At 39.0% G+C, this 72089-nt stretch overlaps 1 protein-coding gene, 1 long non-coding RNA gene, 1 other non-coding gene and 5 pseudogenes across 4 annotated transcripts; 3 read left to right on the top strand and 5 right to left on the bottom strand.

The window, feature by feature from the left end:
* Nucleotides 1-2850: 2850 nt before the first annotated feature.
* LOC104415336 lies at nucleotides 2851-9903 on the bottom strand (annotated as a pseudogene).
* Nucleotides 9904-13330: 3427 nt separating this feature from the next.
* LOC104415280 lies at nucleotides 13331-14167 on the top strand (annotated as a pseudogene).
* A 3220-nt stretch (nucleotides 14168-17387) lies between these two features.
* On the top strand, nucleotides 17388-25910 carry LOC120287402 (annotated as a pseudogene).
* Nucleotides 25911-30937: 5027 nt separating this feature from the next.
* Nucleotides 30938-31043, bottom strand: LOC120287942. The gene has a single exon (XR_005546196.1). It is a non-coding gene; the product is annotated as a small nucleolar RNA R71 (small nucleolar RNA).
* A 5270-nt stretch (nucleotides 31044-36313) lies between these two features.
* LOC104417568 lies at nucleotides 36314-39992 on the bottom strand (annotated as a pseudogene).
* A 2029-nt stretch (nucleotides 39993-42021) lies between these two features.
* On the top strand, nucleotides 42022-49751 carry LOC108954709 (annotated as a pseudogene).
* Nucleotides 49752-54230: 4479 nt separating this feature from the next.
* Nucleotides 54231-55502, bottom strand: LOC104415278 (nuclear transport factor 2B). The gene is made up of 2 exons (XM_010026550.3): nucleotides 55091-55502; nucleotides 54231-54709 (listed from the first exon to the last, which is right to left on the bottom strand). Exons 1-2 carry the CDS (start codon nucleotides 55454-55456, stop codon nucleotides 54422-54424), a joined length of 654 nt encoding a protein of 217 aa, XP_010024852.2. The 5' UTR covers nucleotides 55457-55502; the 3' UTR covers nucleotides 54231-54421.
* Nucleotides 55503-67407: 11905 nt separating this feature from the next.
* LOC104415334 lies at nucleotides 67408-70677 on the bottom strand. Of its 2 annotated transcripts, XR_005545157.1 has the most exons (3): nucleotides 70006-70677; nucleotides 69786-69871; nucleotides 67408-68999 (listed from the first exon to the last, which is right to left on the bottom strand). It is a non-coding gene; the product is annotated as an uncharacterized LOC104415334 (long non-coding RNA). The 2 variants fall into 2 exon arrangements; XR_001979952.2 differs by having other exon boundaries at nucleotides 69786-70677.
* Between the last annotated feature and the right edge of the window lie 1412 nt (nucleotides 70678-72089).

The following is a 72089-nucleotide window of genomic DNA, read 5'->3' as shown; positions in this document are numbered from 1 at the left end:
TATTTTTTCGATGCTCTCATTGAGCGCGGCTCGTGTATCATGCCAAAGGATTGCCTGCCAAAATAGGAAATCGTTCCTGCGAAAGAAAAGTCCTTTTTTCTTTAAATTACGAAAAAACATATCTTGAATTCTCAATTTTATATTAAAAACATATCTCCGCTCTTAAAATTATAAATTTGCTACACCAACTCTGCTAAACCCAACCTACATCACTGAGATACCAAAACTCTCAACTCACGTCCGCCGCTGCCCTCTGCTGTCGCCGCCGCCGCTGCCAGCCTCCATAATCGCTACCTCGGACTGCTTGGCCGACATCCCCCATCACCGTTCAAGAATTGTCATCTTCCAACCTATATATCCTTGATGAGAATTGGCAACCACGGAGGTCACCCTTGGTGTCCACAGCCTCCATCTGAGGCCGCGACACCATGCAGCTACGGTTCGGGAAGGTCGATGACTGTTGGGTCCATTGGCTTAGCCGCCGCGTCGGGAGTGCCCATGACGAGTGGCGGGCATTCTGGCAGCTGGGAAACGGGCTAGGGTTTGTGTTCTATTTGTTGGTAGTGTTTGGATGTGCATGGGGTGTGACAAGATGAAAGGCAAATTTATATAAATTTATATATAGTTTAAAATGTAAAATATGTAGTTTTAAAAGTAGATGTATCATTTATGTTATGAGGTGAAAAGCCACGTATTTTTTTCCTTTCCGAATAGCAATGATTTGCGATGCATTTCTGAGAATATCGGCCAACCAACTCCAGCTTCCTCGGTCGTACCTCCCCAAGTCAGCAACTCAATGAACACGAGCGTTGATAAAAAAATTTGTGCAACGATCGTTGTCACTTGTCACGAAAAATGGCCACGAAAGAGACGCACGTTGATTTTAAGGCTTGAGAATTTTCTTTCCTAACTCATGCGTCACGGAACGAATTGTGCCAAGAGGGGCGAGGGCTAAGAACATAAAGTACTGCTGGATACACTGGTTATGCAAGTTCTTAAGAGAATTTTCTCTTGCTCATTTCGAAATCTAACATGGTGAAGGAAGTTAAATACATCAAAGAGAACTTGCAAATGCATAGCATAATTGCTTTAGTCCACATTATTGAGATCTAGATAACTTTGGAAGGATTATAACATAGCATAGAACCATATAACCTTTTTTTTTTTCATTTGCATAGTGGATAGGTGGTCTTCAGGACAATTTTCGCGTATCTGAACTGGTCCACTTCTCGAACGATCTTAAGAATATGCTTCCCAACTCTACTTATGGCATTCATGATTTTAATTCTACAATGTTCCAAATAAGAAACAAACCTAATAACACGATGCAAGAGGCAATCTCTTAATGCATTCTGAAATCATGTAAACTTTTACTTCGACCAATCAATTGACAACTTTACACTTGTAAATTTGTCCTTGATTCTTTCGCTTATATATATTCTCTAATGACAATGAATGACTTTGCCTTCCATCCCGAGTTCATAAAAGCATCAAACTAATCTCACGTGTCATAAAAGAGTAAAGCTGAAATTTGAATATCAATTACAATAAGTTGTTTATCCCTAAAGATTCAAAAGGTTTAGATATGTTTGTATCAGGAAAATTCGAAAAATTGTCTAAAACCTATTGTAATAATGCCAATTCAATTCTAAACCTTTTTAATTTGGCCAATTTAACCCTAAATCTTTAGACAACTTGTCAATGTAGTTTCTTTGCCACACACTGGCTACGGGGCCCGTGAACCATCAGATGGGTCATACGGTTAGAACCACAGAAGCCTTTGTGCCATTGATTACGCATGGACAAATGGAGTGAAATCGTCCAAGACAAGAGAGTGTCGATCGAAGCTTCTGGACTCTAGCACTAGGGAATATATTCTCCCATGTTAGCATTTGTTTACCACCGACGATCCCACGTATGGTGGTCCCGTTGTAGCAAACGTCCAACCTCGCACTTCAATTTATTGCATTTTCTATTTGACTCCTTCCTACCCACTGGGGACTAAGATACTTATTTCTAGACGATCACTCGTCATAAATGACTTGACCAAAAATTCGGTCTAATGCAAAACCTAACATTTAAATCAAACCTAAAATTTCTTTTTTGGGGGCCTTTTCACCAGAATAAACAATTAGCTGAATTTGTGACGCCAGCAGTGACATGGTGGCTAGCCCCACTCTGGCCAAGGCCCGACAATTCGTTTCCAGATGCGATGGGGACTTGTCCTTGGTGGGCCTAAGTGTAACCTTGGCCACCTTTGTGATGGGAGGAATGAGATGCTTTGCCAAGAAAGAAGATTTGGAATGAGATGCGCTCTCAACAGAACTCGCTCACAATTTTTCTTGCTCGCTGTGGGATCATGCACGGGTCGTTCTATATGAAGCTGACTTGAATTCTCCCTTTCTGTTTTTCCTCAGACCCAGCAGCGAAATATGCCCAGTTCTCCAGTTCTTTCGATGCCGACTTTTGCCAGTTGAGAGCGGAGGGTATCCCCGCCATGACTTGGATCGTTGTCACTTCTCCATTATGGAGAAGTGGTTCTCTTGCACATGATTGTTCCAATTGACATATCAAATCCCTCCACCTAAGCGTCTACAAAGATGACTCGGCAGAATTTCATGACAATCGTGTGCTAAGACTAGACCAGCAACTCCACCGCATCTTCACCAAAACCTTTTCCTTCCGTCAATGAGGGAACAGAAAATTCCATTAGTTATCTTATTTACAGAAGTTCTCGAAAAAAGTTCAAAAAATCAATGAGCATAAATTTCCAATTTGAATGCTCCGAAGTATTTAAAGGTCACGTTAAGGAGGCTCAACAGAGACGCATTGAAAACAAGAGAAGACCAAACAGAGATGACCAAAGGTCCATTTGAAGTGATTAATTCTTCGTTTTGTACACGCTAGTTGTTTAAGGCCAACCAAAGATGAGAAGATGGTCCTAGGACAATTGTATATCCTAGTTCCAACATGGCATCAGCCAAATACAACAAAAACCAACTCTTTTTAGCTTTGGTCAGCTGCAAGGATCAACATTATCATGTCGCAAAACGACCAGATGCTCTCATCTTCCGCCACACTATGTTAATTGACCGCCTTCCCATATCAGGGAACAAAAAAGAAGTATTCTGTGTCGTGTGTGGTCATCTAATTACATCAGTGAAAACGCTGCAGCTCAAACTAATGTCTGGCGACAGGCGCTTCATCCCAATCAACATGACAGAAGCCCTGAGAAGACTGGATGCAAATCTCTTCGAACCCGCTCTTGAATCAGCGCACAGGATTAGAGAAAAATATGACCGCGAAATAGACAATAAATCCAGCAATAAGAATGCCACCATAAACATAAGTTTGAGAAGACTGCATGGGATATTTGTAGTGAATGTTGCAGCATCTCATTTTCTCACGCTCGCCAGCCAGAACCCGGTCCACGTATCTGCACCAAATATAGGCATAGGATTTAGAAAAATGAAAAACAAGCAGATGCTACTCAGTCTTTCGGATGCAACAGCAAATCAACTATCTTGTTTCACGGAATATTGACTTACTGTAATGTGAACATAGTGCTTTGAACAATGTCCGAACTGTTTAAATGTACATCTTGTAACCGGTGATCATACAACAACGAGGATAGATCTACAAGCTGTTCTTCAAGGCTCTGTTCATCAAGTGAAGTCAGGGCATTTTAATATCTTCAAAACATTGTGTTGAAGCAAAACTATATTAAGAAGATAGCCACTTACATCCAAGTACTTCTCCAATCTTTCAACTAATTCATGAGGGAAAGGCTCTTTTTGTAGAACTTCTCCAGCCACAGCTCAGTGCTTGATTTGCTCTTTTTCCCCTTGACTGGTTCACCAAGCGGGGTTTTCAGATATTCCGATGCAAAACCTTGTACAACCTGTACAAAATGAGCCCTTGATGAGCATCGACAACAGTAAATGAATAACAAGATTAAAGTGTAGATTAAATCACCTCTGATGTATCACGAATTTTGCAAAGCGCAGCATCCACGCGTGCATATATTGTATTCCTCTGTCAAAAAAAATTGAACAGACTCTTAATGACAGAGTCACTAAGCTAACCTACATCTTCAACCAATCAAGGTCAAGAAACAAATAGATATGCTGGGCCAGATATTCAAGCTGTTTCCAGCATCCATCATCAGGCAAAGAGATAACAGTGAGATTCACTTTATTGTGTTTTACAGGAAGAGCCTCACCAATGCAACATCTTTCAGCATTTGACTGACTTTGGAAGTATTAGAGAATGGGCCAAATGGATGGCAACCAGTCGCCCAGAGCCAACTAACAACTGCTCTTTCGTGTACATGAGAAGCCTTCTCATAAGGTGCCGTAAGCCCACCAACAGCAGATGCAAGCCCTGCTATTATATGGCGCTGAACCTGACAAGGAAGAGCATGCCTTCGCTCCATTTCTGAAACATAACTGTACAGAGGACATATAACTTTTCAGATGGTCAAAATGGTACATACACTCTCAACAAAGACAAAGACGAAGACAAAGCAGGGTGCTCTGAGGGAGATAGAATAAACCCAAACCATTTGCAGACGGGAGCTAATTGAAGCAACAAAGAAAAAACGACAAAGCTGAGTATATAGGTTGCAGTGTTCTAAGTAAATAATAGAAAATAATAAGAATTAAATAATAAATAATGTGAAAAATATGAATTTCCACGTGAAGTCAAGTCATCCGAGTTATTGCCTAGTACCATTCCAACGCAACAATTTAACAGTAAAGTTTAACGGAAGCTAACAGAAGGTAAATGTGGCACGGATTGGACTTTTTTGTGACACGAAAATATATTTGGGATAAATGTGGCATATGTTTACAAGTGTGAGGCTTTTTGTAATATTAACCCCATAAAATAAGGGGTCTTGATATGGTTAGATGGTTGATTGATGCTTGCAAAAGAAATCTAGTAATCAAAATAACAAAGAAATTAAGAGCTTGACTATGTTCACACCCACGGAAGGAGACAGCAAACACACTAGAGATACCTATACCGAGGAAATAAATGGTAAAGTAGAAACATGAAAGGCACAGAGAGCCAACCAAAGTCATCTCCAGAAATCCTTACTGCTAGAACTCTATGACTTGACACTGAAGGATGCAGTAAAAACAATACTTTGAAACTTGAACCCTGCAAATGCCATGCCTCCTTACCTAAGTGGTATCTTTTCATTGGGATGCTGAAGTACTATCACAACATCACGGCTTGTCCACACAAGACTCTCATCTTCCATCATAAGACTTGCATCCACATCAGCCAGTGATAACACGAAGCTGGGGAGAAGAAATACAAATTGAACTTTAATATCAATCCATTTAATCTTCTTTGCTCAAATGCAGGAGAGCAGAGAAAATCAGCAAGGATGGCAATGATAGTACGGTTCATAAAAATTTACAAAAATCATGCACTTTGTCATAAAGTATTTATATTTTATAGTTATAGAAGACAGAGGGAGAAAATGTACATAGTGTATGACCTAAAGATAATACATGGAGAACTGCATTGCAGAGGTATTGCTCTAACAGACTGGAGCTGTCTCTACACCAGTACATAGAAACCAACAAGACTCTATCTCACATGAATATTGAATGTCTTCAGAGATCCAACAAGGGTTATTAATGAGTAGTCAAAGATAGTTTGACATGTTTAATTTCAAAATAAGCACGTGGCAACCAGAAATTGGAACTAATTTGACATCAAGAAAGCTTCATTCACCAATCTCAAACAGCTCAACAGTTCTTTGGAAATAGTATATTGTCTGCCATCGAGTCTTATGCAGAAGGGACTCGGACTCATAATTTAGGCTTTCGACACAAGATTAGTGGAAGGTATTTTTTTTTTTTAAATGGTAGATACACCCCAAAAAAAAAAAGTATCCATCAGAAGACCCCAGAGAAGTCAAGCAATGAAGGTTCTTACTTTTGGTTGATTTCAGGATTCGACTTTAGTTAATATGACACCCAAAGCCACCTTTCCCAGAACAGCCCCTTACAAATGCTAAGTGCAGTTCTAAACCAAACAACTACCAATCTATGGGAAGAGAATGAACTAACAATAATCTTTACCAAAAGAAAATTATGCAGGATTACATAAAAACTTCACCCTCCTATATGAGAACAACAAAGTTGTTTCAGCCACTTTGATGTAGGATTTAGCACAGTGCAATAGCATCATTCGTAACAATTATAAATTTTATAGAGAAAAAAAACAGATGAGATCTAGGAATATGGCATTATAAAATAGCAACAGAACTATGCAACAGAATTCCAACAAAGTGACATTCTCACACAGGAATCACTCTGGTCCCATATGTTCGGTGCATATCCCCCTCATTCTTTTTCCGCCCCTTTTTCTTGTCCCTTCCAATCTTAGATTCATAAGTGGCCCAAAGAGGCTTATGCTTAAGTATGGAATCACTTGAATCATCTGAATTACTCACCCAGTCCTACATAAACAAAACCAAAGAAACATTACCACACTAGATACTGAAAAGCAAAATCTCCAATGTTATAACATTGAGTGCTCTGAGAAACTGGAAATGTGTAGAATGCTAGCCATTGATCTCATAACACCAGGAGATAATTAAATTGTATAGCGAGTATGTACTAACCTGGCGGAGAAAAAATTTATTTGAAAGAGATGGATCTGCAACTTCCAGTAAACCAGCAGCAAGCACATCAGTGGACCGTTCCATTTCCTGCAGATATTATCTCCAAGTAAATCCATTGGCTCATAGAATGATTAGCAAAATCCCTACAACATTAAGGCCTCTGCTAGCCACAGCACTACACATGGTCTTGGGCACATTGTTTTCATCCCTCACCCTTTTCATAGATTGTGAGTGATCAAAGGATCAATGGGGTGAAAACACATATACGTATGAAGAAGGAGCTCTTCAAGAGAAGGTAAGCACAGGCCAAGCAATCTACAATCATTGACTACGGAACTATTCCAAATTGTTGCACCTTTTCAAACCCCGCCCAAAAGAAAAAGAATAGGCATGAGTATTTATCAGGTATTGCCTATATATATAAGTCTTAGTATGAACATGAAAACGTCCATCCTTTTTTGTTTCTTGCAATGAATGCCCTCGCATTGCTTTAGAGACGGCGATGGCAAGCTTCTCATGGCGATGTAAAGCATGTGAACCCGCAATAATAACTACTTCCTGGCCATCATGAACCATCTTCTTAACCTAGAAGCAGCAGAAAAATAACATAATAAAATTTCCGACTCTAGGGAACATGCAAGGCAAAATAGGGTGCAATAATTAGAGTAACTCTTATTTAGACAAACTGATATAGATGATTGAATCCAACCAATATGCCATGGCTTTCACAAAAAAACAACCATGTACATGGTTAACAAACAAGAGAACATGGCTACGGCCTATTACAATTAAGTTATGTTGTTAATCGTTTTCTTCAATTGATCAAACGCTAACAAGTTTCCTGAAGCCACATGTCTCACATTTTGAAAGGAGGACCAACCTTATCACCAAGAAATGGATCCAACAGGCTCCATCATTCTATTCTTACACAATCTTAGAAAAGTGAACCAATTTTTGTGAGCTGCTCTACTGGAATTTCTTTTAGTTGACGGATGTTATCCTAATTCATTGAGCCAAAGCTCAAAATTATTCTTTTAGGTGAGCATGTTAGCAGATTGTATGTGTTTATGCAAAACCTGTCTTCCTCCTAAAAGCCTGGGATGCCCTATATTCCAGAGGGCAATCAAACCTGTAACCTCCACTGATTAAAACGAGGAAGCAAAATCTTGGATAGCTTCCTAAATTAAAAGAGAAGTACAGACAATTGCTCTAAGACAGCTAACAACAAACATAAGCATTATCTAAATTCTGAATAACCATGACACAGAATGAGGTCTCAACACATATAATTTTGAAATTTTCGCTTTACTTCTTGCAAATAATGGAGTCATCTTATACCGTGAATAAGATTATGACACCAATGGCATAAGTCAAGAAACAATCAGCCCGATAATAGTGTTAGAGACGGTACGACAGGATCAACACACAATTGATATTCATCAGAGATAGCATAATTTAGCCCAGAGAGAAGAACAAGAAAAGGCCATTTACCTCAGCCTTGATTTCTGCAATATCTATGCTGTAATTGTGGCCTTTTTCAATAATATTAAACCGATTATGATTCTGAAGAACGATGATTGGTATAAGCAACCTTGTTGTGAGATCAACAGTTTCAAAACTGGATAAACAAAATGCAGAGGAATTTTGTAAAGAAAAAGACGAACAGTAAACCCATAGAAATAATTCTAGGCTTCAAAAGTATGAGTGCATGACAAAGCTCAATCTAATACTAGGTATGTCCATATTATGCAGATAAAAACTTGGCAATTTGCAAAACCAATTAGGTCTCATGCTCGACTGTTGTTGCTATAAGACTAGCAAGTTGTCCATCAAACACATCAGGGGAAGCACAGTCATTCACACCACTGAAACCCTTGGGGAACATAATGTTTCGTAAACGTGGCAGAGTTCTGGAGCTGACACTTCCCTCCTCTGTTTCAATCTTTCCATATGTGCAAGGACCAGCTGAGAGGTCAACCACAACAAATCTGAAGTGCAACACAAATTTGACAGACTACAATTGTCTGAACATTCTTGCATTCTAAGAGAAAAGAGATATCTGAGTACATGAGCATTGAGATCTCAACTGAGATCTTCATGAAAAAGTAAGATTCTAAAATAAATCGTGGGCAAGTCCAATCCGATAGCCCAAAAAAAATCTATGCAGTATAAGCGAAAAAAAAATCAATGCGGTCTATATGACAGGCACCGTTCAGCTCTGAACGGCAGTCACAGGCCATTCGCCAGGATTCCTTCCAGGAAATCATCCACGGGTATGTTTGCGCCCGCCGGCAAGTCCTCATCTGGTGGCACCACCGGAGCCGGCGCCACCGGAGCCGGCACCATCGGAACCGGCAGAGTGGTGAAGTGGGAATGACGGACGTGCATCCCCACGGGCACTGCTGGTACTCCAATAAAAAGCTAAAAAAATTAGCTGAGTTAGTTCACAACTTCACATAGTTGGTTATTGGCCGGCGAGTAAGTAAATTCTAAATGCTCTTTTGCTTCTTACCTTCCATTTTTTTTCCCATGTTTCACTTCAATTATGTTTATGCAGGTAGCTCAGATGCAACAAGTAGATTTCACACAATCAGTGCATAACTGGTTTTATAAGATGACAAATTGTTATTTATCTGCTCAGAGACCTAAAACATCCTCATGCATAGCTTCACGATCACAATAGTAAAGGCCCATGGCAATGTTACTTTTGGGCTAAATATAGAAACGAGAGACATCATTGAAAATTTGGTTGACAAACATAGTGCACCTTCGAATTAAGTCTTGATAATAATAGCTTGAGGAGGTTTAAGTTCATATGATAAATTATGTATTTCTTCTTTTCTTTCCTTCTAACAAAGAAGAATGCAGGTTCATGTATAAAGTGCACTTTCTTGCTCACCCATCGAGCTTACCTTTACTCACCTGGTCATGACATAAGCAACCAAATATTCTAAGAATCTAATCTAGAATTGAGAGAAAATACCTGATTGAATAGCCTGATTTGCCCATCGAGGATACAATGCCCCAAGAACGTGATAACATGAACCTCCATAATGGGTTCCAAGAATGCTGTCATCCGCATCGTAACCAAATTTGAATGCCCAACACCCATGAGCACGGCGGCAATAGCATCGCCTCCTACCGCAGTTTCTCCATCGAAGTTCATCGATGATTGGGGTTCGAAGAACACCCCAATACTTGGTCTATGAAGGTTGAATATACCATAAAAGACTCCTCCAAAATACGTCTCGGCCGGGATCTCTTCACCCGCCATTGGAAGGAAAAGAAACAGAAAAAATCGGCGGAGGAAACCGAGTCGACGACAACGCCAGGAGAGAAAGATCGAACAGAAAAAATCGGCGGAGGAAACCGAGTCGACGACGACGCCAGGAGAGAAAGATCGAACAGAAAAAATCGGCGGAGGAAACCGAGTCGAGACGTATTTGATACTAATTCTTCCCATCTTAGACTCGGTTTCTCTCTTCTCATCTTTCTTTGTTAGGTTAATTTGATACTAATTCTTCCCTTTTAGAGGTTTATCATGGAGGGGCTGGTAATCCCTCCTCGGAATGGACGGATTATCTACAGCAACACCCGCGGGAAGAGCCGTTTCTGTTCAGTCCCGCGGGAAGAGCCGTCCGATGCGGCTGCTGCCAGTGCAAGAGACGGAACATATTTTATTTTAGACTATGTTATCGATTGGGATCGAGACCGTGCATCGATCGAGACCGTGCGGCGACTCAAAAGTTCCTAGAGAGAAGGTCTAGAAAGAAAGGAAGCTCTGGAAAAAAAATGAGTTTTGTATTACTGAAATGGTTGGATGGATACAAATGAGGGAGATGGTACACCCCTTCTTATACTTCAAGCCCTCAGATTACATTCATTGATCGAGTTTTCATCCGGCGGACGAGATCGTACTGCCAAATCTACCAACTACCGACAAATGGTAGGAGAATTCTAGACTTTGGTTCAATTACCGTATTGCCCGCCCTTGGAATGTTTCGAAAGTCTTCTCGTTGGGAATCCCAACGATCGCAAAAGGTCCTTCTCGACACGGCCCTTTAGCTACAGAAACCTGTTGGCCGTGACACTTAGCTATTATATGAGTGTAGAGTTTCAGTCTGTATAGCTTCAGTCTCTCTAATGATTCCATTTTATTGTAGTATTGCTCTTTTTTGTTGTTCAACACGTTAAAAATAGTGGATTATGAATTTATGATTATGCTCTATGATCTGACCAACTCTTTCCATCAATTTCTACACAATCACCTACTGAAAGTGAAAATGCTTGATAATTACGTGACCGAGGAAAAACACAGTACCGCATTACAAAGGGAAAGAAAAGAAGGATTTGACCGACCATCAAGCAAACCTTTGATGGCATTGCATTTATAATTCATCTTTTCACGCGAAATCTAAAAAGGAAGTAGATCAAATAGAGGAGATTTTGAAGAGAGAATAATTAATGGATTTCTTACGCGATTGCATTTGCCAGCTGTCAACTAAGAACTTATGCACAAAAGCTGGCTTTTGCTAACTAGTGACTCCAATGTTTTTTATTTTTATCCACATGATATAATCATCATGTTGAAAGTAGATTTCCCATCACACGAGAGGACTAGTAGCTATGCCCACCATGCATACGATGGTGATGCTTGTGGCTAACTAAAACAAAATTAAGTTTGGGTAAAAATTCCTTACCTCTCAGGAGGAAGCAATTGTTGTTGATCAATAATCAAATTCAAGTATGTTAGAGTTAACTTTGCATTGGACTCAAAGTCCCGAGTGCACATCCGACACTTTTAGGTGCCCCAGACTCCATATATATTTATTCACACACACGTCTAATCACCCAAGCCAAAAAGATAACGACTTGGGCAAGCCTACTCTCATTGTTATTTGGGCTAGGGGCGAAGCTTCCTAAAACAACATGAATTTGTTGAAAGAACACTAAATTCGACACGACTCAACTCGATATCAAAACTGTTTCGTCCATTTTCAGTGAAAACTACTTTGTAAACACGTATTTTTTGTACCATACGTAATGACACGAATGTAACACAGCAAGACATGTATCATCGGCCCGATTGAGGCTTTTATGCAGCAGTCTCGGGCCGACCTGGCCAGGCCCGTCGGCACCGCTTGAACGCCATTTCCACTGCATCACCATCTTCAAACGAACTCTCTCAATTCAGAGTCTTCCTAGTCTTCCTTCTCCAGAATTCCAGTTCTTGCTGCTGCTTAACCAGGTACGCTCTTTATCCTCCTCTCTGCTTCCTTCTTGTTCATCGATATGTGGCTATGGAAATATGCTAGCTTGAGCATTGATTCCGATACCATGACGTTGATCCGTGGCCGTAGGCTTAGTTGAAATTGCACGTCACAGCCAGCTTTATCAAAGCTGTGCAACGATACCGTTTCAAACCCCCAAAGTTTACACCTTTTTGTAAAACTAAAGGAGATGCCCATGCTTGTTGATCATTATTGTGGGGAGATTATATGCCCTTATTTTAATATCTGGATCGGTTTGAGTTTTTCATGATGGATTTTTTTGTTTTGATTTTTTTTTTTTTTTTTTGGTACATGTTGAAGCTGAATGATGCGGCTTTTGACCTTTCAAATGGGCCGGTTGTTGATGAGGTTTGTTGTTAAGCTCCAATTCCTACCTTTTGTGATTCATTTGTTTCAGTTGTACGGTTTCACTGATTGAGTGGAGTTCAGATTTTCTCAATTGTCCTTGGGAACTTGAAGAAGCTCGAAGGGAGATGGATTATATCTGACATCTGTATGCCGATTGCTTTAATACAAAAGTTAACAAGTTTTATGTTTTTTATTTCCCTTTTTCCAATGGCCAGTGTGGCGAAGAACTTGGAGATATATTGTTAAATTGGTTGAAATCGTGGGAACAAGCAGATACATTGACATCTAGGACTTTGGCGAGCAAACTGCCTCTGCTAGAGAGAGCTCTTTGGCTGATAATGCTAAATCAGGCATGAAGAAAACACTGGCTTATTCATGCTTAATACATGCTTAAGGGTCTGTCATGAGCCTCATGATCATGCATTTGGTGATTTAGCATTGGGGAGGCGCTTATCATCTGCTGGAAGGAGGTTCCAGTCCATGGGACCGTATGGTCAAGGCGAACTTGCAGAACTGGTGAACTCTCAGCATGGTAAAAGTTGGTATACTATTGCTATGTGAGCTTAAATGTAAACAACATGAATGGTGGGTTAAAAAGAGCAATTTTAATCTGCCAAAGAAGCAGAAAATGCACACTTGAAATTCAGACTGCCCTACCCTATTTTAATCTGTAAATTTGTTGCGTGTCGGTGTTAAACACTTATAAAACTAGATTAGTTAGGAACGAGAATTTCCTATACTTTTGAATGAGTATTTGAACCCAGTCATTGCATCAACTCCTTTTTCCTTTTTTTCTCAAACTGCATTCTTTTTCTTTTTTATCATTGACTGAAAGAACTGGAAGCACTCAAGAAAAAACCTTGACCGATCATGCATAAGGACCCCTAATGATGTGAGCCTCGATGTTTGGAGAAATCTTTTCCACTTTGAATGTGGCATAACTACTGGATTTATATGAGGTGTGTAAACTGTTTCAAATTGTTGTTAGATTGCAAAGATAATGATTGCGACGGGAAAGCGTTTGGCTGCAACCCAAGTATCTGCCGCAATGGTTGAAGAACCTAAGAAGGAAGCCCGAACTTTTAAGGTTGGTTCTAGCTCTCTCCTGGTTGAGGTCTCAAGGACAAGCTTATTAACATAACGTGATCTGTCACTGGTTCTTCACATTTTTGAAAATGCAGTTTGGAGAACTTCAAGTAAGCTACATCAGATAAAGCCAACATCGGGGCTGCTATCGGTTTTTCAATTGGGTAACTGATGCTTTTTGTCACAATTGATTTTTTTGCCTAGTTATATTAGATTGAAGAGTATTAAATTGAAACCTACCGTTTAAAATGCAGAATTCTTTCATGGCAACTAGCTCAAGGCGTTCAAAGCATCCCCGAGAGCTCTTTGCAGTATGCAAATGATAATGCTTTGCTGCTGGCCAAGGTTTCTGAGAACACCATCTTCAACCTTGTGTGGATGTCCTTTTGTACTACATTTACTGAACGCTGATACATGGAATCCTTCGAATGCAGTCTCTAAGGGGTGCTCTACTTGCGACGGGCTATTCATCAGCTATCTTGTCCACAATCGCATCCTTTGGCGTTCGTGTGCTTGCAAGACAGCTTAAATCTGAGAACAAGTGACGTTGTCCTAGTTTTTTCTACGTTTTGCTTGAAGATGACCATTGACTTGAGGAAGAGCTGAACATGACTGAAAATGTATTACTATCGTCGGTATGAATCCATGGGTTATGGATACGTACTGATAGAATATATCATTATGTACATAAACTTTTCGGGCATGAAGAATGCTTCTTGGCATGTTCCCTGTTGCCCCATAATTGGGGAAGCTGATTTGATTTATTGCATCTTGAAGCAGATGTTGCCCTGTTCTCCTACCTCTTCCCTTCTAATGTTCCACTTTGATTATATAAACTTCCAAAATTGGTAATGGAAGAAAAAGCACCGGCAAAGTATGTGTCATTTCATATTTGCTTTCAGCTTTAAAGAAAATGCAATGAGAGAGGGCATTAAGTTACAAGGTCCTCAATTTAAGAGGTGCTGATGTTACACTGAGAATGAACAGGGAGGGAGAGATGGTTTGGCCACCAAGTGTGATAGTTTAATAGTGATGCATAATAACCTGGCTGAAACTATGCAAGTGAAAGTCTCAAAGAAGTACCAAATGTTAACCACCGACGAAGGGTTCCAAATTACAGATCACCTCGGATATTTTTACCAGTCAATGTGGGGCTTGATTCGTATCAATTAACCACCAATCATTTACTCCTTTTGCTTTTTCCGACCAAAAAAAAAAAATTTACTCCTTTTGCTTTTGGCTGGGCCATGACAATGGTAGATCTCTATTTTACTTTGGTACCTTACTGCTTGAAAGTCCAAAACAACTTGAGCACTGAAAGTTAGGAAGCATTACCGTAATTGCTATTTGATGTAATATCCTTGGACAAGAACTTAGCTCTTGGGGAGTGTGATTTTTGCCTTTTACATTGAATTCAAAATTGTTGATTTAACTTGATTGTCGACGACTTTTATCACATTTCTGTGATTAGTTTAGTGCTATTGCTTTATACATTTGAGACATTTGAGTACCTTAGCAGTACGTTTTGCAGTTGAAGGATCCAGCAGTAGGTCAGCTAAACCATTGTATTCAAATCTTATCATATATCAACTAAGTCGATGACGAAGGTATTAGCCATTCTCTTATTGTGGATATTCTTGCCAATGCCATTGTGATGGGATAATTTGATAGGTGGTTTCAACTCATGTCTCTTCTGTGAGTATTTCTGGATAGAATGTCGGAAGCAATTTGTAAGTATGGCATCTATCTGTATAAACATTTTTAGGCCAGGCTTACTATTCTCCGTGTCATATCAGTCACATACTAATGTTCTGGATACATGGTATATAATCTTCAATGCCGGCTAATAGCACGTTGTAGAATCCATTAAATTGTCACTCTTTTCTACTTGCCGATATAGGACATAGACGTACTTGTTTTCTAATTGACATTATGGAGATTACGTCAAAAACTCTGCCCGGCATCCAAGATCAGAATCTGATGAGGAGTACCTCCTGTTTCAGTGTGGCTAATTAATTGGGTAATCGAGTTTACGGTTTTCTCTCTCCTTTGTTGCTGTCTCTGGACAGGAGATTTCATTTAATGGATTCTCATAATGATTAATCCTCCAATTGAATAAAGTTTACGAGTAGGGATGTGGTCGCCATCTGATAGGGCACGTGCTTGGTGTATTCTTTGTTCAAAATCGTGGTTGTTCTCGCCCTCTTGCATAATTTTTAATGGAGCAAGAACTAGACCCTTGAAATAAATTTGGCATTAGCGAATGTAGCTTCCTTGAGAATTCACCCTCTTGATTTTTATTTTTTATTTTTTCTGACCTTAGTGCTATCGTACTAATTAAATGGTCTTCGCTTAACCGATGAAGTTGGCTTGGAAAAATTAGAGTTGACAAATGCATTATCTGCGACCCACGTCCAATTTCCTTTTCTTTCTTTGTTTTTGGCTGATGCATGCGATGATGAGCTCATTGTCGCGACCTATTTTTCGGTTTGGACCACCTAGGGTTTGGCTAATGGATTATTAAGCCTAGACTTAATTCGGGCTCTCCCAAGCCCATACCAATTCGCGACTTAAGTTTAAGTTCTTAATATGCAATTGATTTTTTAATCAGGAGTCGCTACTAATCTATTTTTTTTGTGGATCGATTAGAAACCCAAGTAAAGTAACGGGAGTTTCACTTTACTCCTACGAACCAGAGACTATGGATATGGGGACTTGGTTACATTAGATTTCTCTAATGCCTTTCGGTACCATTCTTTTATTTTCAAAAAAATGTTTTTTTGCAGGCAGCTAAAATTGATTTTAAATATGTTTTCCTAACATGTGAGGTGATCATGCGAGTGCACAATCCACCAATTTAACACCCAGATAAACAATAAATAAATTGCAAAAACTTACCTCAAAGCAACGAAAGCATGCAATGTTAAGTTAAAAAACCACATCAACAACCCCGAATATGGTTTCTAATTAACACGCAATTTCTTTTTATTTTTCATTTAATTAATGAGAATCATGCAATATGCAATGCAATATTAACTAAATGACTTAATTCTAATGTCATGCAATTTCTAATTAAATGGATCTAATAACAATCCCTAAATGACATGCATCTAAATGAAGCTAACCCTAATGACATGCATATTGCATTTTTTCTCTTTCCTAAAAGAATGTATTTTTTCCTAAATAATATGACTTTTTTTGTATTTTTCATGAAATTCGAAATTAGATGAAATGTGAAGATTACCTAATTAGATTAAGATCCTAATTAGTTTATATTAGGAATTAGGTTGAGCCAAATCCTAATTTGAACTAAAATATTATCTTGACCTAAATAATCCTAAAATGCAACATATCTAAAAATGCCTAAACTTATAACAAATTAAAAAAATCTAAATTAAACTAAGTGCAATTTAACCTAATATGCAATGACATGCAAAATATGCTTTAACACTACATTACATATGCATGATGATTTTTTGTTGTTTTTATTAAATTTCGAAATTAATAATTGCTGAATAATTAAAACATGCAACCTAAATTAAAATCTAGCAACCTAAATTGATTTTTTTTGATTTTTTAAATAAAATTCTTATTCTAAACATGTAAACCCTAAAACATGCAATATTCTAATTCAAACATATCTCGAGATAAACAAGGCAATTAAGACGAGACAATTCATTCAAAATCATTAGAAATATCACACATCGTTCATATCAAGAGACAATATTTCACTAATAAAATCAATAAATTGATCTTAAGCCTTAAAGATCAAAATATAAATTTTATTCCCGCTTAATTAATTATTTCATCTAAGGCCTTATAGATGAAATAAAAAATCCTGGCACGGTTGCGAATCTGGTAATATGTTGAATTCCCAATCATATACTAAAGACTAATTATACTAAAAAAAACAAGATAAAAGTAAAATAAATTAAATAAAATAAACTAAAGAAAACTACCTAATGTGTTTTCTCTTGTTTTTTTTTGGGGGGCTTGGCAGCCGTGGGGTCCAGCCAAGGATGGCTGACCGGAGGTCCGGCGAGGCACCGGGAGCGGCACGTCGGCGGCGAGGGTCTTGCGGGTCGCGCAAGGCAAGGCGGAGGCGTCGGGCTCTAGTGGTGCAGCAGCAGGGATGGTGCCGACGTTGCAGGTGTTTGGCGCGGCAACCAGCGGCGTCGAGCGGATCGGCACGGGCTGAGGTGGAGTTGGGGCGCTCGGGTCGCGGAGGTGGCTGGTGTCGCGGTGGGGCGGCTCCGGCTGGGGTGCGTTGGGCTGAGGCGAGCAGCGACGGTGCTGGCTCCGGCGACGTCGGGCAACGGATCCGGAGTTGCAGGCGTTGGCTGGGCCGTGCTCAGCGCTGATCGCGGGTTGCAGAGACGTGGAAGCGTCGGGCTCCGAGCAGATGCGCGGGCTGGGCGACGCTTGGCGTCAGGCGGGGCAGCGACGGCGTCTGGCGGAGGCGCGGCGAGAGCGCGGTCGTTGGGGCGCGGTGCGAGGTCAGGAGCGGCGGTGGTGCAGTGGTGGGTGGCGCTCGGTGATCGTCAGGAGCGGCGGGCTTCGTCGGAGCTCCGGCGTCGGATCTCCGCGAGTTGCAGCGCGCGGGTGAGGAGTGGATTTGGGGAAGATGATGAACAGTAAAGGTCAAATCAACCTTTACTGTTTTTACTTTTCTCTTTTCTCTCCTACTCTTTCTCTCACGTTCTGACCTTTTCTTTTCTTTTTCTTTTTGGCAGTTTCTTTTGCACTTTCTGCAGAAGAAATTTTCTTCTCCTTCTCCCTTTTTTTTTCAATTTTTTAGAGAAGCCCCCGTCGCTCACGAAAGTTATGGCTCCTTTTATAGTGATTTTCATATGGCCATTTTTATAGCAACTTTCGACTTTCCATCTTCTGTTGCATTAAATCAGCGCGCAAATCGGAATGTGATTTCGCATCAAGCTCGATCTTCTTCAGATTTCTTCCATTTTGCAAAATTCTTGCCATTTGTTCACCTGATTTTTAATTGTTTCTGCATTTATCAAAATCTGAACATCCATCAGAATTTCAAATTTGACATGCATAATCAATCAAATCAATTTCCCCAATTTTCATTTTTTTTCTTTTATTTGTTCAAAATGCAATTTTATTTTTCCAAAATTAGGTGTCAACACTCATCAATATTAATCTGGAAACATTCTTTGAGACAAAGTTTTCTGTGGTTTTTGCAGGTTCTTTGTACTTGTATTTTGCTTGTCTGTTTCCATTCAAGGAGTGATTGTGTCTCTGCTCCGCTGCATGTTTCTTTGACATAGACGCTGGGAATATCTGGCTTGAGTTGTACATACATATTATAATGCTGGGTTTCTCTACCGTCGTGACTTATGAGAATGGAATATATATGGTTGCAAGATTCCACCAATGCTATGAACTGGTCAAAGGACTTGGAGTTTTTTAAGTTCATTATACTGTCACAGGCGATTTAGTTGGTCATCCAACTCGAGGTTTTGTGGTTCAGGTTTTGGTGCAAGCTTGCTGTTCTACAATGCCTGCCGGTCGAATTTTTCTGCTGACAGCTGCATCTTCAAGATTCATGAATGATCCGAGATTCCAAGTCTCGCAAGCAAGCTATTGTTGGAACTGGTCTGACTGTCTTTAAAAAATGCCGTAAGCAAGAAATTGCTTTTCCTTCTTGTTTGCATCCGTCTATCTTGGCAAGTGGGAAATAAAGAACGCTCCCATCAGCCATCATATGTATTGATACCATGTGCTGCTCTAGTCCTAGAGCTTCAGAAGATGGTAATTCTTCATCCATGTGCGTTTAGTCAACTTTTGACTGTTTAGGTCAGTCTGTTACCTCGTGATCTTGTTGTCATCACGTTTACCCATTTTTATCTCTTCCAGTAGACAGATTATACGAGAAAAGAAAGAACCAAGCTAAAAAGAAAGGGTATGCCCTGTCGAATAGACTCTTTCCCTTTCTGTTGATACATCATCTGTCCTTTGAGAGCTGCCCCAAAACACTAGCTTTTCGCAGCATCGCGATATTGTCTACCACGTCAAAAATTAATAACGAAAGGGATCTGCTTTAGTCGTCATCTTTTTCTTCTTTTCTTTAATGACTCGGATTAGATATGCACCATTTTGACGTTGACTTTGAAATATATAAGGTAGAACAAATTGTAAGAACACGCCAGCCACGGATTGGTCGCTACTCTCATTTCTTTCTCCTCTCTCTCTTTTATTTTCCCACTTGCAAATTCTAACCGTATCACCTCAAATAACAGTGAATTTTTTTAATACAATGCCGTGATTCGAGATTAGTAGCCGTCGACATGGTTTGAACTCTATTTCACTGAAACCATAAAGCCATCAAATCGGTCAGCGATTGTTTTGATGTTATTCAAGAGCATAAAAGCTACAACTTGTGGTCGAATGTGATGGCTTTTCTCATTACTCTGGCTCTTGGAGGATGTACATGCCTATTTTCCAGCTATACAGCATCAATTTTGATGGATGGATATAGGTAAAATAGGTGACATATACATACACATATATATAATATAGGGCTATTGAATTCATTCTTGCAATGTTGTCACGTGCAACAGGCGACTTGGAAACTGAATTGAGCTACCGTTACTATCGTTAATCGTCATCTCGTCTTGGCCTTTGTCCGTTTCCCGAGCACTACAAGGAAAAATTAGAAACAGAGTTGGATGGCAACGGGCTTTTCCTTCCCCTGAAGGCCTAGAGGACCGTCCCTGATGAGCATCGACAACAGCGAGATCACTTTCAAGGACAGATTTAGCATGCTTGGAGGTTGTTATCAGCAGTAGTGTATAGTTGGAGAAAATGACACAAATAATCTCTCGACTTTAATCTAATGTGTAATGTGGTTTCTAAATTCTAAAGTTGTTCAATGTAATCATTGAATTTTAGTTCATCGTCTATTATCATTCATGAATTTTTAATTTATTTGATGTGATTTATGAACTTTTGATATATATTTAATCTAATCATTCGACTATATGAAAATATTCATTACTGTCCATGAACCTGAATTAATAAAAAGATGACATTGAATTTTTTCATATAGTTCAAGTATTAGATCGAACATGTATCAAAAGTTTAGGAAATATACTAAACAAAATAAAAGTTTGGGGACAACATGCACATTAAGCTAGATTTCATGGGATATATTGAATAAATTCAAACTTCATTGACCACTTCAAAGTTCAAAAGCCATTTGTATAATTATCCCAATTAGCTGTGAGAGAGACACAATGATCAATTGCTATATTTATGGTTCATTCTAAATCTTAAAGTGTATTTGTTTTACCGAAAACTTATAATGAATGAATATATTTTCCCCTTGGGAACATTTTCAAGGAAAATGCTTAATTTTTATTTGTTTGGTGATTTACGAAAAGTGGTTTCTTTCTTACTATAAGGGAAAGTAATTTTCCCCTGATCTGAGCTTATTATTTTAAGTTTATGGAAAACGTTATGCACAAATCGATTAGCATAAGGGTTTCACCAAAATATCATTTTAAGTTACCCTTCAGAAAACCTTAAAATAAATGTGCATGATCCAAAATAATCTTGTCACCAATTTGAAACTTAAAAAAATCAATTGTCATCAAGTTCAAACCATACATAAAAGTCGCCGTCTAGATATTCCAAATGGCAAATTGGGAGCACTCATTGCTCACTGACTACACCAATGTTGGCACAGCTCTCAGAGGTTGACCTTTCTGTAAGGTGAGGCCAAACTTGTCGTCCATGTTCATCTCTTCAAGCTCAATCCCACCTTCAAGCGTCCAATTGAAGCAATTAAGGAGCGAACCTAACATGATATGCAACATCCGCAAGGCCAATGGCAAGCCTGGACATATACGCCGACCTCCGCCAAATGGAATCGACTCAGAACTTCGTCCTTTCACGTCGATTTCCAATCCGAGAAACCTCTCTGGCATAAATGCATTCGGGTCCTCCCACAACATACCATCTCTCCCAATGGCCCATATATTGACAAAGACTCGTGCGCCTTCTGGAATGGCGACACCGTTAATTTCTAATTCCGTCCCAGATTTCCGAGGGAGCAACGGAATTTGTTGGGTGCAAGCGAAAAGTTTCCATGACGATGGCCTGTAAAAAGGGTAAGCTAGTGATGTCTGACTCATCGACGAGATTGCCCTTGCCGATGACTTGATCGAGCTCTGCATGGGCTCTTGATAGTTTCTCCGGATTGTGGAGTAGCTCGGCCATTGCCCATTCTATCGTGCCAGAAGTTGTATCAGTGCCTGCAACAAACAAATCCTATGTTCAATGAATAAATCCAAGCTCAAAATCACTTGGTTGAATAATAGCTGAGCTGCATATTGAGCATGTAATAATATAGAGATTCCTACCCTTAAAACTATTGGGTACAAGCAAGAAGAGCCATATATAGAGAAGCAAAGCTAAAATACATCGTGAATTTTAAGATTAGAAACACGAAATGATTATACCATAAGTGCTATATTCTATGATGGCTTTCTATGGATGAGATACAATTAATTATTAAATATCTACTCACATCTACGATGGCTTTCTAAACCTTTCAGTTGGTGCGATTTAAGTATAAACCTTTATAGGAAAGTGCAATTCAATTTTAGAATTGTTTGAGAAAGTGCAATTTAAGAATGGAATAATACCCTAAAATACCCCAAACCGGTACAATTGTGACAAATTTACCCCAAACTATTTTTTTGATCACAAAAAACCCCAAACTGGTATGCTTTTGACAAATTTACCCCAAACTGGTACACTTGTGACAAATTTACCCTATGTTAGTTTTCGTTAAATTTTATTCTCAAATTATAAAGTTAAATAACACGTGACAGTTAACCAGTATACCAATTTAGGATTTTACGTTCCGTTTGTCACAGTTTACAATTTTTTGTGATTTTTTTGTGGTATTAATCCAATTTATATAGGGTATATTTATCACAAATTTACCAGTTTAGGGTTTTTTGCAGTCGAATAAATTAGTTTGGGGTAAATTTGTCATAAATTACCAGTTTAGGGTTTTTTATAGTTAGTCGGGGTAAATTTGTCACAAGTTTACCAGTTTTGGGTTTTTCATGGTCAAAAATATAGTTTGGGGTAAATTTATCACAAATGTACCAGTTTGGGGTTTTTCAAGGTATTAACCCTTTAAGAATTTCACATCCAAAGATGCTGCAAGCAACGGGAAAGTATGCACATTTATTTTGTTTCTCGTGCTCTTTTAACTTGTAAAACTGCTAAAGTGCACACTTTCATAGGATTCCATTAGATATAGAATCTTCGTAAGTCTTCGAAAATTGTCTATGTTCAAGGATTTCTTATATCACTCGGCTAAAATGATTTTTACTAGTAGATTTTGGACTCTAGTGTCTGAGAAGACACTTCATCTTCAATAAAATCATAAGAAGTGTACTAGTCAACACGATTAAGTGACAGAAGTGTAGATATTTTGTGGAACTCACACACAGATGCATTTTTATGTGAATTGATGGACCTCTTGTGGGGAAAAAAAGAATACATTGATGCTCTATTTGTATCGCAAAAAATGATTATTTTGGAAAAATATTTTCTTACAAAGAATCACTTATATAATTTGAAAATTTAGTTAATGAAAATTTTTTTTATTGTCGACAACAAATCATGTCCAAATATTTTGGTGGATAATGATGATAATAATTCTTGTTCATTTATTTTTGTAAGCAACGCAAGCAATCCTTCTTAGAAAAATGTTTTACAAATCATTCATTTTCCGCGAAACAAACGGAGCCTTGATGATGAACAATTTTGGTTTCTGTCAATAAATTAGTCATGAGAAAGCTGAGTTTAAGAGGTGATTAGAGGTCATCCGATGCATTCTGAGGTGATTAGAAGTCATCTGACGCATTCTCCTATTCGAACTTCTGTCTTAAATTTGGCACACGTATAATGACGTTTCCATATTCCTTGAGTAAGCAAGCATGTTTAACTGGTGCATGCACCATTTGCTTTAATTTTCTGTAAATTGGGGATGTGAGGTTGGAGGACTGAAGGATAAAAAGGGGCATGCATGTGAATAGTTGCTAATTCTCAACCTCTGAAGTTGGAATGAGAGACTTGAACTAAGACCAAACTTGCCGCAAAGCATCCTGTTGCATCATTGCTTATTAGTGGCTCGGAAAATTCATTTACGTCGATTTCTCTCTCTGGCCCATAGAAGGGTTGTTGCTGCTAAGCATAGTTTTCAAATGTCCACTGGAAACTGAATAACTGGAAAACTGTTAGATGTATACACTATATAGTTTGATTGTTGTGATGCAATCCGCTTTAAGATCTGGTCGAACAGTTATTTCTTTAAAGTGGTGATCCAATGACTGTTGTTTCTTTTGCAGGCTGAGAAGAAGAATCCGGTTGGTCTGCAAGAACAAGTAATTATATCTATTTTTTTCATACCTATTTGGGATAAAGGAGGCTGAATATTGAGATGAAGCTGATATAGGTGCACGTTTTGCAGGTTTTTGTGAGAAAAGTGATTGAATTACATGATAGGTACCTAACATATGTCTACAATTGTTTTGAGAGCCACGCTGTTTTTCACAGGTATGATGCTGTTGCTGCTGGTTCTGCGGGAACTTCTATTTATGCTTAATCTCAAGTTCTCTGCTGTTCTGTAAGCTTGAAAGAAGGCTTCCGAGGTCGTCTTCAGTAAGGAGTCAGTGGAAGCTCAACTGCAGAATTGCTGGCCACTTTTTATGACAACATACTAAAGAAAGGTGGTGGTGAGAAGTTGACTGATGAAGTTATTGAGGAAACGCTTAAGGTATTATTTTGCACTTACACACTAATGGGCTAATCACATCACATTCTACCGTTCTCGATTCCTTTTTCTTTGGTCATTGCACTCGTGGTAAAGCTGGTTGCCGATATGGGTGATAAAGATCTATTTGCTGAGTTCTACAGGTGATTATTTATCCAGCTCTTGCTATTACCTGCCTGCAATCAGAAGTCCTCTGTGGGCAAACCATATTGACGGAATCTATTGGTTATTAACTATGGGAGGAAAAAGCTTGCGAGGCGACTTCTTTTTGATTAGAGTGCTAATGATGATCATGAGAGAAGTAATTTGACCAAGCTAAACCTACATAATGCGGCAGTCAATTCACCTCAAAGATGGAGGGAATGGTCGGTTGCCCTAATTGTCACTGCTGATTAACTGACTTCTGCAATATTTGATGCTAGGCCAACTATTTTCCACAATTTGCCGAATTATTTTTCTTTCAGATGAGAGATTTGACATTGGCAAGGGAAAACAAAACTAGTTTTGAAGAGTATCTCAGCAACAATCCTAATGCAAATCGTGGGATTCACTTGACGGTTACTGTTGTGACAATTGGCTTCTGGCCGAGCTACAAATCTCCTGATTTGAAACTTCCAGCAGAGATGGTATGCGTGTCATCCTTTTCATCTTTCGCCGTTTCTTCAAGGAAGAGTTCTGTATGCTGCGCGTATGTGTATCCCCTTCTCCTTTTGTCGCACTACATTTAACAATTTGCTTTTTGCTAGAGTTGCTAATATCACTGGTCGTTTTTGTGTCATCTTAGGTAAGGTACGATGAGGTTCTCAAGGAATTCTATCAGAAAAAAACGAAAGAGAGAAAACTAACGTGGATATACTCCTTGGGTACATGTGACATGGTCTGAAATTTTAAACCAAGAACAGCGGGGCTGATTGTCACAACTTATCAGGTCTCTTGAATATAATTGTTCCATCTTTTTCCACCCTTCTCTTTTCCTTTTGTTTCCCCCTCCACAGTCGCCAGGATAGATAGAAGGGGTCACCTGCCACAAAAGGACACGTGAATAGGCATCTGCTTTGCTGCTTTTCAACACCTCAGAGAGATTAAGTTATTCAGAGATCATGAACCAGTTAAATCTGAGCAACAGCAACGTTGTTAGACTTCTGCACTCATTGTCATGTGCCAAGTACAAAATTATCAATAAAGAGCCAAAAACAAAGACAATATCATTGACCAATCACTTCGAATTTAAAACGATGTTCATTGACAAATTGAGAAGGATCAAGGTATATATTGTTGCTCGACATTTTTCCATATTTTTCCCTTAGCTTTCAATTCCTATGCATTCAAATGACTGTGATCTGCCAATCACCAGATTCCACTCCCTCCTATGGATGAGAAAAAGAAAGTAATTGAAGACATTGATAAGGATCGGTGCTAGGCCATAGATGCATCAGTTGTGTGCATCATGAAGAGTTGGAAAGTTTTAGGTTATCAGCAGCTGGTTATGGAGTGTGTCGAGCAGTTAGGAACCATTCTTTAGGTCTCTGATGATCGCTATCTTTTCTCCTAATTATTGTTTTTTTGCTCATCTCCCTTGCAAATGTGTGCTCATCTTTATTACATAAGAACTTGTCCATTGCAGCCTGATTTTGAGGCGATCAAAAAGCGGATAGAAGATTTGATCACTCAGGACTATATGGAGAGGGATAAAGACAATCCTAATTTGTTCAAATATCTTGCATGAAAAACTGCTAGTCTTCCGTCACCTACAGAAGTTGCTGCAGATATGGGAAACGGCAGAGGGGAGTTCAATCATTTTCTTTCCAAAGGTTTTAGAAGATCCATGAGTTCAGCTGTACTTCTTCCACTTGATCGATTGGGAGTGCACGAGCTGAAAACACCTGTACGTTTTGCTTTGAGTGCCAAGTATCAATGGTTAAAGAATTTGCACCCATCCTGGAAGATATCATGTAATGACTGATCCTTAGAGCAGGACCATCCAGCGTCTTCTGTATCAGAGCACACAAATGACTATTGGTATTTTTGGGTTAATTTGTCCTTTGTCTCAAATCTCAAGAATGAGATTCTACTTTTTTTTAACATAAATTATTATTCTGATTTCGGTCTGTGCAGCAATACGTCGGAACTTTCTTTTCTTCTGAACTCTAGCAGCAATTAGGTTTTTTACAGCCTTGTTTCATACTGGTTCTTCATCGAAGGGTAATTTATAATTCTCACTTCATTTTGGGTATGTGTGATGGTGAAATAACTTCAAGAATTTGATCATAGTATTGTGTTAGAATTTTGGGTGAGTGCATTGCCAAACTCATGCTGAATCAGTTGACCATGCAAAGTTCCTGTGACCAATAAATACACATGATTGGTCAAAATTCGGGAGGTCCTAAGAATTTGATAGCAAAATTTGTGGTCCAGCACTGAGAAGTGAAATTATATCTTTCGATGTTGTGTATTGAAGCAGCCTTCAGACAGATTTGGTATGGTTTTAAACAAAAGTCTCAAGTGCATGGGAATGAATTCGCCCGTTCAGCACTTTGTCTGCAAGAACAAGTAATTCTAACTTTTTCATGTCTTATTTTGGATAAAGGAGGCTGATTATCCAGAGGAAGCTTAGACAGGTCCACGTCTTGCAGGTTTCTGTGAGGAAAGTGATTGAATTACATGACAAATACCTAGCATATGTCAAAGATTGTTTCAAGAACCACCCTCTTTTTCATAAGATATGCTGCTGCTAGTTCTGCTTCTGGGCATCCCTGTTCATGCTTAATGTCAAGTTCTCTGCCCTTCTGTACGCTCAAAAGGAGGCTTTCGAGGTCTTCTGCAATAAGGGTGTCGTTGGAAGCTCAAGTGCATAGCTACCGGCCACTTTTTTTTGACAATATACTAAAGAAAGGGGGCGGTGAGAAGTTGAGTGATGAAGCTATTGAGGAAACGCTTGGGAAGCTGCTGTTTTGCATTATACAGCAATGAGCTAATCAAATCACATTCGACTGCTCCTCATTCCTTTTTCTTTGGTCAAGGCACAGGTGGCAAAGCTGCTTGCCTATATCAGGGATAAAGATCTATTTTGCCGAGTTCCATAGGTGATTTTTTATCCGCCTCTCACTGTTACTTGCCTGCAATGAGAAGTCTTCTGTGGGCAAAACTGCTGGCCACTTTTTTTGTTATTCTATCTGCTTCACATCGTGCTTTGTAAATTGCTCTGTTTGTTGGCACTAATCCTCTGTTTTATTTTTATTTATTGAAATTTGAATTTATAAAATAACATATGTGTACTATTGAACTAGTGTGATTTCTGACCAAAAAAAAAAAATAGTGTGATTGGTCATTTTCTAACTATTATTATTATTATTATTATTATTATTATTATTATTATTATTATTATTATTATTATTATTATTATTATTATTATTATTATTATTATTATTATTATTGTTATTATTATTTATTATTATTATTATTATTTAATTTCGAATTTTTTTTTATTTTTCCTAACAGTGATTAGGGGCTCTTACATTTTTTGAAATGTTAGTCTTTTTAAGCCTAATCTCTTAACATTTGGAGGGTTGTGTTTATTCGGACATAACTTCTTCTCATTGAAATTCGAAATTATAAAAAAAAAAATTGATTTTTATTCCGGATTTTCAATATATCTTTTCAATATGTTTTTGAGAACATATATGTTTGGAAAAAACTTTTCCTGAAATGTTGCATTCGATTCTGAAAAGATTGATATATTCATGGTTTTACGTCTCAATTTTTTTAATTCACTTTTTTTCCTTTTTTTCTGAAAAGATATACAGCTTGCTTTCCAGTTATTTCCTTTTGAGAAATCCTTGAAAAACTACCAAAATTGTTAAATGGTATTCTCACTAAGACTTTGTTATATTCAGGAGGATTTTTGCAAGGTAGAGCAAATAATTCCTTGAAGAGACGCCTCAAAATCCGATTCAATTTCTTCCCATTCCAGACTATATTTGCCAACGAGATCTCGTTGTTTCCAGAGCAAAACAGAACTCTGAAAGGGTCCTACAGAGACGCCACGACGCCGTCCAGGTCTCTGGCCAGACAGCACCCCCGCAGGGTTGTTCACCTCAGCCGCCCTGTGTTTGACTCGCTCCTGAAGGTGAGGATCCAGTGCCTCCGTTCCCTTGCAGAGCAAAGAGGGGTCGAAGCTGCTAGTGACTGGAGGGCCTCAGAGCTTAAACGGGGGTTGGTATCTGGCTTTCTGGATCGAATCGCATGGGCGTTCAGTATGGTGATCCCTGGTGCGAACACAGAGAGCACCCACAAACTGAGTTTTTCTCTCTCCTTTTAATTTTACAACGCTCCAAGAAATTCTGTTCATTGACATTCGATTCGGCCTGCGGCTGGGTTGCCGACTCATCGCTGCTAGGCGCCGCTGAGCCAAAGACACATCCAGGTTGTCGCTGTTGCCATCCAAGTCGCGTGTCGCCCTTGTCGGAGTAGGGCAAAGCTTTGTCAATGCCGACTTACACCCTTGTACGTCATAGGTATGAGCCTCGAACAATCTTGTTGATTATCATTTAGCATGATTATATGATTATCTTGGGTTTGCGTTAGATTTTCGGCGAAACTAGGAAATCACGATATGTTCGATGCTTGGGTCTTACCCTCTAATTATTACTCTGTGTGTGTATATATAAACAAATTAACATGAATTGCTGTCAATTTGGCATTGGAGGATTTATCTTAGCCCCTAGTCTGATTTGGCATCTAAGTATATTCAGATTTTAAAGATTGATTGCTATAATGGTATACATTAGCATTGGAAAATTTGATTACTACGTCGGCTATGGGCCACTGGCACCTTACCAATTGGATGGGGTGAGGAGTTTAACATGCTACCACCTAAGGATAGCGATTCGTCTGTACTCACTCGTCGACAAACCTTGAAAGTGCCTCACGACTTGCTTAAAGGACAATGGTTCGAGGCTGGGGAGATATTAGGACCATGTCAATCAAGTTCAGATTAGCCGGCTTAGCCTGACTCTCTTGGCCACTTACAAATCAAAGTAATTTAGGTCTAGGAACATGGTTTGGAAAAGGAACCTTGAAAAGCCAATAGAGAACCAAAGAAACAGGATCTCCAAAGATGGAAAGGACTGAGTTCCAATTCACTAATTAGGAGGTGATGGAGTTAGAAAACCTCACAGTGCATAACTCCATAAATCTCAAAACAATTAAAATATCAGCTAAAATTAATCATAGACCTGACTCTAAGGTTTTGGTCGATGGAGAATCCACATTGAACCTTATTCCATACGGCTCAGGTCATCTACTTTTCGTGATGCGTACTTTGCTGCTTTATCTTCGTGTTACCGATCTTGATTGTGATTGTTTATTTATTTGGTTGCCCATTCATGCATGGTCACCACGTAATGGTTTAAGTTTTTAAAATGGAAGAAGATCACATACAAATATTTCAGAAAAATGAGAACAAAATGGTGCCTAATTAGACTTAGTGTAACCAAGTCCAAATTTTTAGGATCTCTGGTTCATGGAAAGTGCAATGACTTCTCATATTTCACTTGACTCCATCAACCTAGAATAGGTTAGTGGTGATTCTCAAAAGCAAAAGAACATGTTAATCATAATGACCAAATTAACCAAATGTCGCGAATTAAGACCCGCTTAGCATAACATCATACGAGGCTTCGATTGTTCTCACATGGCAAGTCATCATTGTAATTGACGCCCTGTCCATCCTCCGAGGGAGGCTCGCGCCTATACATACTAGCAAAAAAAAAATTACACAGATTAGCATATCATTGATTATGTTTGAAGACATGAATCATTCTAGAAGATGAGACTGTAAAATGAAAATTATTTGAAGGATAAAAACGTGCTTGAAAATCGTAACTAAAGAGAAAATCTTTGAAAAAAAAATGGTATTTTAGTGAACGTGCTTTAGATGGAAATAAGATAAGCATACATTGACACTATTATAAGTCATTGAGAAAAATGTTTGAAAAGTCAACCTATTATATTTTGGTTAATTTAGTCCTAATTTTTTTAATTTTATCAATTGACTCCTAAACTCTTCTTATGTTTTGCCAAATGAGTCATTTCGGTTAATTTTAGCCGAAAATCACTGACGTAAATGTGGGCTATCCTACATGGTATGGTCAGCATTAACGTTGACAATTTTATAATTTTTTAAAAATTTCCATTTTTTTATTTTCTTTCATTGTTTCTTTTTCTCTTTTTTTCTTCCAACCCCCATGAGGGTAGGCCAACCCTCATCGGTCAAGGGCAAGGGAAGTGACCCTTGCCCAATGGCTAACGAGGGTTGGCGGGACCCTCGCCGAACTTGGTTGAAAAAAAAGAGGGAAAAGAAAGAAGATAAATAATAATAAAATTATAAAAAATGTTCACTTCAGTGCTAGTCATCCTATGTGGCACTACCGGTGTCCGTTTCATCGATTTCCAGTTAAAATTGACCATATGGTTTCATTTGGCAAAACGTGTAAAGATTTATGATTCAATTAGCAAAATTGAAAGGTTTAAAACTCAATTGACTAAAGTACAATAGGTTTAAGACTTTTTTTATGATTGTTCCATAAGTTATAATTATCTCAACTCTTCCAAATTTCCAATTTTCCATTAAAACTAGGGGTGAGCATCAAGGGTAGAACCTAGAACCTAAGAACCAAACCGATGTGGACTTGTTTGGATGATATGGCTCAGAAATTTCTTGGTAAGTTCTTTCCACCTGCAAAGTCTCTGCGAAGATGCGTAACGATATTACTAATTTTATGCAGATGGATAATGAATCACTATATAAAGCATGGGAAAGATTCAAAGAATTTCTTAGGAGATGCCCACATCACGGACTACCCGTATGGATGCAGGTACAAACTTTTATAATGGCTCTAGTGCAAATCTTCGTTCTATGATTGATGCAGCTGCAGGGGGACTTTAAATAATAAAACACCAGAAGAAGCCTACAATTTATTAGAAGAGATGGCGTCCAATAGTTATCAAAGGGCCTACCGAGAGATTACCAATGCGAAAAGTTAGCGGAGTTCATGAAGTTGATGCTTTTGCTGCAATTGCACAATTTGAAACACTCAACAAAAAGCTTGATAATATGAGTGTTTCAGCCATGAAAATTCACAATTTGACATGTGATTTTTGTGGTGGAGGACATGTTAGCACTGAGTGTCAGGTAGGTAATACTTTCAAACAACATAGTGAAAATTCTAACTTTGTTGGGAATTTTAACAGGTCACAGAATAATCCCTACTCCAACACATACAATCCGGGATGGCGCAATCATCCAAATTTTTTTTCATCAAGTCAATTCCTTGGTATGCTGACTTTGTAAACTATTTGGTAAGTAATGTTATTCCTCCTGAATTATCATATCAACAAAAGAAAAAATTCTTTTCTGATGTTAAAAATTATTTTTGGGAAGAACCTTTCTTGTTTAAAGTATGTGCAGATTAGGTCATAAGGAGATGTGTTCCAGATGAAGAGAAGGCAAACATTCTACATCATTGTCATGATGGAGAGGCAGGTGGCCATTTTGGTGCCACAAAAACTGCAGCTAAGATTTTACAATCTGGATTTTATTGGCCTACACTTTTAAAGATGCATACTCCTATGTAGCTTCATGTGATAGGTGTCAAAGAACTGGAAATATTTCAAGAAAAATGAGATGCCTTTAAACAACATTATTGTGTGTGAATTATTTGATGTTTGGGGTATTAATTTCATGGGACCCTTTACACCTTCTTATGGAAATTTATACATTTTAGTGGCTGTGGAGTATGTGTCTAAGTGGGTAGAAGCTGTAGCATTGCCAACAAATAATGCTAAGGTTGTGGTGAAATTTTTGAAGAAAAATATTTTTACCCGATTCGGCACTCCTAAGGCAATCATAAGTGATAGGGGGACACATTTTTACAACAAACAATTTGAAGCACTTATGAGTAAGTATGGAGTCACACATAAGGTTGCAACCCCTTATCATTCTCAAACTAGTGGTCAAGTAAATGTTTCAAATAGGGAAATCAAGAAAATTTTAGAAAAACAGTGAATGCTTTTAGGAAAGATTGGTTAATAAGATGCACTTTTGGCCTATAGGACAGAGTTCAAAACTCCAATTGGGATGTCTCCTTTTAGGCTAGTGTTTGGAAAGGCTTGTCACTTACCAGTGGAATTAAAGCACAAAGCATATTGGGCATTGAAATTTTTGAATTTTGATATGCAGTCTGCAGGTGAAGAAAGATTATTGCAACTGAATGAATTGGAAGAATTTCGCAATGAGGCCTATGAAAATTCTAAGTTGTACAAGGAGCGTACAAAAAGATGGCATGACAAGCACATATTTAGAAGAGAGTTTAAAATTGGTCAAAAAGTTTTACTTTATAACTCTCGTCTTAAACTTTTTCCAGAAAGTTGCGATCTAGATGGTCTGGTCCTTTTACGGTTACACAGGTATTCCCATATGGAACAGTTGAAGTTGCGCATGACACCGAGGGCACATTCAAAGTGAACGGTCAACGTTTGAAGCCCTACTTTGAAGGTGGTTACAACAAGCGTAAGACCACCATTGAACTTCATCCTCGAGAATAGCGACATTTGAGATAGTTTGGCTGAAAACTATAAAGCAAGCGCTTCTTGGGAGGCAACCCAAGCATTTTAATTATGTTTTTATTTATTTTAAGTTTATGTTTTGCAAAAAAAAAAAAAAAAAAAAAAGATTAACTTTTCTCTATTTTATCCAGGTTAATTTTTAGGGAGCACCTTTCAAGAGTTTAATCATCAAGATCATCTATAGACTTATCCTACAACCGGAAGTTTTCTTCTTCCCATTCTATTTTTCGCATTGAGGACACTACTTCATTCAAGTTTGGGGGGAAGACAAATTTTTAGATAATTTTTTTTCATTATTGCTCTCCCGGTTGTGAATTTTTGCGATTCTTAGGAAAATTTAAATTTTATTTAAACTTGCAGTTGAGGTGTGAGTTAATCTTAATTCTGATTATGTTGATCCACTTACTGAGCACTAAAAGTCCTTACTTTTTTGAATTATGTGTAAATCTAGAGAACATTCATGTGAAATATGTGATTTTCTTAGATTTCACCCAAATCTTAGAATTTGTTTGATTTTCTCTTTGAGGCGAAATCCTAAGCTAAATCTAACTGAGAAAATGATATAGGCAGTTTTTGGATCGATTGAGCCTTTCAAGCCAACCCTATTTATTTATCCCTAGTCACCTCGTTGAGCCTTAATTATTACCCAATTTTTCATTGGCACCCATATATGTTCAGCCTAGCAGTAATCAAATTATATCATTATCCCATGCCCTATGAACACATTGATTACAGTGGTTGTTTACATTGATAGAAATTTTGGAGGAATGATGGAGTACAAAGAAGAAAAAAAAAGTGATTACAGTGGTTGTTTGAGGTGTATTGTCAAAAAAAAAAATTGCTTTTATGGTTCCCTATCCAACTTTCAATTGAGTGAGCCTTTTGGATACTCAATGGGTTGGAAATTTTTATGTTATATTTGGAGGGACTTTGGGAGAAACTCCACCATAAAGCAATTCAAAAAAAAAAAGAGAAAAGAGAGAGAGAAAAGGAAAGAAAAGAAAAAGAATGATGATATATGGCGGCAGAAAAATTATCTTGAAGGAGTGAAATTGGACAGTGACAGTGGCTCTAATTAGATCCTAGAAATCAATGTGTTGATGGGTGATTTGAGCTTAAAATTGCCATTATCTCACCTTTAGCCCAGCCCTACATTACAACCCGAGAAAAGTCCTATTGATTTTTGGTTGGATAATTAGCTTACATTAGTGGAGAGAGGAATGAAAAGCAAACCTATGAGATTTGGTCATAATTATTGAGAATTTTTGAGAGGTTGCATGTTAATGTGAATTTATTTGGATTGCATATAATTCGAAAAGATGAGGACTCTCACACACTTGGATCATATAGTTAGAATTGGTCTTAACTTATAAATCGATTTCAATGTTTGGATGAAATTTGTGTTTTTCTTTGAATTGTGAATTTGAGCAATTATGGAAAGATGTCATGGAGAAGGTTGTTAGGTTGAGTATGTGTTATGTCTTACTTTTGTTCGAGGACTAGCAAAATGTTAAGTTTGGGGGTTAATATTTCTATCCACGTTTAATTCGTGGTTATATATTATAATCTCAATGCTTGTAGATAACATTAGGAAACTCAAGAATTTCCTGATTTGATTCCAAGGTATCTTCTCCACTCATTATTCTGATAAACAAGTTAATTTCAAATTTTTCTAAAAATTTGGGAAAATAACTTGTTTTAGAGTTAACTCCGAGGAAGGTAGGTTTTCAAATTCTAAAAATTTGGGAACTTGTTTTAACGAATAGGTTGCAGGTTCTAGATTGGTGGTACTTAGAACTTAGAACCTAGAATATGGAACAAGTTTCTATGTTTTTCTTAGTTTATATTTTCATGCAAAACTTGCAATCCTCTATGGTATTTAATAATGAGTGTATAATCTGAAACCACTAGTCTGAACTTCCATTTTATAACTAAGACTTTTACATTGTTAATGTTTTATATTTTTTCGTGTGTCTAGATATAAGTTATGATCAGTAAATTGCAACAGTAAGTGGTAGTAATTAAAGATTATAATTCATTGTAATCGTTCAATTTATAGTATAAGTGGAACATAAGTAGACCATGGAACCAAACCGGGAACCTATAATGGGGTAAGTTCTAGGTTTCAAGGTATAAATAGTAGATTCCGGGTTCCAAAAACTGAGGAACCTATTTCAACATGAAGGTTTTAAGTGGAATATGTACAGAACCTAGAAATGTTTACCGCTAATCATAATGATAATCATATTTTGACTTATTATATATAGGATGGACCATCATTATCGTATTTTGGAAAATGGTTTCTGATTTATTTAAAGAGGAAGTCCATTTTTTGTATTTAAATAAAATTTTCTCGGTAATTATGTAAAGATTTCCTATTGACTCAATTTTAAAATAATCCAAACACTGCAAACAAGGAAAATATTCCTCGATAGTAAATTTTTACTGAGTCAATTGGTTTTTAAATGTTAAAGTACATCAAATGGGACCATAATTATGCATTAGAATGTGGAAATTATTCATCCATAGTCGTACCGTCCAAGAAAATGTATCCTTATTTGGTTATATTCGATCGCACTCATTCCTCGGTTTTCGTACAAATGCAATAAATTGACTCATATTTATATATTTAACAAGTTGACATTGAATTGCTAATTATCAATTACACGTCTCACGGCAAAAAGTTAGTGCACTACATACGTACCTTTTAACAAAATCCTATTTGTATATCATTAGATTGATTCCTCTAATTAATGAAGTTGATTAATGAGATAATACTTTTTAAAAAGAGTAAAGATTGAAAGAATTATAATATAGCTATCTTGCAACTCCTCCAGTCATTGATGAAGCCATCGTAGTACATATATCTTAATTATCATCATTAGAGATAAGTACTTTGTAAAACGTCCTTACATCATATATCAATGTATATATTATCTTAATATGGGTTAATATATTTGTCATAAGTTTGAAATGACGTCAAAGTGTTGGGAAGCTACTTGACCATACGGTTCACTAATTAAGGAGGAACTAGGCAAAACTATAGTAGTTCTTGCCAAGTTCGGAAGAACTATAATGTGTTTAAATGAGAAATTTATATCAAGCACCAACTCATCTGATAATGGAAGCTTGGTGACGTAGCTGTGGTCTTCTACATCCAATTCTGTCAAGCCCTTCTCAAAAGCTACTTACATTCAGCACACATATGTTACCTAACTTCATCAAATAAATGTAAGTAACACCGACTGTATGGCTAAACCAAATGTGTGTTGAAGAACAAATCTACAAAATATATTATTAAACACTCTAACCATATTTACCATGAAGAGTTTCATAAAGTAACACAAACTTTGCTTAAATAGTCTCTAAAAGGACAAAGGAGACAACCAGAGTAATTCACAAACTTTGCTTAAATAGTCTCCAGAGGACAAAGCAAACAACCAAATATAAATTTCTAACTTCAGCTATATCATATACTATTATTTAAAATCATGGGCATTTCCATTAGATTTCATAAGTGATCCCTACTTTGAGCAGCCTCTTGTGGGGAACGTTGAACACGTCCTCTGGCTGCCTCACGCACCTCTTCAACCAGTTGTACAGGCAATTGATTACAAACCTTTTTGCAAAGCCTGAACCCCTCGAAGCTTTCACCTCACTCTGTCCCATTAGATACATGATCCCTCCAATCTTGATTGCTTCATCCACCAATCCAATCTCTCTTTGCACTCCCTCTTCATTGATCATTGCGATTCCATGGTCACTGGCCTCACCTCGCTCGTCGGCGGAGGGTGCGTTGTTGTGAATGAGATCCTTCAATTGGTCAATCAAGACCTTCTCGAAGAATTGCGGCTCTATCTTTGCATCTCGATATCCGTATCTCACAACGCACCGGTACATGCCCGACACCTGCGGCTCCACCTGTCGAAAGAAGAACCGCTCCTCGAGGGGCACGTTGCTTATGGGTAGTGACTTGATTGAGACGAAGACAAGGACTGAGTGCAATGCGGGTACATTGGCGACATATTGAGCGAATATTGGGGAAATGCCATGGACAAGCTCGGTGTAGAATAGGGCGACCCCAGGGGCCCGGTGGATCGTGTTTGACATGATCGTGACAAGGGCTTCTCTTGATACCTTGTTCTCAAGCTGAAACTCATACTTCTTTCGATATCCGTAATTCCATAGCAACATAATGGTCATCATCACGGCAGCGAAGAAGAGTGGGACGTAACCCCCATCCAAGAATTTGTAGAGGACTGAGCTTAGAAACACGTACTCTATGAGCCCGATGGTGAGGACATAGAGGATTACGAGGAGTATGTTGGTCTTCCAAATCATGACCATCACGATAACGAGGAATGTGGATGTGATAGCGAAAACAAATGCTACCGCAATTCCTGTAGTAGAGATTCCCGAATAAATGTGAATTTTTCTTTCAATAATCCCAATTAAATAGCTTAATCAATTAGGGAATTTGCATAAGTGGGCTAAATGTGTGTATATAGTGTGATCCTTTTTGCTTACCGTAAGCATTGCCCAACTTCAATGTGGTTTTGAAGCCAAGAGTGACTCCAACACAGGTCAACATGAGGAGTGTGTTGACCTCAGGTATGTAAATCTGACCCTCGTGCTTTTGCGAAGTGTGCACGACCTTCACGTTTGGGAAGCACCCGAGCGCGACTGACTGCTTAACTATGGCAAACGTGGCTGATATCATGGCTTGACTTGCTATTATCGCCGCCAACACCGCAATCACAAACATTGGCCAATACACCGATTCTGCATCAAACCATCAGATAAATTCATTCGATGTCCCAACAGGATAAATGATGCATCGGATGAAGTAGCATGAGGAAGCTTACTCGGTAGTGAGCTGTAGAAAGTGCTAGCAACATTTTCACTGTGCTTTCGGAGATATGCCGCTTGACCAAAGTAGGCGAGGATGATTGAAGGAAGGACAACTAGGCATGAACTCAATTGAATTGAGAGGATATTAAAGTGCCCCATATCAGCAAACAATGCTTCAGAACCTATAATCAAAGGCTCAAAGAGTAAAACCACAATTAATTCTTCAAAAGAAGTTATATATCTTGGTTAAAATGAAATAAGAATTAACTAATAGATGAATCATTTAAATAATGTTTAGCTATATGTTTTCAGTTATAATAATTAATCGGTGAAAAGATTCAGACGTTTGGATTACCAGTGAGGCAAAGAATCACCCCTCCAAGAGAAATCCATGCTTCCTTTTTGTTTCTCATGAAGTAATGGACGATGTAGAGCGGGATTGACGGCTTTGATCACTCCCGAGTCATGTTTCGCGATATTATAGATGCCAATTAGTCCGATACCAAGGAACCATATAGAGAGAATTGGGGCAAAACTGTATCCAACTTTGTGAGTCCCCAACCTTTGGACTTGAAACAGAAGGATCAAGATCACCACAGAGATCCACATTATTTGATTTTCTCCAAGTGAACTTGCAGCTTCTTGTATTCCCCCAACAGCCGACAATACTGCCCCGAGAAGAAGAAAAGAATCAGAACCATCTATCAAAATTCAACCGAGAGAAGTAATTGTATCAATAAATAAGCCGAGACGATGTATATTGTTGTTTTATACTACCGATTGAATGTGCTGTCTCATTTCCTTCGTAGATTAAGGGAAAAGTTAGAAACCTATTGGTGCATCCTTTTCTTTTAAAAAAAAATCTTAATGAAAATATTACTACCGGATATGCATGGTGTAAGAATTCCATCTCCAATGACCATGGCGGTGCCCAGAATAGTTACAAATAAGAGCAAGTACTTGGCTGCTTCGTTATTCTCGAGAAATGATTTCATGGCGGAGGCCCGCCGGAAGTGGCGGCTCGGCACCTCAAGTCGGTAGTTCGAGACTTCCTTGTCTTCAGCTTGTTGGTTAGGGGTCAAGCTTGCCTTAGCATAGCGGCACATTAGAGAGTACAAAGCAAACGTCCCTCCTATATTGTTATAGCCAAAAACCTAACTACATTAGTGCAATATTTGGTATAGACAAAAAATAAAATAAAACCCTTGTATGTCAAATCAAATTTTGTGGTATAATGGTGTGAGAGGAATCGCTTACCATCCCCATTGTCATTTGCCGATAAAACAATGAAGACATACTTGATCAAGCCAATGAGGATGATCGAATAGAAGATTAGAGATAGCACTCCAAGGATATCGTCGTCATGTTTTATCCCGTCAGGAAAAATTCCTGACATGACATAAAGAGGCGATGTGCCTAAATCGCCGTACACCACCCCGATGCTTTGAATAGCAAGCTTCAATATCATCACCCATGCCAAATTCTGCCCTTAGAAAGACAGTAACCAAATCATGATCATGAAAGCATTTCCTTAGCTTCACTCTTGCTGCGATTTTGTTTTAAGTTTCAATTGGTTATAATAAATAGTCCAAGAACAAACATAGGAAACAAAAGATGCAAACAAACAATTCGATAGAATGGTAAACATTAAACTCGGCATATCTCTTCATTTAACTCCATTATTTTCACTTCCCTCTATATTTTCCTAATCACAAGCCTTCAATTTTCATGCCTTTTAAACTGGAAATTTATCTAGCTAATTAGCTGATATATAATGGCAAACATCACGACATTTAACCATCCTCTTAGTATTTCTACCTTTCTTCCCTATGCATTTTTACATTTAGCTAATTCGAGTGATATGCCATTCTCAAATTCAAAACAACATATCCCTTTCAAATTCATATTATAATGTTTTTTTTTTATCAACTCACATGATCGAAAGGAACTGAAAAAAAAAAAATGCGCGTCATTTTTCACTGATGGAATTTCAAAAATTGTATTAGCTACTCATTCATTCAAAAATATAAAAAATCTAGGGACTATATTCGAACTAATTATACCAAGGAGTAGCCTGAAATTTTTTTATTCCAACCGGAGTATTTTTCATGAAAGAAAAACTTTATTCTTTCTTTTTGCTTTTTCAGGGAACGAGAAGAACACTGACCTCTTTGGAGGAATAACCATGGTCCGACTTGAATCGGGAGGTCTCTATGTCGAACGAATCGAATTTCTTGATTTTCCTCGATCCCTTGTCTCCCTCATGTCCGTCAGTCGAGTCGACTTCCAAGACCTTCGGCCTCTCTTCCTCTGTTATGCCGTCCCGCTCCATTGAAGAATCACAGCGAGAGAGAGAGAGGGGGGGAGAGAGAGACGAGAGTGAGTGGGATAATTACGTGACCACCTGCTTCATAGGAGAAACACAGTCGACGCATCACAAGGGAAGGAAAAGAAGGATTCGTTGTTACGCGTTTACGTCTGCTGCAAACGGGAAATTGACCAAGAAGGGACCACCCTATTTTTCCATACGTATCTCTTTACAATCTGCTTTCCAGTTTTGGAAAAAAAAAAGGTTTGACTTAATACCATCGATCGTGAAAGCGCGTGAATCTTTTTTTTTTATAGGTAATGGGGTCTCTCGAAAAAGGCATTAGCACATGAGATACTTTAAGAGAGAGAGAGAGAGCCGTCTTCAAACCGTCCTTTTGATCTGTAGGTTATAAATTAGGGCATTCATCCGCTTTTAATCTATGTTAATCTGAACGTGGTTGATGTTGGTAAATATCGGTAACGCATTAATTAAACAACTTTCTCCGAACTCCTCCATATAGCCATTATAACATTTTATTTTTCTAGTCATTTGCCGTCGAAACTACCTATTTAGTCATATGATATCTGTTTCGTGGCTAATCATGCTATTATCTTGTTGTCATTACTTGAGGAATTAAGTCTGAAAGTTGAAAATAGCGGTGCGGGCCTATCACGTGATTTTTTTTTTTAAATGTGCAGTTTTCAATTTTTTACGTTTGGACGTACAAATTTCCAGATGTTAACAATACTCCTATTTTACGGCCAAAAAACAAGACTCGATTTTTGGAACAACATCTTTCTCTGGAAGTAAAAGATACCGTATGCGCTGGTCGTTAATTCGCGGGGGTATCACCGAGATCAATCACCTAACTCCAATTTCGAGCAAGGCGATGACTTCATTACTAAATTAAGAACCCTCTTTTGGAAGATTATATTTTCAGTAATTCATTGAAAAGATTATGGAGAAAGTTCGTCGGTGAGGGTATAAAAAGCATGGGATATATTCAAACGAAATACTGCTGTTGCATCATTGTACGGATCAATTTCGCAAATCGATCATCTATCCCAATCTTTTAGTTTTTAATTTGATTAGCATAGTTGTTATTAACAGAGTAGACTTTAAACATGGTTGGGCGGACTGCTAGGCAAGTGAAGTCCTAAGGTCATATTTGGTCGTCTGGATTTTAGGTTAAGATAGGATTGGATAAATAGGATAAGAAATCTAAGAATTTTACTATATTATATTTACCATTTAATGTAGCCAATAAAGCCATATACTTTCATATTCCAATAAAGCCATATACTTTCATATTCTATCACGTCAACTATTTGATATGAATTGCAAATTAGTGTAAATGAACTTGAAAATGCACAAATAAAATGGGTAAGACTCTCTCAAATAAAAAAACAGAGATAACCTCCATTAATCAATCAATCAATCAAGGATTATCATAATATTAGATAACAAAATAAGCTCATTGCAACATTCTAGAGCCACCATGCAACTATGATAAGAAATGTGAATGAGCATTGGTAATACTGACAAGGTAGATCCATTAGCGTATGTCAAGAAAGGAAAAAGAAAAAAGGAAAAATTTAGAAAATCTAAAATAAATTGAAAAATATCATACACGTTAGTGCCGGCCATGTCACGTAAAATAGCTGGTGCTTGATCATATTATCACGTTAGTAATTTCTGGCCAAAATTGATCAGGTTGACTACATTGGAAAATTGTTAAAAGATTTAAGACATATTGATTAAATTAGAAAGTTTAGAACTGAATTGACAACCATATAATAAGTTTAGGATTTTGTAGGCAATTTTCCCTTTTTCTTGTCACGTGTTCCATTGATTAAACATGAAACTAAATTTTAAACCTTGATTTTGGAGAATTTGAATTTGGAACCTTTAGATTTTTGGGAAATGGAACAATAATTTAATTTTGTTGAGCTTACTGTTTTATTAAATTAAACTTAAAAGTCTTATTACATTAATTACTTTCCGCACCAGGGTTGATTAACGTTTTTGTGGTCTAAATTTTTGAACAAACATGTCCCGGTAGCCTTTTTTTTTTTTTTTTTTTTTTTAGTAGAAGTATTTTTCTTGCCACCGTTCGCAAATTCATGTTTCGGTGCTGAGCGCAAAAATACAATAAGCATTGGGGATTTACTTTTAGGAAAAAGTAATTGTTTGTCCATTTGTTTTGCGGAAAATGCATGATTTTAAAAATATTTTACTTATAAAAATATATGAGCAAAATTTGTTTTCATAGTTTACACAAATTTTTATACTTCAATTGTTTCCAACAAAAATAAATATTTTTAATTGCTAATTATTTCAAATGATACAAACGAATATTTTTAGGAAAATAATTTTCAAATCATTAATTTTTGCAAACAAACAGGACCTAAGGACACCCGTCATTTTAAATCTAAAGAGTTGCCGAGAAATTCAACAAGTATATACTATTGTAGAAAATATTTACTTAACCAGATACATATATACCAAAAAAAGTAAAAAAAAAAAGAGAGTTGGATCTTAGTAAGTTCTTAAATTGCTAAGTCTTCAACTTAGACCTCGAGGCTTCCTAGACATTAAGCAACTAGAGGGGATTCCCTCCTCTTGAGAAAGATAAATATACAAAGGAGAGCTTGGTGTTGGGCACGTGGGTATCGGTACGTTAAAATAAGAAACACAATCCTATCATCCTACTCGGAGACTTGATAGGCAGGGTAGCCTCAACTCGGAAGTTCATACTTTGCCTAGTTACATATATAAAATAAAAAAGGGGACCGATACATATATACAATTAAAAAGAGAATCTATTACATACGTATTTAGCCTCTTTGCTTTGCTCATTTTCGGTGTATGCCTGGTGGCTGAGCTGCATGATCATATCTTTTGTCAACTATCGTCGACTTCTTTGATGCTATTTTGCAGGACGGTTTACACTATATGTACTCAGAAGCCACCTCATGACTAGTCCCAGCAACTGTATGACAAGTATAGAGAAACCTTTGAAGAGTACATCAATTCAGTGGCAAGAAATTAGCAATTGCGTTGTTTGTGCTCTTTTTGTTCAGTTATATGATGGGCATATGAGATATTTGAATGGAGATAATATCAAATAAATCCTAAACATATTACAATTGTATCAATTTAGTCATTTTGGCCAAAATTAGCTGGCCAGCACTAATGTGGCTTGCAGCCAGCGCTAGTGACAATTTTTTATAATATTTTATTTTTTGAATTTTTTTTATATTTTTATATTTTTTTCTCTCTCTTTTTTTTTTCCTCATCCCTCCTTCTTCCTTTGGCTCCGGCAACCAGCCAAAGGGCCGGTCGACACCGAATTGAGGTGATTGGGCAAGCTCGCCTCGCCACTCCCGGGCGAGGCGAGCTTGCTAGGCTACTAACGGGGCTAGCCCTCGTTGGATCTAGCGAGGGCTTGCCTTGCCAAATCCGGAGAGAGGGCCTTGTCGTCGTTGGGTTCGACGGGGGCTCGCCTCGCCGGATCTAGCAAGGGCTCGCCCTCGCCCAACGACAAGAAGGTGAGCTCGCTTGGCCACCTCAGTCCGGTAGCTTGGCCTGTCGCCAAAGCCAAAGGAAGAGAGAGAGAGAGAGAGAGAGAGAGAGAGAGAGAGAGAGAGAGAAAATCAAAAAAATAAAATATTATTAAAAATTATCGCCTGCATTGACCACCGGTCACGTCAGCATCGGTCGGCCAATTTTAGTTCAGAATGACTGAACTTGCACGATTGTAAAAGATTTAAGACTCAATTAGTTAAAAAAAAATTGTGATTGAATTGACACTATTGTAATAGATTTAGGATTTTTTTGGTAATTTTTCCTCTATATGAGAAATATGGCGACAGTTCAAAATTCCTATGGGAATTGAAGTTCTATCTGTTTATTGTATAGCCTACGGGCACCAAGACCTGCCATTAATGAGTGTCAAAATTCCCGGCTGATGTTCCTCAATATTAATGCTAGTATGAGGGTGCCAGTGGGCATTAAACGATTGATTATGGTTTTTTTTTTTTTTTTATAGGGCATCAAAGTTTTAGTTAATGATGGCAATTCATCTTCTGAGTGAAAAAACTGGAACTCGTTCTTGTAGTTGAAGTGGGAAATATGCCAAGATGAGATCATCAATTGGACGTGATCTGAGGAAACTGCGACACCCTATTGACCAATAACTTTTGAGTTGTATGGCAGAGTTTATCAAGAAGCTTTAAGCCACATAGTGAAGTGATCAAATTTGAATGATGCCTCCTTGTGGGACATGAGAAATAACCAAGACCTGTTGGTATATAGGACATCTGCCAACAAGTGTGTGGTAATGCGCCAAATAGTTCCTTGCTGTGAATCTGACATAATTAATGCGATTGATTCATCGATTCTTTTTTTTTCTTTTTTTATGGAAAAAAAAAGAAATGTATTAGTGTACTTATGAAGCCCGTATTGACCTCTGAAATGCTATATGAAAGCTTTCTTTTAATCATTGCATAGCAAGTATTTTTTAGTACTTAATCACATTGATGCTTGAAAGTGGGATTGTAGTATTCATGACATGGACCTCCTTCTCCAATGATATAAGGCTTAGAAATTCCATTATTAACCCTTTCCTTTTTGTAATACATACTTTTCACCGTGAACAACATGTCCTTTGGGTTCTTGAGTATTCTATTTCCATTAATTTCAAGGCTCCTCTCTGATTCAGGAGTTGTCTTCATTAAGGGATAAGCATGATGAGTTTCTGCTGAGAGAATTTGTGTTCAGGTGGGCAAACCATAATGTGATGGTCAATTGGCTACCTTGTTTCTTCTATTATGTGGATCAGTACTTCGTTGCTCGAAGATCATTGCTGCCCCTTAATGAGGTTGGCCTGACTTGCTTTCGTGATCTGGTACATCACCAGTGACCTTCCATGTGTGATGGCAGCTGTACTGATCATTTGCAGTAAAGTTTATGGTTCAAATATGGCTGAATAACGCTGACTGCAGTTTAATGATGTTGACTTTTTCCATATGTTGTTGACAATTATGTGAATGCACTTGATTGATGATGTTTTCAGGTATATAGGGAGTTATATGCAGAAGTGAGGGATGCTATCATCTCCCTGGTATGATTTTATCCATCACCTCTGATTCTTGACAGGTTTTTTAATTCTTAGAATCTCGTTAATTCTTTTACTGGCTTGAATTTTGATTAGATTGATCAGGAATGTGAGGGAGAGCAAATTGACCGAGCTTTAGTGAAGAATGTTTTGGATATATTTGTTGGAACTGGAACAGGGCAAATGGATTTTTATGAAAGTGATTTAAAGCATCACTGCTCGAAGATACTGCTGCTTAAGTATTCTAGGAAGGCTCCAAAGTGGATGCTGAAAGACTCTTGTCCAGATTGCATGCTGAAGGCAATGCCAATTTTATATCATTAGCCTGAAATGTTGTGGTGAATTGTTTTTGAAATTATTAATCCATGTCATTGGCGGTCACAGGCTGAAGAAATGTGAGAGAGACAGGTTTTTTCATTGCCTGCATTCAAGTAATGAGAAGGAGATACTTGAGGTTGGTAGTTGGAGTTACCTTTGGAATGACGATTCTGCATGGAGTTGTGGTGCATCATGTTTACCTAGTCTATCAACTCTGATTTGCAAGTTTTACTGCCTGATTTCTGCAGATAGTTCGACATGAAGTACTCTCTGCCTATGCATACCAACTACTTGAAAAAGAGTATAGAGGGTGTCATGCATTGCTTAGAGATGATAAGGTGCTTGCTGTTGCTTTACTTAATATTTTTCTATTTGTTACTTCTAATTTTTGCGAAGGAGGATGCTTTATTACTGACTCGAATGTTTTGGGCGGAGGATTTAGAAAAAAAGATGAGGCTGTTTTCTAAAGTAACTAGGGGCTTGGATCCTGCTGCAAATATTTTTAAGCAGGTAAACAACAGTAGCATTATTCTTTCTCTAGGGAATTAGGTTTTTCTATGTATTCTCAATCTTATTTTGGTCTCATTTGCGCAGCATGTTACTGCTGAGGTACATCTTTGCTTGGACAAGCTGAAGATGCTGCAAGCAACGGGAAAGTATGCACATTTATTTTGTTTCTCGTTATGCACATTTATTTTGTTTCTCGTGCTCTTTTAACTTGAAAAACTGCTAAAGTGCATGCTTTCATAGGATTCCATTAGATATAGAATATTCGTAAGTCTTCAAAAATTGTCTATGTTCAAGGATTTCTTATATCACTCGGCTAAAATGATTTTTACTAGTAGATTTTGGACTATAGTGTCTAAGAAGACACTTCATCTTCAGTAAAATCATAAGAAGTGTACTAGTCAACACGATTAAGTGACAGAAGTGTAGATATTTTGTGGAACTCACACAGATGCATTTTTATGTGAATTGATGGACCTCTTGTTGGGAAAAAAAGAATACATTTATGCTCTATTTGTATCGCAAAAAATGATTATTTTGGAAAAATATTTTCTTACAAAAAATCACTTATATAATTTGAAAATTTAGTTAATGAAAAATGTTTTTATTGTCGACAACAAATTATGTCCAAATATTTTGATGGATAATGATGATAATAATTCTCGTTTGTTTATTTTTGTAAGCAACGCAAGCGATTCTTCTTAGAAAAATGTTTTACAAATCATTCATTTTCCGCGAAACAAACGGAGCCTTGAGAATGAACAATTTTGGTTACTGTCAGTAAATTAGTCATGAGAAAGCTGAGTTTAAGAGGTGATTAGAGGTCATCTGATGCATTCTCCTATTCGAACTTCTGTCTTAAATTTGGCACACGTATAATGACGTTTCCATATTCCTTGAGTAAGCAAGCATGTTTAACTGGTGCATGCACCATTTGCTTTAGTTTTCTGTCAATTGGGGATGTGAGTTTCGAGGACTGAAGGATAAAAAGGGGCATGCATGTGAATAGTTGCTAATTCTCAACCTCTGAAGTTGGAATGAGAGACTTGAACTAAGACCAAACTTGCCGCAAAGCATCCTGTTGCACCATTGCTTATTAGTGGCTCGGAAAATTCATTTACGTCGATTTCTCTCTCTGGCCCATAGAAGGGTTGTTTGCTGCTAAGCATAGTTTTCAAATGTCCACTGGAAACTGAATAACTGGAAAACTGTTAGATGTATACACTATATAGTTTGATTGTTGTGATGCAATCCGCTTTAAGATCTGGTTGAACAGTTGTTTCTTTAAAGTGGTGATCCGATGACTGTTGTTTCTTTTGCAGGCTGGGAAGAAGAATCCGGTTGGTCTGCAAGAACAAGTAATTATATCTATTTTTTTCATACGTATTTGGGATAAAGGAGGCTGAATATTGAGACGAAGCTGATATAGGTGCACGTTTTGCAGGTTTTTGTGAGAAAAGTGATTGAATTACATGATAGGTACCTAGCATATGTCTACAATTGTTTTGTGAGCCACGCTGTTTTTCACAGGTATGATGCTGTTGCTGCTGGTTCTGCTTCTGGGAATTTCTATTTATGCTTAATCTCAAGTTCTCTGCTGTTTTGTAGGCTTGAAAGGAGGCTTCCGAGGTCTTCTTCAGTAAGGTGTCGGTGGAAGCTCAACTGCAGAACTGCTGGCCACTTTTTATGACAACATACTAAAGAAAGGTGGTGGTGAGAAGTCGACTGATGAAGTTATTGAGGAAACGCTTAAGGTATTATTTTGCACTTACACACTAATGGGCTAATCACATCACATTCTACCGTTCTCGATTCCTTTTTCTTTGGTCATTGCACACGTGGTAAAGCTGGTTGCCGATATCAGTGATAAAGATCTATTTGCTGAGTTCTACAGGTGATTATTTATCCAGCTCTTGCTATTACCTGCCTGCAATCAGAAGTCCTCTGTGGGCAAACCATATTGACGGAATCTATTGGTTATTAACTCTGGCAGGAAAAAGCTTGCGAGGCGACTTCTTTTTGATTAGAGTGCTAATGATGATCATGAGAGAAGTATTTTGACCAAGCTAAACCTACATAATGCAGCAGTCAATTCACCTCAAAGATGGAGGGAATGGTTGGTTGCCCTAATTGTCACTGCTGATTAACTGACTTCTGCAATATTTGATGCTAGGCCAACCATTTTCCACAATTTGCTGAATTATTTTTCTTTCAGATGAGAGATTTGACATTGGCAAGGGAAAACAAAACCAGTTTTGAAGAGTATCTCAGCAACAATCCTAATGCAAATCCTGGGATTGACTTGACGGTTACTGTTGTGACAACTGGCTTCTGGCCGAGCTACAAATCTCCTGATTTGAAACTTCCAGCAGAGATGGTATACGTGTCATCCTTTTCATCTTTCGCTGTTTCTTCAAGGAAGAGTTCTGTATGCTGCACATATGTGTATCCCCTTCTCCATTTGTCGCACTACATTTAACGATTTTCTTTTTGCTAGAGTTGCTAATATCACTGGTCGTTTTTGTGTCATCTTAGGTAAGGTACGTTGAGGTTCTCAAGGAATTCTATCAGACAAAAACGAAGGAGAGAAAACTAACGTGGATATACTCCTTGGGTACATGTGACATGGTCGGAAATTTTGAACCAAGAACCGCGGGGCTGATTGTCACAACTTATCAGGTCTCTTGAATATAATTGTTCCATCTTTTTCCACCCTTCTCTTTTCCTTTTGTTTCCCCCTCCACAGTCGCCAGGATAGATAGAAGGGGTCACCTGCCACAAAAGGACACGTGCGAATAGGCATCTGCTTTGCTGCTTTTCAACACCTCAGAGAGATCAAGTTATTCAGAGATCATGAACCAGTTAAATCTGAGCAACAGCAACGTTGTTAGACTTCTGCACTCATTGTCATGTGCCAAGTACAAAATTCTCAATAAAGAGCCAAACACAAAGACAATATCATTGACCGACCACTTCGAATTTAATGCGATGTTCACTGACAAATTGAGAAGGATCAAGGTATATATTGTTGCTCCTTTTTGTAGGATTCTTTTGAGGACGACAAATCGAAGATTCTTATGATACTATGTGCAAGCCCAGACCCAAAGGAGATACACAAGACAATTTCCACGCTAGAATATGGAGCCAGAGCAAAATGTATTGACCGTGGCCCACATACACCAGTCAAGGACAAACTTGGAGGTGAAGATTCTTCGGCTGCAGAAATGTTGGGTTCGAGGATTGCAGCAATGGACCAGTTCATCTGCAAGCTGCAAATGGAGAACAAGCTCCGAGAAAAAGAGCGCAATGAAGCACACAAAGAGCTCCTCAAGAAGGAACAGGAGGTTGCATCCCTGAGAACGAAACTCCAGCTAGTGGAAGGGAAAGTATCTGGCGCAAGCGAGGAGGAGATCAACATGAAGGTGAATGAGCGGATACATGTTCTTAAAACTGAGCTGGAAAAGAAATTAGCTGAATGTCAGAGAATGGCTGATGAGTTTGTAGAATTGGAGAGGAGGAGAATGGAGGAGAGGATACTGCAACAGCAAGAGGAACTAGAAATGCTGAGAAGACGGTTAGAGGAAATAGAGTCTCAGTTGAGGAACGGAAATGGCAATGAGAATGGGCCTACGGATGGGGAATGGAGTGGCTTTGCTAAGAGGCTGCTGGGAACAATTGGGGATGAGGACCCTGGAATGGTGAAATCGATGGATTTGGACATGGGTGATCAAGACTGATATGCACGAGAAGTGAAATATGTAGACAACAGAGTCAACCGGTTTGACAGAAGCAGTAACCTCTCGGACCTTCCCAATTATTCAAATACAAGCATTTCGAATGAGGTAGCTGCCAACGTTCATGATGTTTATTTTCGGGAAGAAGAAGAAGTCGAAGAGGAAGAAGGACATAAAGGGTGTGCCAACGTTCAGCGATAGAGTCTGCTTGAGCACAGTTTTCGAGGAAGAAGAAGAAGTCGAAGAGGAAGAAGGACATAAAGAGGCCATGGATGAAGAAGTAAAAAGAAAGGAAAAAATAAAAATAAAATAAAAATGTTTAAAAAATTAAAAGAAATTGATAGAGGAAAAAGAATTGGAGGAAAAGAGGGTGTGCTCGATTACTGTTCCCCAAGCACTTCCAAGTGATACAGTGGAACCATTGAACGAGAAAGATGTGGCCTCTTCGAGACGGTTAAGTATTCAAAATATTGCTAAGATTGCCAGAAGTCGTTAAGTCCTGCTAAGATGCCAAGCGCTAAAGAAAGAAGTCCAGCAAAATAGCTGGATTGACGTTTTGAAGAAGGTTTAGAACTTCATTATACCAATTGAATAGCTTAACACTTAATTTATATATGAAGTTTAGGACTTGTAGTGTCATTTTTCCTCGAAAATATATATCCTTTTTACCAGCAATTTAAGTATTTGATATATTAGTCAATCAAACACCTACTTTAATATTAGTGATGGAAACTGAGCCAGTAAAAGATAAATAAGTTACTTAAAAGTATAGATAGAAATTGCCATATGTACCAACATTAAGTGCTAAATTTAAAAGATCTCCATGTCCTCATTCTTATCTTCACATAGATCAATTAGGGTATCCAATACATTGTCCTTCCTAGCATAATCCGATGCTGCCCTCATCTGCAGCCTTTTCAGTATCAATCCTTCGAACAGATCCAACATTTGCCCAAAATACATCTTCATTCGACGCCTTGTGGGTCAATCTTCTTTAGCACCAGAAAATACTCTGCAATGTTAGGTTTTCCGGCCTCGAGTGTGATACGAGAAATGACCTTCTTGCTGGAAAAATATTAGAATACATAAAATAATAATAACTATTGAAAATACATTGCAAAAGATTAGGGGAAAAAAAAAGAACAAATGCTGAGGCATGCAAGCACTGTCCCTAAGGATAATTTCGTTTTTCAGAGTACGAAACTTGGTGCATAAGGCTTTAGCAGCTATTCTGCCAAAATACAATAGATCTTCTTCTGTACTCTGCATTAAATATTAAAAGAAAACAGAACAACTTATGTGTATAACTCAACAAAAAGAAAATGAAAGATATGAGAACATATTGTATCATAAAAAATTGTGGTTTGAAGCTTAATTTATATTTAAGTAAGAGAAAGAGAGAGCTATTAGGAAATCGTCATAAATCAGTTGGTCATTAAAAGAATGGCTATTATAAAATAATGAAAAGTTTATGAAATAATAAATCATAAGTTATAAAGCCGTTACAAAAATGATGACTTTAAATACGGTTATAATTTCTAATAAATATTTCAAAACTGTCGAAATATCCAACAATCACACATATATTTCAAGAAGTTTTGAAAAGACGAAATAGAAATGCTGGGTTATTGGAGAGTAATGCATCGGAACAAGTGCTTGTTAGGCTATGAAGTAGCCATAGAAAGAATGAAATATAATTCATGGAATAGTAGGTAAAGTCTGAAACTTCTATGAACTAAGAATTTCTTTTTGTAAATTATAATTTTCACCAATCACATTACATTCTCACAATGTTTGTTGTCTAACACGGTTTTGCACTAATAGGCCATGCATATGCTTGGTTTATTCATAAGTATTCTAGAAATTATCGCCAATAATTCTCTTAAGAGCGGCCCCAATCCACACTTATATAGGTAATTGCATCAAGTATATTCTGCAGTTTAATATGCTTTCAATAATGGCTATGGAATTTCATTAAGAGCTTAGCTCAACCTATGTTTCATTGTAGTTTTACACTATTTTCACCTTAGGAGGGATAATAATTTCTAATAGTGTTCTAGATCAACAAATGACTTATTATTACCTATATGAACCTAATTCATAGGATCACCAATCACATAGGTTCACTGTTGATTTTCTTCGGTTGGCTTGTTTCATTCTCCTCGATGTATAGTATAAGGATTGACCAAAATCTATTTCTGACTTCATATAATTAATGGACATAATTCCATCATTAAGTAGCAGCTTTACCATGTCAATAAGCTCGGTGGAAAAATAATAAATAGTTATGCCATGTATCATTGGAGTTCTGCTACAGTTGGTCATGGTTGGCCCAGAACAGTAAAAAAAAAATGAGATTGTAAAGGTTCATTAGGTGTATACTTCAAAGTTTGACTGCTAAAGTAGTAACATCGTGAAGCACCACGTATAATTTATTTTTAGCTTTGATTGCCATTGTTCTCGACTCCCTGTTATTTATATGAAGCATATAGCTCATGACTGAGTTAAGATTTGACTTCTTAGTGCATTTGCTTCTTTTAGCCATAAATTTAAAGAGGAAAACTACGACTATGGTTGGTTCTTTAGGGGATAGTTTTGAAAACTGATGGCGTTAAAGAGATGGTTTGGATAGAAAGTACAAAGCTTGAACCTACTTCCAGCTAGGTGACACGTCTTGTATAAGTTTTACGGATTAAGCTGCTCGAAAGAGGAAATAGCTAGTTATGTAAGTTCCAGGGACTTTGACGCGAGATTGGATAGCGTGTTCAATTGTTTGAACCGGGCTTTTTTCTCGGGACAATTTTGAACCAGTTCATTCACAAATTTTTGAACTTCAGTCTTATTAAGCAGCAAAATATATCCGAGGGCTAGATAACATGAAAATTCTACTTGATGGCCAAAGGGTGACTTGAGAATTTCTTTGTGTAAATATATTTGCAAAATGTTTCCTTCTCTTTAAGTCGTTTTTAAATTGTACCAGGATTCAAACGATGATGATGAGCATGAAGAAACTCAAGAAGAATTTCTGGAAAGATATGCCAAAGCTGCGATTGATCTTGAAGACGGTAATGCCATTGGAGAGGGAGATGTCGAAAATAAAGACCTTAAGCCTGATTTGGGTAAAGTTCCTTGTTCTACTTGTAAGCTGTGCGGAAAAAAATCGTGGTTTTAGTTACAAACTTATCTGCTTGAAAGATTTCGCCACCTGATTGTCTAAGTCACTTACAATGGACACTATCATACATTAGAAATCGATGAGATGTAACTTCCCTGCTTTGATCATAATCACAAGCTTCAGGAGTCTCCTGCGGTCGTTAGATAGCCGTAAATTAGAATCTTCGTATTGCTCTCGATGGCTGCTTTTTTGAGGCCTTCCTTTTGGAGGTACTATCAGCTTCAAGGTTTGTGAGTTAGCTTGTTTGGGATACAGAATAGGTATGAAGGGTTTGCCAAAGGGCCTGATGGACTTTTTAATCCCATGACATCTGTCCTTAACATCTTCCTATAACTAGTTAATTATTAGCAGGGAAGTGGCATGCGAGGCAGCCAAGTGCAGGCGTATTAGTTCTTGGCCCCCCTTAGGTTTGCATAGAATTCAGATTGCACTCGGGGAAACTGCCTCAGAACTTTTTTGGGAAATCCCAGTACGGTTTTTGTTGCATGATGTGATGTCTCTTGTGCAGATGTTTCGAGTTTTCAGTGAAATGAGTTTTCTATTGGAGAATTGTGTTCACGAGGTTAATCCGAGGGATGATTTGTATGCTGTGTGGGTGGTTTTTCTTTTTGCCTGTTTAGCAATTTTCATGCTCAGGGTCAACTCTGATAATTTTGCTAATCGATTTGTGTCTGTATGATACAAAATAGGCCATCTGGAGGAGGTCGATCACCATCGACTCGTCTTCTTATTGATAGAAAGAAATCAAGAAGTCCTCCTTAAAGGGCAGGTGCCACCTCCGTTCGTTTGGACTTCGCACGGTGCCTTCCCCAAGCAATTTTCGTCGTTGCTGTAGTACAGATGAAAAAGTCAAATGAACGTTCCTGCATTCGAGTGCAGTAGAGAAGTTTGATCCCGACTCGATTGATTTCTACTTAGCAGCGGTCTCTGCCTCAAGATAAAAGGTTATTTAAGATATAGCCGTTGAGAGGAAATGTAGAGGGCAGAGTGTTGATGGTTTGTAATCTCAACAACCATTTTTTGTCACAAGGTTTGATTTTTATCGAATGGTGGGATGGCATCCCGGAGCAAGACTCCATATGAAATAACATTTGGGTAAAGAATCCTCAGTGTTTTAACAATGTGCTCATATCATTTAGTAAACAAATTTCAGCGCACTTTCTTAGTACATATTGCCTTTCTCAAGCGCATATATGTTCTCGGATGAGGACTTCCCTGTGCCACCATTATGTATGTACATCTGGCTTTAACTGTGGTGGAATGGTATTGTTTATATAGTCATTTTCTTAAATATTAAATTTCCTCACTCCCAATGTCATGAAACATTTAGTCAATTTTACCGGGCGACATGTTAACACGAGAACTACAAGGCCTTATGGGATATATATAAACATGTTTCAAGCAATAAAACATTGAAAATAAAATGTCGCCAAGAACATTGAAACTACTGATATATATATATATATATATGAACCTATATATATGAACCTACGGATGTTTTATGAGGGACATGGGCGGTGCCAAGGTGGAAATTTTCATCCTGGACATGGGCAGTGCCAAGGCGGACCCACTTGATGCCGAGGCGGATGAGGTGGACTCACTTGATGTCGAGGCGGCCATGGGCGGTGCTAGTGCCGAGACATAAGCTGGCGATGTCGTGCCGGACATCTGCACGGCGGTGCGAAGAACAAAGGCAGTGAAGAACAAAGGCCGACATTGGCGGTGGCGGTGGGGGTGGGGAAGTCAGCGTGGACATTAGAAAAGCAAAGGTCGGTGTCGGTTTCGATGCCGGTGGTGGTGTCCGAACCTTGTTGAGATCAAAGGGCCTCCAAATTTGTGTTCCTACGCAAAAGCTTCCTTCTGGTGCTGGCATCAGAAGGAACGTCTGAAGGCAAAGAATCAGAGCAAGAGCGTCAGACAAAAGCACGAGATGGACTACTACGAGGGTAAGGGTGCACGACTCTCAATATTTATGGGAAGGAGGATTGATCAATCGATTGATCGATAGAGAAATTGCAGAGAGTTGACAAGGCATCAGCCACCCCACCCCACCAAGAAAATTCATCGGAGCAACAATTCGGTTCCGTTACGCTAGCTACAGACAGATACTCTCTGCTAACAATGGATGGGATGGATGGACGGATGGATCACCCAAGACGTTAAATCAACAACAAATATGCCCAACATCTCATCTAAACCACATCCTTGTTCTTCGACACACCAAAAAAGGAATTTAAAATTATAAAAATATAAATGGAAGAGAGACCTGATTTGAAGTAAGGGCGTCCGCCATGACATTCTGACCCCCTACCCAGGTCTCGCCGTAGACGGAGATGAGCACGCTGCCGGTCCGGTAGGGCATGCACTTGAACTCGGCGATTTCGTGGTGGCACTGCGGAAGGGAGGTGAGTTTGGCGAGGATGGCCTCCTTGCCCTTGATCTCCCGGCCGTCGAAGTTCAGCACCGACTCTTCCCGGTACAGGTTCACCAAGCCCGCCCGATTCGTGTCGAACGTCCTGTAGTAGTTCACCATGAACCGCTTCGCCTCCTCTGCCCGACCCATGTCTTCTGGCTTGATCCTCCACATCTCTCCCTCCTCCTCCTTCTCATTCTGTGGCTTGATCCTCCACATCTCTCCCTCCTCCTCCTTCTCATTCTGTGCCCGATTCAGACAGAAATCCTAGCGCCGCTTCTTCTTCGAGAGTTTCCTTCCCTTTATTTATTTTGGAATTGGTCGGATCCACCTATTGACCCGATTTCTTGTCGGGTCGGTCAGGTTTTTCACATAGACCCGACCCGACGATTCCCCGTAAATGAAGAAAACCTAATCCCAAAAGCCTATTTGTCCGAGAGTCAAGCAAACCTTTGATGGCATGCGAAATCCAAAAAAGAAGTAGATCAAATTGAAGAGATTTTGAAAAGAAAATAATAAATAAACTTACTCAAATTATGAGATTTTGAAGAGAGAATAATTAATGGATTTACTTGAATTAGGAAAAATAACTATTCATTAAATGATAATTTTGATTATCTGTTTCGATGTTGTTTGGTAATTTGTGGGGTCCCCCTTGCCTCTTGTAGCGTAAACATTACTGCTTGGAATTTTTATTTATTATTATTTATTCCATTTCATTTTCCTCTTTTTCGATTTTTTTATTTACTAACTAGGAAGGAGGTCTTTTTCTTGCTTTTCACGGAGAAAGGCATGTTGCAATACTTTTCTCCCTTCTCCCTAATATAAATAAATTGTGTTTTTAGCGTTTGGTACCTTCTAGCCAAAATGATTATAAAAAAAAAAAGGAAAAAGGAAAAGGCCGTAATAACTTAGCTTTTTATATATCCTTTAATGATTTTCGAAACCCTAATCTAATTTTTAAAAAAATTAGAGGAAAATTATGGTTGGTACGAAGCCGAAAATTAAACAAAGACATACCAAAAATCTAGTTTTCTCTTTCTGCGAAATTGGATACGTGCTTAGTGTCTAAGAAGAAATCGAAAACTCAATGGAATCGCCTACTTTCTATTTTGAATACTTTGAAACTCGCTTAGATGTCCAGCATGTTTCGTAACAGGTTATTTCTTCTTTATTTTTTTATTTTTTTTCAGGCATCTTTTTTGACATTTAAGCAATGGATAGTTAGATACGGCTTCTTTTAGTATATAAATAGACAAGCACGCGTCTTAACACAACGCATTTAAATATTAAAATGATTTCGGCCCCATTTCTTCTACAATTTGCCAAATACCGATTTTTGCTAATTAAGCGAGAAGGATAATTTGAATATTAATATCAAAAGGTCATTCGAATCCAAATAGGAGTTGGCCACTCTTCTTTACCCAACATTGACTCCCAAGATTTGTCTGACACTGGCCGAATTGAAAGCAACAAGAAGCCAAGATGGACTCAAATGGCGAGCGTGCACTGCCGAGGAATAAAATAAAATACATCACCCGTATCTACGTCTGGACGATTCATGCTGACATTCCCGATTTATTTATCACCAGAGGAAGTTCGATATAAAATTAGCATTTTGGTTCCGTTTACTCGACAAATGTCACATAGTTAATTGGGCATCCAATGAATTTGATGCATATTGCGCCGAAAGGGATTTTGCTAAGTTGCATTCGGCATCTCCGAGATGACTCTTTATATTTTTAAATATGGACGTGATTGTTTCGAATAAAATAAATGATCTCAAAAATATATTCTAAAAATGATTTACTGTATCTATCATGCTTCTTAATAAAATTAACTGGGTTAATCAATGCCTATTATTATAGTTTGCTGATTTGAATGATTTTCTATGGATGATTTAAAAAAAAAAGAACAAAAGAAAAGAAAAGAAAATTTAAAAATAAGACCCGTTCGTTTCATAGAAAATAACTTCCGAGAAAACGTTTTCCGATAGAAAATGACCTTGATTTTTCCATCAAGGGAAAAAGTTTTCTTATTTTCCACTTTTGAAAAATAGAAAATAAAATTTCCCTAAAAATCCCTTTTCTAGGAACCGGCGTTCCGGTTCCGGTTCCGGTTCCCATAGAAACCGAACCGGAACCGAAGTCACCCGCCCCCAACTTTTTCTTTTCTTTCTCTCTCCTCTTTCCCCCTCTCGTTTCTTCTCCTCTCCTTCTTCTTCTTCTTCTTCTTCTTCCTTCCTTCCTCTTGCTTCACCCACCACCGCACCGCCGCCCCACTCCCTAGAACCAATACCCACTTCCGCGCCGTCCGTGCCCCTCGAGGTCCCTCGAAACGTTTTCGACGCCCTTGAATTTTCGATGTCCGCGCTCCGGCCCCCCTCGACGCCTCTCGGTCCCTCGACGCTGCCGACTCGGCCCCTCGACCCCCTCGACGCCGCACGGCTCCCTCAACGCCCTCGGTCCCTCGCTCGGCCCCTCACGCCCGCTAGAAAATGCCCGACGTCCCTTGATACCTTGCCCTCGACACCGAGAATATTTTCCATCTAATCTCTTGGTTTCTGCTCTTAAAAAATCTAACATTTTAGCTTTATTTGGTTGATTTATGAGATGTGAGTGTCATGCTTGTGTGCCCTGAAAACATAAATAGTGAGGGAAGGGAATTTGTGGGGGTTGTGTCCATAGGTTCTTCCGTATCCTAAAATAAGACCAAGATGGCTGTTACGGGATCTTCATCTTGCTGTTCAATGGCTATTGTTGGGGCTGTTCTTGTTCGTTTTGAATGGGGCTGATTTGTGCAATGGAGGGAAGACCAGCACTTCCGTTGTGGTTTTTGATTTGGTTTTGATTTTGGCGCGAGTCTTTAGGTACATATTACCCAAGGAGATCATGTGGGAAAAGGAGTGATTGTGTCATGGGTGACTCCGGATGAACCTGGGTCCAGGGCAGTGCGTTATTGGAGTGAAAACAGCAAGCACAAGAAAAAGGCAAAGGGCAAAGTTAATCATTATAAGTTCTACAATTATACTTCTGGTTACATCCACCATTGCACCTTGAAAAACTTGATGGTAAATTTCTAAATTCCTCCAGAAATATTAATTTTTTGGTGCCTGGTTTGCAAAATTTGGTAAATGTAACTGATGTTTATTCTGTTTACTTGCAGTACACATTAAATACTATTATGAAGTTGGAATTGGAAACACGGTCCAACAGTTCGGTTCATTACTCCTCCGGAGGTTGGCCTTGATGTTCCATATACTTTCGGTCTCATAGGAAAAGTAAATCATATTGTCATGCATAGATAGTCAATGACTCAAAGTAGCTTCAAAAGCTCATTCCTATGTATGTACTATGAGTCTTTGCAGAATCATTTAGTTTTGATAATCATTTATCATTGCTGTCATTTTCGTTTTTCAAAACTAAAAATGAAAAAAAAAAAAAACCTGTTGGAACCCTAAAATGAGGAACATAAAACCCTCACCCCTTATAAACCCTCACTTTTTCCTTTTTTTATTTTTCAATTCAAATTATTTTTTGTTTTCTTTATTTTCCCTCCTCTTCTTCTTCTTTTTTTAAAAAAAATCGAGTTTTTAATTCTTTTCCTTTTCTTCTTCCTTGACCGGTGGCCGACCAAGGTGGCGGCCACCGTGACCCGCCATAGGCCAACTCTAGCCTCGCCTAAGGCCGATCCGACAAGGGCGAGGCTCGAGCTCGCCGGCCTTGGCGAAGCTCGGCTCGCTTGGATCGGGTCGACGAGCTTGCGGCTTGCTCAATCCGGGCAAGCCGCATCCTTTAGCCCGACGAGCTCACGGCTCGCTTGGATCGGCCAAGCCTAAGCTCGCCGAGATCTAACGATCGCGTCTTGGTCGGCCGCCGGACAGCCGGCCATGTCAAGGCACGCGGCGGCGAGGAAGGAGGAGGAAAGACGAGGGGAGAAAAGAAAAATTAAAAATAACAAAAATTCGATTTTTAAAAATAAAAATAATTAAAAATTCAAATTTTTAAATATACACAAAATAAAATTAATTTTTTGTCAATTAAAAATATTAAAATTTAATTATTTTGGTAATTTTTGTCAAAAAATCAAATTAGATAACGAACAATAAAAAACATTCTCCACTCAAATTTTGGGTTCCAATTGAATATCAAAAGTCATTCTTTTGAAAAATGACTTCTTAGAAAATATTTTCCGGAAATGTGATATTTTCCATGAAACGAACGGATCCTAAGTAACTCCTCAATTATTCTCTGAATATCTTCCTATTTTTTCCTTATTTTATTTCTTTCTCTTTCCTTTTGGGTCTTGAACTCGAGCTCTCTTGGGCCGGGCCGGGCCCCAATTCATGAAGGAATTTCAAGAGCAGAAAAGGGCCCATGGAAGCTCAGAACAGAGCTCACGCGTGAAAATGTCGGCGGCGGCGAAGAGCGGGAGAGCGGAGTGACGAGGACTGAGAGGAGCGTGCCGACGTTCAGGTGACGACGCTCGTGGAGTTCATCGCACCCAATTCCTCGAGTCGATGTTTTCCGGGAGGAGCGCGATCTCCCTCTGCTCCGTCTTCATTCGCTCGTTTCGCTTCCGCAGGTCGTGCGCTAGTTCGAGCAGGGTTCGTCCCGTTGGTTGTTCTGATCCATCAGTGAGCTGCGCGCACGGCGAATCTAGAGCCGGCGGCGGTTTCGGGAGGCTTCTCGATGCCGTGTCCCACTTCGACGCGAGCGTCGAGATGCGACCTCTGCCTCCCATGAAGGAGCGGTTCGGATGAGGCATTACTGTGCCGCCGTCGCTTTGATCGAGGACATGGGTTCTCGCGGGGTGGGCTTGAATGTCTACATCTGGGGGATTCTGATGAACTGTCTATGCCGCTTGGGGGATTCTGATGAACTGTCTATGCCGTGGGAGCTGGGTTTCGCAGTTCTGGGCAGGGTCTTGAAGCTCGGGTTCGAGGTCAACTCGGTGATGCTGAACACGCCGATCAACGGGCAGTGCGAGGGCGGAGAGAGGGATCGGGCGGTGAGGCTGGCGGACGAAATGGGAGACCATGGGTTGAGGCCCAGCCGCGTACACGTAGGCGGCCATTCTGAAAGGCGCGTTGGGGAAGGAGGATAGAGGTCTGGCGATGGAGTTGCTGAGAAAGTGGGAAAGGCAGAATTGCAGGCTGAATGTGGTCGCCTACAATACCGTGATCGACGTTCGCTGTAAGGAGGATATGGTCGGTAGAGGTGTCGAACCGGATGTCATCCCATACAATTCCTTGATTGGGGTCTATGCTATTTAGGCCGGTGGATAGAAGCTCTTGCTCTGTCGATCAAGATGGTCAGGAAAGTTGTCCGGCCTGATTTGTTGACTTACAGCTACCTGATTCACAGCGCGACTCATCAGGGTCGGTGGAGAGAAGCTCTGGTTTTGTTCGAGCGGATGGTGTGGGAAGGCTACGTCGCGGATGCTGTTACTTATTCCTCGTTGGTTGAGTGTCTATGCAGTTCCGTTAAACGCGTAGAGGCTAGAAGGCTTTTGATCGATAGGGTGCAAAGGAGGGTAATCCCAGACGTTCGAACTTTCTCCCCTGAGGTCAGGGCACTTTGTATATAAGGGATGGCAACCAGAGCAAAATGCGTCGTTGATGGGATGAGTCAAGGAGGTGTAGAGCCTGATGTAGTTACATGAACATATCGACGGACGGTTGTTGCCTCACACATCATATCAATTATGCTAAGTTGCTCAAACTGATGGTGAACAAAACTGCTCGCCCAATGTTTATAATTGCAACACCGAAATAGATGCACACTGCAATGCTAAAAAGTTCGATGAGTCAATAGAGCTCTTCACAGGTTCAATGCAAATGCCGTCACATTTAACATTCTGATCGGTGCCTTATTCCATGGTGGCAGACCTGAAGCTGCAGAGAAGCTATTTGATTAGATGCAAGCTGCTGGCCTACTTCCTGTGAGGACTTGCAAGGTATATGGACCCACTCTCAATTCGGACATTTTTATGGTGCCAATTTGTTTGTTGACTAAAGTAATAAAGCCGTCAATTTAGTGAGGATGTTGTCTTGATAACAGGTCCCCATTTGTTCGATGCAGTTGGGGTAATGAAAAGAAATTAGTATCTAAGCACTTATCGATTTCAAGATTAGCAAACCAGTCAGCAGAACAATTTCCTTTTTGAAAGTTATACAGCACTTTAAACTCAAAGTGAGAGTGCAATTGTCTTCTAATATCTTTAAGCAAAGTAGGGCCATCATTATTAATCATGTGCTCAAGGCTAATAAGAAAAGAATGGCTTTAAAGTCGATCTCAGTAATGATCTTATGAAATCCAAGTCGTTTTGTGAAGCTGCGTTCCGACCACTAGGCCGTTTTGCTTGTGTCGACAAACATATTCCTATGAATGTAGCAAAACCACCAACTCAGCTACTCCTTTCATTTCTCAATAAATTCCCTACACCAGCAAGTCTTGGGTTGCGATTAGAAGCCCCACTGGTATTCAATCTGGAAGGTGGATGATCCCATCTTATCAAAATTGCGGAAATGGATGATCCACTTGACATTGAGTTATATCACAATGAACTTTTAATGATTTCGTTTGTGTATGACCAAATTACTTGTACCGAATTTGAAGGAAAACAAAGTTATCCCGGAAAAATTACTTGTTTCTACACACGCCAAAAAGGCCATGCGTCTACTCCAAAAGTTATTCTCCAATCATGATGAAAATCCAGTCACCCCTTACTAATAAGATTTGAAAAGGAAAAGGAAAAAGGAAAAGAGAAAACATAGAAAAAAAAATGATAAAAGCATTAATAAATAAAAAGAAACAAAAGAATCTTAAAATCCAACAAAACGCATTTCTATATTGAGAGTAGACATTTTGAACAGTAACAAAACGTTTTTAAAAACTCAGAAATTATTCTCGGGAGCGGAATAAAAAAAAATTATTTACGAGTAAAAATTATTTTCGAGAACAGAATGGTTACCAAACACGCCCTCAATCATTAAAGCGTTAAGCACAAACTTCTAAAAAAAGTGCATTAAATTACCAAAATGACTTTATTATTATCATCATCATCATCAAAGACCATCAAGCTATTGAAAGGATGATATAATAAAGTGATGACCGAAACCGAACTGGACGAAGCCAAATCAACCCGATATTGCCTAGTCGGGACAGAGTAGACGTGCCTCGACGTCCTACCAATCCATTGACATCTTTATTCCTACGCACGTCTCGACATTTCTTGACCGTCGATGCGTACCTCATTTACATGCTTCCACGGTTGAAAAGACAAGTGAAGCGGCGCGGAGGTAGAGGGACTAGCTTCTATATTACCTTTAATTTAGTTCGGCCAGAGCGTGAGCATGGACGAGCTCCAGAGTCTGAGGAAAAGCCCACAACACTTGACCCTATAAAACGAGCCCACCAGAAACTTACATCAGGCCCAAAAACTCAAGGCCCACCGGCCGGCCCAACACCATCCCCGTAAAAGAAGGATGGAAGCGTTAAATCTGCACGGTGCTCCACTCGGTGTCTGGATCAACTTTTTTTTCAGTTGCCGACACACGCATGAAAGAGGTGCGACTCATTGATTGAGATTAAGTCGAGACATCGACGGAGCACTCTACGGGACAGGGAATTTATGGTGCCTAGAAGAATAGGTTTTAAACGTTTAGAAAATGCATGTCTTTCCTCATTTGAACTAATGTAATCAGAAATCTCAAATTAGTATATATATATAACAATTTATCCGAAACTACTAATACCATTCTTATCGTTTATCTCAAATTATTTTTTTCGTGTCACTGAAAATACACCGATGGCAAATTTAAGGAAATCTTATAGTGAAATTGTGGTAAATGTGGCATAAGCACTGTGGTTTGAGATTTTTCGTGACATAATGGCGAGTTCGGAATAAATACGGCATGTACGTATCAATTTAGAATTTTAGATTAATATCACGAAAAATCTCTAACCGGTACACTTCTGATAAATTTTCCTAAAACTAATTTTCTAATCACTAAAAACTCTAAATTAATACATTTTACGACGAATTTATCGCACATTAGTTTTACCACAGACTGGTACATCTCAAACTAATAAATATCATCAATATCGGCAGTTTAACGGTAGAATTTAATAGAAACTAGTTAAGGTATATTTATTATGGATGTACTAATTTAAGGATTTTTTTTTGGTGGTAAATAAAGATAATTTGGGGTAAAATTATCATAAATTTATCAATTCAATTTTTTTGTGTCTTTTTTTCTTTTTTTTTTTATTGTGTCGACCTTAAATTTTTTTGCGACACAAAAATAAATTCGGGCCTATGAGGCCGGGTCGGATCGATCGAGCTAGTCAGACGAACCGACCAGCACATGCCACGCGCGTGCATGGCTGATGTCACTATGACGTCAGTTGGCACGCGCCAGGCTTCCGCGCATGCATCGCATGCGCCTGGGACAGAAATAGCACGTGTGATGCACTCGCCCGATGGAGACCGTATGCACACGCCGACGACCCCAGTCTGTTCCGGCCGCGAGTGGCGGCGCGTCCGGCGGCCCCCGACGGCGATTCGTGACTCGTTTTTCTTGTATCGACGAGAGCTTCGACCCTGTGCTATCAAAATCGAACTTTGATTTACAGAAAATCAAAAAATGGGGTGAACAGTACGCGGGTGTTGGGATTTTTCCGTCCCCCATCGGCCGACGGCGGTGTTTCACGAAAATTCAATCAAAAACAAATCACAAACATGAAAATGGATCGGGAAACATGAAAGATGGCTCTGATACTAATGTTGGGAATAACAGGATTCCCTAAATCGGATTCGATACTAAATCAAACCTCTAAAACAAATGCGGAAGACGAGCGTAGGAATCACATGTATCACTGATCAAAGATACACTACAGAATCGAGCGTACCTTATTGTCCACATATTAAGCACCAATGTTGAAGTTCAAGGAATAATCCTGATCTCGTTTTACCGAGAAGCGTACTGTTGCTATTAGGGGGAGAAAACTCTGAAAAAGATGTATGTTCTTTTTGGGAGAGGGAGAAAGTGAAAACATACGTACGTCGTTTCTGTTCCCTTTCTTTTCTTTTCCTTAAAGCGTCTTATCCAAAAGACACATCCCCTCAACGTAACACCTCTTCATATCTCAACCCTTCATCCATGGGCTCTTATCTTGCGGGCCGGGCTTTTAGGCCCAACATGGGCGGACAGGCCTTAAGCCTATCATCATAGACTAAACCCATCACATCTGGACACCGCCACTTTCCGCCTCAGCATTGCCAATGTCCACCTCAATATTTCAAATGTCTACCTCAGCATCGCCAATGCACCGCCAATTCGGCACCGCCCATGTCCGCCCCAGTATCTCGTGAGTTCGCCTTGGCATTGCAAATGTCCAGGATTTAACTTTCTTAGGCTTTATGGTGACCGGACGTTTCACTCTGGTGATGCTTTATTTTCAATGTTATAGACTCTATTTTATTTTCGATGTTCTATTGCAATACTGTTTGAAACAAAATATGCGCGTGTGTTGGGGGGAGATGGAGTTTATGTTCGAATTGAGTCCAGCCTATTTCATATTCCGGTTCCCCTTGATGGTGCTTGATATGATAGGGAGAAGGGGAAAAAAAGGAAAAAGAACAACTGCAGTGTAGCCTGTTGCGTTCGTTGCAGTGAAGCCTGTTGTTTTCCTCAACTGGCTTGTAGTTTTACTTAGACCATTATTGTTGTTGATCATGTGTATGAGTGTTCATGGTATCATCAACTGATTTTTAGCCCATCAAGCTCATCCCTAAAATTGTAGGCAGCATCTTTCTCCTTCTTCAGCCTTACATTTATCCCCTCTCTATCTGGATTCACTTGGATTAGAACGCTTCGCTGTTTTAAATACTTGGGTTTGATTCACTTGAATTTGCCACTAGGCGACTAGCTAGCCTTGTGGGCCACGTGGCCCTCGCCAAGGTCGTGCAATATTAGGCGGGGGCTGCTGTGCCAAATCTAGCTCGGCGGTCGGCTCAAGGGATGATATGAGACCCGTAAGGGCCAAATGGTGAGGGAGATCATTAAGAAGATAATGAATATATGGATGCAGTTGATGTGGAAGGTGGTGAGTCCTTAAGATTTGAAGCTCGGAGATCCTTATATTGTATGGGCTTATGCAGCCATCAGGGTGACCTCTCATTCATCTTGCTTTTATTTTTTTATTTTTTAAAAATAGACCAATTTTTCTAAAAAGAGCGTATGCAAGTCGGAGCCTTGGGTCCGTATTCGTCATGCTGTGGTCTTTTTTTCGCGAAGGTTGGATTCTGTTTTCATATGTGTGGGGGTTCAATATAAAGAAAGAGGACCGAGAACACCATAATGATGTTCTTTCAATCTCCCTGTATTAAGAACGCAATTTTAAGAACAAAAACATGACGGGTCCATGTCTCGCAAAGAACATGTTTTATCCTGAAACCGACGTTTCAGGTTTTTGAGTAAAACCGACTGGTTCAAAATATAGAACCCGAAACCGAACAACTCTAGGTTAGCTCCCGTTTTTTGGAATTGGAAATCAGACCAGTCCTGTTGTGAATTGGTCCGGTTGCTCACCGCTTATAGTTGCGGAAAGTGAAAACACTTGAAAGGTTGAGTTTGGGATTAAGTAACTCAAAAATAGGTATATGCACGGAACAAAGGCGATCGCCTTTTCTTGCTTTCCGCAATAACTTAGTCAACAAAGCATGCGGATCACGTGCATGCTCGTATCTCCTTGATCAATCAAGAGAAAATTGCAATTCTATCAAATCTCTGGTCATCATCTTCGTCTCAGATCTCCATCCCAAGTCAAATTGCAACTTCAAGTGGCAAAGGTTGCGTTTGGGACCTGTTGAAAAAATATGACTTCGAATTAGGTAGAATAATAAAGTCAGATCGAGTAATCAAGTCAGACTTTGAGGCACGATATCACTTTCTTTAAGGATTTATTTGCCCCACAAAATTGTTAATGGTCACCGACAAATTTCATTTAGAATACAACAAAGTTTCAAATGAGAATACTAGATAACAATTTTAGTATTTTTCTAGGATCTCTCATAGAAAACAATTAGAATAATGACGGTAGTTTCTTTTGAAAGAAAACAAAAAAATGAAAGAAGATTATTGTTTGATCTCAAAACAATGTTACTTATTTTTGTCTTTCGAATATAGGCAACTCTTCAAAATGTTGCAAAAAAGAACAAAGGCAACCTTTCGGGAAATGTTACAAAATGAACAAATACGTCTCAAAGGTTACGTTGAAAAGACATAAAAAAATTTGGAATTAAATAAATAAAAAATAAAAAATAACCGTAACTTTTCATGAACAATTTAACAAGACTTTATAGTTAATTTTTATAGAAATAAATCCGAATTTGCACACTCACAATGTGGGACAAGGCACCTCTTCATTTGATAAACAAACTTGTGCACTCACGATGTGGGACAAGGCACATCTTCATTTGTTTTATAAACAAACTACCAACAGGACCTGCTTTGGGAAGGAGTTTTGGGTGTCTAAAGTCCATCTGGCCAAATATTGGATATTTGGTAAAAATTTTAAAAGGCACCTTGAGGGAATGTTGGCTTTTCAAACCCAAAGCAGGTCGGTCGATCTAGGTCGCCGGAGGCCGTGCGACCTCGGTGAGGGCTGCCTAGTCGCGCGATATCGGTAGCCCTTCATGGAGGTCACGTGACCCAAATCTAGGTTGCGGGGCTGCAACTCGGCAAGGGGTCACCACGACTTGCCGAGGTCGTGCGACGGGTCGTTGACGGTCACCAAGGTAGTTGCAACCTCGCTAGCCTCTCTCTAGCCTGTCACCGACCCATCGCAGCCTCAGGCAACCACGCCACGCAATTGGAACGGAGAAGAAAATGTACAGTGAATCACGAGGACAAAAATGGAAAAATAAAAATTGAGTGGGAATGGTTTTGGCACAAAATTTTTATATTAAACCCTAGGTGGCCCTCTGAAAATGCTGAAAGTCCAAGGCAGTCTTGAACTGAACAAGGATCACAGAAGCTAAAGCACAAAGTGATAATGTGGTTTGATCAAGGTAATGCAAGAATACTTGCTCAATATAGCTCCTGCCATTGCAATGCCAGAGAACTTGCTATTATGATGCAAAGAAAAGAGCAGAAATGGAGCTTACTAGTTTGCCATCCTCATGAAAAATCTCTTTCTCGATCACTGCATAAACCAAAAGGTTTTTTTTACAAGGATTACTAAAGATATAGTGTAATGAAGATCAGGCGGATCTCCTTTAGCTTCCATTACATATACACTGCGGATAGAGCCCCCGCAGCTCGATGAATCACACTCTCCGTTCGCTCTCGCCGAAAACGGCTTCCCTCATCATGAGCTTGATTCCCCTCACCCACAACTGAGCCATTTCATTGCCTCCCTTGCGCACAAAGTGGATTTCCTTGTTCTTCATCGTCACGACATGGAACATCCTCGGTTCATCTGTGTCGAACTTCCGCCTCCAGTTCCAGTGTAAAGACAAACTAACCCCACCTCGGCCCGCTTGCATATCACATTCCTCTTGCTCGACCTGCCCCAGCACAGAACTGCAGTGGGCCTGACCATCCTCAATAATTTAACGTGCAGAGTTCCTCTGCCACATTTCTTGTGCTTCTTAACACCCTCCAACACCACCTTCCTAGCAAGCTCATCTAAGGTCACTCTCTCTATCTCATTTCCAATGAGGTGCAGCTTACACTTGAGAGTGAGAGAGCAGTTTCATGTCTCGCATTCTCCAAGCTGCACCTCCCTCCATGTAAGATTAGGAGCACACACAGAGCGCTGTGACCTCCCTTTGCAGCTAAAATCAGTGGGGCATATCCATCTGCATCAGGGGCATTCACATCATGACCTTTGCTCATTAGGACATGAACCAGATCAATCAGTCCATCCCATGCCACATGACGTGGGTCTTCGAATGTTTCCCCATTTTGAGTCAACTCTGATAAGCTTCTCACCGTAACACCTTGCTTGGTTTTTAGTTTTGAGTTGGCCATGGCAAAGACAAGCACCCTTAGAGCTTCCATGTTACCATTTGCTGCAGCCCTCAGATGTATATCCATCAGCATCCTGTTCATCAAGATTAATGTCTGCATGCTCAACAAGCTTTTGCAAAGCATGGATGTCAATTGCCTGAGTTACAAACAAGACAAAAAATCTTGACATGAAAGACCATCGACAACAAAAGATAAAATCAGTGGATGACTACTACACTACCAAGATATGTTCAAAATCTGAAATTTGACAACAAAAGATAAAATTAGTCATGACTATTACTCTACCAAAATTTGTTCAAAATCCAGAATTCATTGACGAAGAAAGATAAAATCAGTCATGACTAATACCCTTTCCATCAAGAATTACCCCACTCCAAAAAGCTGATTGACAGACCCGTCTGCTGCCCATCTCCAAAACTGTTGGAAAGCTTTACGTCAATACTCTAAGGAGGCAGGTAATGCAAAGTTAATTAGTAATGGCACCAGATGTTTCGACAAAGGCTCCATTTCCATTGCCCAGTCCATTGCGAGTTCGCACCTCTCCTCTAAGTGTAAAACTGCAACTCTCTGCATGTGACAGCAGTGTATCGAATTGCAACCATTTGTGAAGGATACACCCTGCAGCTCGCAGATTTTAGTAGCCTGAAAAGAGGCGGCGATGTTGGCTCGGTCACTTCTCTATCTTGAGTAGTTGCTGAAGATAAAGAAATCTGAGCATTTCTGCATACGCCACATAAACATCGATAAGAAGGCCTTAAGAGGAACATTAAAAGAGCTGCACAGTTTCCATTGCTTCATCCAAGAAACCGGTCAATTAACTGAAGTAACTCTCATCAAACAGACAGACATAAGGACACAAATTGTCGACATCATCTCCACAGCTTTCATGGGTCTATACCAATTAAGGATGCTAGTACCATCTGTTTCCCATCCGTGATGTTCAATCTGAGGATCGTTATCAGAAGTATTGATTGTCCAAAGCTTTTTCATTTTTATTTCCAAATATAAGCAAACCTTGACAGACACACAATTTCTTTAATCAGCTATTCCATCCACATCAAGCTAGTAAATTATCCATTGGTGCTCATTCATTCCAAAGTTTTATTAAAAAGATGCCAAACATCATGGGGAAAGGGTTAAAAGGAGTAAGTATGTTAAAACCACTCTCATACACAGTATTTCTTTTTACTCATTGAAAATAATTTAGTAGAAAGAGTAACAATGCTAACAAAGTTATTCCACTTAGCTATTTTGACCATTAAGTTCATTGAGTTTGATATGAAAAGGAAGGCCAAACATGCAGTCCTGAGTCTCAAACATCCAAGTTGTCGGAAATCTACAATAGTTGATCAGTGTTCTTCAGACCCTTGATCTTTAGTAAATCATATTCACATTTTTACTTAATATCCGCAGTGAAAAATGAATATAAATATAGCACTTCAAGCATATTTACAGCATAATAGAATAGCAAATGCTGGATTATAAATTTACATCTGGTCAACTTACATATTTATGGATTCTATTGCCAGCCTCACTTGGGTTTTTGAGCCAGCATAGGAGAAATTGCAATCTTTATGCTGCTTCATGGGTGTCTAAAGTAGCAGCAGCAAGGTAAGATAAAATCAGTCATGACTACCACTCTACCAAAATATGTTCAAAATCCATAATTCATTGACAACAAAAGATAAAATCAGTCATGACTACTACACTTTCCATCAAGAATTACCCCACTCCGAAAAGCTGATTGACAGAACCGACTGCTGCCCGTCTCCACTACTGTCTCCACTATTCATATTGTTATGCGTTATGCAGTGCTGCCTTGATCGCTGCTTGGTGCCACCAATGCTGGGGCCACGGTTGCATGGCCGCCGGTGCCGGTGGCAAGTATGAACGGAATATCGAGTAGACAAAATATCAAGTAGACAATATGTTTTCCACTGGAGTTTGTTTATCCCTAAACACACGCAAACAAAAAGAAAAGAGAGGGAGATAGAAACATACCATATTGATGAGTTCAACGAATGAGTCGCAGACAAATGGTGAATGGAGGCACCAATACAAGAGTATGCCACTCCCGTCGCCGCACGGATGCCTGCCGGCGTTGTCGAGCGACCTTATCCCGCTGCATCACCCGACCGGCATTGGCCCCTGCCGCTCCTCGCGTAGGGCATGCACAGGGCCAGAGCGCTCGCCAATGGACGTAAGTCCCGGCGGCCTCGACCACGGTCGGCATCCGTGCCAGCGGCGAGAATGCCAGCGCTCTTGTATTGAAATAAAAAACAGAATTATTGTCTACCGAAAAACACCGCTATCTGATTCGAGTGAGAAAGTGCGAGAGGAGTGGGGTTTTGGGGCGGATTGAGGATTGCCGAGAGTGCGCGGTTACGTTTGCTGCGGAGGAAGCCTAGGGCAAGAGGCGTGAGAGTTTTATTTATTTATTTATTTCTTTAAACCCGACCCGAAATCCAAAGACCGGTTTTCTTTTTTCCATTTTTTTCCACTTTTTTTTTTTTTTTTTTTTTCGAGTTTTAAAACCAAAACACAGTCCATCCACCTGGTTAGTTAATAAGAATAATGATACAAATAATCCATGAATTGTGGCTCAAAATATAATTTGTTCTTTAAACTTTTAATTTGTTTAATGTGATTCCTGAATTTTAGCACAATGTGCAACGTGATTTTTGAATTTTTAATATTGAATGTATTAAATATGTATTAAAAGTTCATGCATTATATTGAACAAATTAAAAATTTAGATATCACATTACACATTGTACTAAAGTTCAAAGATCACATTAGACAAATTAAAAGTTTATTAAACAAATTACATTTTGGCTCAAAGTTTAGGGACTACATTGTACATTTTTATACAATTCAGAAACTATATTGAATATGTATCAAAAGTTCAAAAACTACATTGAACAAATTAAAAGTCAAAGGACCATACTGAACAAATTAAAAATTTAGGGACCAAATTGCATACAAAGGTTATGATTTATGATGCATTTAATTTTTCTTAATATCCTTAATCAACATTTTGAAAATCAAATGGTTCATCATCAAGAATTCTTGATGAATACCTCATGATTCCATTTCAAATTGATACTCGCCTTGAATTATCATTTTGGTTCCTCAAAAGAAGACGGTATATGCATCTAAATATATGGTGCGTTTTGTTAGACTTTTGGGGGAAAACCATGGAAAATGCAAAGAACTTTAAATTAAAAAAGTTTTCCAAAATGCAAATTGTGTTTGGTAAACTGTAATATAAAAGTGTATTGTGAAATATCCTTGAGCAAAATAATATTTGGAGAAATTTACATTACAAAGGACTTTTATGATAAAAAGAAAGGAAAAAAATAGTTGGCCGGTGAAGGGTAAGTGGCCGCTGGCATCACCACAGCCGACATCTCAAGTTGCAAGACCTCAGGCGGCCGTCAGACACTACTGACGAGGGCTGCCTGGGGTTAGGCGACCCCTAGCGACCGCTAGCGAGGGCCGCCTAGTTGCGCGACCTCAAGTGGCCCTTCATGGCGGTGGCGGCATGGGTCGCTAGAGATCATAGACTAACCTCGCCACAACCTAGGCAACCTCCGCAACCCAAATCTGGGTTGTGGTGAGGTCGCACCACCCGATCTAGGTCACGTGACTAGTTGGCAACAGTCGCCGGGGTACCGCCACCATGCTGGCCTCTCTCCAGCCCATCGCCAACCCATCACAACCTCGCTGACTGACATCTGAGAATCTAACGAAGAAGAAGATGAGCAGTGCATCGGGCCTTCCAAAAAAGCTGAAAGCCCAAGGCAACCC

Source organism: Eucalyptus grandis, chromosome 8 (assembly GCF_016545825.1).
Source record: "Eucalyptus grandis isolate ANBG69807.140 chromosome 8, ASM1654582v1, whole genome shotgun sequence".
Taxonomy (NCBI): domain Eukaryota; kingdom Viridiplantae; phylum Streptophyta; class Magnoliopsida; order Myrtales; family Myrtaceae; genus Eucalyptus; species Eucalyptus grandis.
Note: the sequence above shows the minus strand (reverse complement) of the source record. Positions and strands in the feature narration are given on the sequence as shown.

Excerpts from the sequence above, each read along its gene's own strand:
- LOC104415278 (XM_010026550.3), bottom strand. The coding sequence starts at position 55,456 with ATGTGGAGGATCAAGCCACAGAATGAGAAGGAGGAGGAGGGAGAGATG. Across the intron at positions 54,710-55,090 it reads ACGCCCTTACTTCAAATCAG|ACGTTCCTTCTGATGCCAGC; the intron begins GTCTCTCTTCCA and ends CTTTGCCTTCAG.